Source organism: Osmerus eperlanus, chromosome 18 (assembly GCF_963692335.1).
Source record: "Osmerus eperlanus chromosome 18, fOsmEpe2.1, whole genome shotgun sequence".
Taxonomy (NCBI): domain Eukaryota; kingdom Metazoa; phylum Chordata; class Actinopteri; order Osmeriformes; family Osmeridae; genus Osmerus; species Osmerus eperlanus.
This window is the reverse complement of record NC_085035.1, coordinates 5,116,620-5,188,708: the sequence shown is the minus strand read 5'-3', so window position 1 is coordinate 5,188,708 and position 72,089 is coordinate 5,116,620. Positions and strand designations below refer to the sequence as shown.

At 44.7% G+C, this 72,089-nt stretch overlaps 1 protein-coding gene across 2 annotated transcripts; it reads right to left on the bottom strand.

Moving 5' to 3' along the window:
• Positions 1-15,753: 15,753 nt before the first annotated feature.
• cntnap3 (contactin associated protein family member 3) lies at positions 15,754-71,043 on the bottom strand. Of its 2 annotated transcripts, XM_062484373.1 has the most exons (24): positions 70,837-71,043; positions 59,557-59,667; positions 53,182-53,375; positions 51,332-51,479; positions 49,697-49,897; positions 44,573-44,748; positions 44,167-44,307; positions 42,439-42,700; positions 41,845-41,994; positions 41,169-41,340; positions 35,341-35,447; positions 33,538-33,657; positions 32,880-33,077; positions 31,999-32,155; positions 31,353-31,480; positions 30,470-30,640; positions 28,370-28,588; positions 25,807-26,046; positions 23,781-24,005; positions 21,873-22,006; positions 20,399-20,486; positions 18,530-18,748; positions 17,788-17,859; positions 15,754-16,806 (listed from the first exon to the last, which is right to left on the bottom strand). In XM_062484373.1, exons 1-24 carry the CDS (start codon positions 70,919-70,921, stop codon positions 16,610-16,612), a joined length of 3,915 nt encoding a protein of 1,304 aa, XP_062340357.1. In that variant the 5' UTR covers positions 70,922-71,043; the 3' UTR covers positions 15,754-16,609. The 2 variants fall into 2 exon arrangements, with proteins under 2 accessions (XP_062340357.1, XP_062340358.1); XM_062484374.1 differs by lacking the exon at positions 17,788-17,859.
• Positions 71,044-72,089: the final 1,046 nt, after the last annotated feature.

The following is a 72,089-nucleotide window of genomic DNA, read 5'->3' as shown; positions in this document are numbered from 1 at the left end:
CACAAAGACACACTTTTGCACTTTTACACTTTTGCATTTCTCTCAGACTGTTGGCTAATGTATGATCATTTAGAGCACAGATAGCAGAGATTCCACCAGTGCCAACACACATGTTCCTAAACGTGTTTGACTTAATAATCATTGTCACGAGGAAAGTGACTGTTAGATGGACTCTTCACTTGAATATGCACCAGAAAATGGCATGACAGTTTTATGCAACATTCCCTGGGTTTACAAGTAAGTTGGAGCCCAATAACATTTTCAAAGTGTCATAGTCCCCATCACTAATTTAAAATAATGAAATGAATTTCACGCATGGTAAAAGAGTCACAAATCTAAGACTGAGCTTGAAGGTAGTAAACAAGCAAATGATGTTAGATCTGAATATTTATCAGCTTTGGCTGGTAATGAGTGCAGGTGCCATCCTTTCAGCAAAGCATGGATTTATTTTCCTCAATTACGCTACGGTTAACATCTTCAAAACAAATCAAAATAGGTGTTAAATACACAACATGTTTAATCATTATACGGGCCAGTTTACTGTCAGACTTTCATGCTGCTGTGGCAAATGATTATTAAATATGTGCGTCTATCTCTGCCTTCTGCTCGGGGCAGGAGGTGTCTTCAATCCACTGGTCCGCACATGGGGAGGCAGGAAGGACGCCTATGAATAACCACGTCTCCTCTTCTCTGACCGCAACAGATCTGTTGTTTTGGTTTCCACAGACCCTCCCGACCTCCAGGGTGATCGTTGTGCAGCTGCTCCAGTTGCAGTTGCAGTTTCACTGGGCCCGTTCACCGTACCAGCTTCGAAGATCCCCCCCCCCCCCCTTTTGTTGATTTTTGGTGGGATCTTATTTTAATGTCCAATTAAAACATGTGAATAAGATTCATTACCAATTTAAATGGAGTTGTTTCCACGTTAAAAAGGAGCTCCCAAAAAAACAAACATCAACCAAAGTGGGTAGAAAAGAGAGAGCCAGTAGTCTTAGTGTCGCAGAAATTATTTTGTGACAAAAAAACGATGAAATGTGGTGGTGGGAATGTGTTTTGATTAATTTCCTAATTGGAATTTGACTGATAACGTAACAGCAAAAACGTGGCTTTCATTTGGAGCCGTGTTTCCCCCACATCTCATCAAAACAATGAAGCACTAAAACAACGGCGTTACAATGCAAATTATACAGTAGTTAGCTGGATAGATGACAGGCAGTGAACCAATGCCCACGCATTGGTCCGATGGCAGTCTTGGGCAATCTACAATACGTGTGTTCACATATAGGCATCATCTCCTGTTCTTTTTGCAGTGGCTCAGAAATGTCAAACCAAAGTCCCTCAAAGGTATCTCTGGAAACAGTTCAGCCTTAATTTTAGGATGAATCAAATACAAGAGCAGCAGAGAGATTTTGAATGACCAGCCGATTGTTTGATGAATCTGAAACTTGAAATATTGGTTCCAGGCAAAGCCATTCACAGAAATCTATATTTCAAAATGCAGTAAAAAAAATAAAAAATAAAAACCTAACCTAACCTAAGGAAAGAAAAGATTGGCCAACTAAGGTAAACCCCAGGAGGATAAAGCAAAAACAAAAAGAAAACACTTGCCAAGCCCACGAAAACAGTCTGAGATGGAGGGTGTTGATTTAACAAGGTTCCTGCGAGTGTGTAGGTGTATTCGTACTGACCCGTGAATGAATGAACACCCCACAGCAAAACGTTTCGTTGTTTTTCTTTGAAGACAGATCCCTAGAGATCCCTGTGTGTGTGGCTGATTGGCGCCTTTCACTTACGAACACAAATCCCTCATTTTACTGGAATGACCCCAGCAACCTCTGCGATATCTCTGTAGCACATTTTTGGGCATGGCTCTCTCTGGTTAAGAGATAGCATGAATTTATAGTGAACACCAGGCTGTGTGTTTATTGGCCACCGTAATCCATGTATCATCCCACATTTTTGAGCAGCGATATTCATGTTTACTTTGTTTACGATTATTTAAAGATGTTTAAACAAAGCCGTATATTAAACACTGGGTATTCGGTCTCTGTGGTGAAGCTGTGCTCTGGTGCTTCTGAAAACATACCTTACCAATCATCCTTTCACTTTAACCTCCTTCTGAAAAACACAAACACCTACATACACACACTTGCACACACGCACACACACACACACACACACATCCATTAACATTCAATTCCATTGCAGCGCCCACAGTCCACTTGATGTAAAGGTTGATGTGGGTCCACATGGTCGGGTCACGCTCTGGAAACACCAAGACCATTTTTCATCAGCCACTCCAAAGTGTCCCTCGGCATTCCAGGGAAAAGGTCCGTTTCTTGATTTCTGAAACACCAAATCAGTCACTGTCTCATGTAGTCTGAAACCCTAGAAAATACTAATCCATCAAGCGTTTGGGTTTGGGGCGGCTTCTCACACTGACCTTGGGCCATAAGCAGTGTTACTGATGTATTACAAGAACAGAGGGTGAATAATTACACTGAGGTGCACGGGCTCCCTCAACGCAGAGGCTGTGCCTGGTAAATATGGATGGGACATAAATATGGATGTGTTCTGTATATGCTGTGATTTGAATATGGATATCATTACAAATGTGATTATATGGTCGGAAAATGGGGTGCGAGTGACAAAATACACATCAAAGACACACAACACAGATCTCAGCTATCTTGAAAACAGCAGCTGGCTGTCGTTACACTATTATTTTTGTGCCACCTTTAAAGAAATGATAGGGGAGAGCTTGATTCCAAGACTGGATTGCCTCCAACGGGACTTTCCGTGGAGTGACTGTCTCTGTCAGGATTTTACAGTTATTGAGAGGGCTTCCTGATTTTGTGGCAGGACTAGTTAAGCATCTAAGAATACATGTATGGGTCTTCCTGGGTGGGGTATGGAATGGTCCTTCTCATGTCTGGCTTACATTTATATTTATGCATTTAGCAGCTTGTAGTTTTTATATTATTGATAAGTATAGTAGCTCTTTTGGTAAGAAGTGATTGTGAAAGGTTTAGATTATTATAAAGTTTTTGCCGCTGGGGATTGTCAAGAGGAGCAGAACCTAAAATATTCCATTGCCCTTGTTTTTGTTACAAATGGCAATAAACTTGAAACTGGTATAGTCAGGCAATGGCAGCAGAAATATAAAAAACTAAACTGGAGAGATAACTGTACCTCTCAATCAAAATTGCATCCATTAAACTGGGAAAATACATGGATACATTTGTGGCGTGCCAGCAAGTATTCTAGCTTTGTTTTCTGATTTGGTGGACAAGCTCAAAAGCACAAGCTTATGTTCAAGTAATGCAATCCATCAACATGCAAATGTATTCCAATTCAGATATACCTCACCATCTTGGCATTACTTAACCATGCTTGGGCAGGTTATGCAGTAATCACAAGCAACTCTGCTTTCATATTGGTTGAGATAGAGAGGGGAACTGAATATATCCAACATTATAGCTAGAGCAATTTGCCACTTCCTCTTGGCATAACAAGTCAATCTCATGAAATCATCAAGTACAGGTGGAGGGCAAAACATTGAAGAAGTTGGCAGAGAGAGAGAGAGAGAGAGAGAGAGAGAGAGAGAGAGAGAGAGAGAGAGAGAGAGAGAGAGAGAGAGAGAGAGAGAGAGAGAGAGAGAGAGAGAGAAAAGGTAGATAATGGAGAGTATGAGAAAGTGACAGGTAGAGAGTGAGAGACAAAAAGAAAGAAAGCGAATGAGAAAAGTACATCCAACTTTATCACATAATAAGTGTCAGAAAAATGCAGGTGTCCTAATCTGTGTCGTGACATGAGGTAGAAGAGAAGCTTGCACGATTTGAGCGTGTGATTGGCTACAATGGGACAGTTTAAAAGACACCTATTGTTTACCGTGATAAATTGAACTGCACCCACTGTGATAATGAGTGTAATTGAAAACAAGGTTCCCGGTTGGTTTTCATATCCAACTAAGCATGGTGAGACTTGGTGCATGTGTTTGTTATTGCTCTGCTGATATCCGCAGGTATGGTGATCACTATTAATAATCGACAGCAAGAGAGAAAGCTTGCTGCCACCTGATCTCCTGTGGGACCGAGGCAGGTGGAAATAGATCCTTTAAGTCTCATAAATTAGAGGCATATTAACAAAGCCCAGAGGAACAGAGATGTTCTGGGCTGTTATCTAATACTTTTCATTATCACTCATCCATTACACACACCATCTGATTGCAGCGGCTTTTCGGCTTTGAAGCAATGCGAATCTGTTTAACACCGCAGCACGATATTTTGGGTGACGATAAAACTGAAAGTATGACGAGTTTTATTCAAAGACCATCATGTACGCATGAGGAGACATGGGAATTATACTATCTTACGCTCACGGCAACCAAAACAATGTCGCTCCTGCTAAAAGCATTCAAGCTTAACGCACAGGTTAAGAAAGTTAGATGCCGTCGCGGGCCTCATTCGTCAAAGAGCCGTAGAAGCCGAAGTAGCCTACAGATGAGCATCGACTGACACGGGACTGAAGAATGAACTCCAGGTGAGGACGGCAGAGGACATCAATGAAACATGAAATGCAGGGACGTCCTGTCTTTAAAGCAACATTATTCATCTAGCTGCTTCTGCATACTCCTCAAGATCCAATCGCCGGTGTCCTGGGCCCATGATCTATGTCTTTGGACTTATCAGATCTCAGAGGGCTTAAGTTGGCGTGGAGAGATACGTGGGCCCTGTCTCTAATTAATTGCCAGGTGTACTGGGTGCCACACTATTAACATGCCCTAAGCCAAGGGCCCTCTCTCTTTTTTGTCTGAGTTTTCCAGGGAGTTTTTCCCCTAGTTTTTTTTTTGTTTAGACAGGTTTCAGGTTAATTTAGGTACAGTTCAATGGGGATCTGTGAAGGCCTCTGTGACACTGCTTACAAAAAGGGCCACACTAATCAAATTTGATTTGATTTCTCAAAGCTATCGGCCATCTTGATAAAAAGGAGGTGATATTGAAAAGTTGTATTATAAGATTGCATGCCCCTAAGGTAGCATGCCTTGGATAATTGATATGTATTAGGAATACTAAACCTTCTTTTGTAGAGTCAGACAGAGAGGGAGGTCTGGCAAATCTTAAAAGGAACTTTCGGAGGTGAGTAACTCTTTAAAGACTCAACCTCATCTCCTGGGAACCATGCTTCAAAAGTTGTCCCTCAATAAAAGATAGTTCACACGTCAGGCCTGTGTTAAAGATAAAGCTATACTCCCAGCACTTAAGCCAAGGCCAATACCGTAAATATCCCCAACGGACTCTACCAGTCTCTTGTCAAGCAAAACATCCCTCTACCCCTCCCTCTTTTTTTCCCTTCGTGTGTTTGAAGTCTTTCCCTGCGGCAGTCAATAACGAGGAACTCAGAAAAGTGAAAGCGCTGGAATGTGCTAGAATGCATGTCAACTTCAGATCCAGACTCTGGAGACTGTGTATGGAAACAGATGGATCATGACATAATAAACACCCACATGCTTCAGTCAGATAGCGCTAAGCCTCTGCCACAGCTTCAACAGCAGACAAACATTTGACTTTAAACTGTTGGTTGTTGTTGCAGATGAACAGATTGTGGACATGGGCTCTGCTGGATAGTCTACCTTCGAATGGGGGATTTATTCTCGACACGTACTTGAAACCCTACGAGGAATGGTTAGTAAAAATAGAAAAGTCACGAAAACTCGAGAAACTGTTCTGTCTCCTTGTCTTGACCACTGAACCTGATCGCTGACCCTTGATAATTGTTCTACATCCTGTCGCCACACAACAGCGTGTCTCCTCGCCGCCATGGCCGCACGCCTGCAGTGTGTGGAACGGGGATGAGGGGTTTCGGAAGACGCAGGATCTCACCATAAACGCAACATAATATGTCACATTGATATTCTTAGCGCTTTGCGCACCATGATTATGATGGATGCAAACTGACAACTGAGGTCTGTGGTGTCATTTGTAATTGGTTGGTGCATGGAGATATTTTTGGGTTAGTCCGAGTCCCATGAGACCGCTAATCAGATGGCAGACCACGAGTAATTATCCTTCCCACCAACAGTATGGCGGAGAACATGACACTAAAGAATCACGGCTCGAGCTTGCTCCTATCTCATGTTATTGGAGATGCTGTAATCAACTAACCTCATTCGTGTGGGCCTATTTATTCTGTGATCTTGACAGCTGCCTTGGCTCTGAGGCACAGTTAATTCAATTAGTGTTAACGGAGGACTCTGTAAAAATGACTCATGTGGAATATATGAGATGTAAACACAGTCTTGATGTTATTAGGGTAATATCTGTACCGGTGACCTCTGCCTCTTCAATTATTATTCACAGCTTTGGAATATTCAATGAAGTCCTGGAGATGGACACCTTGGTGTTGTCTGAGGGCAAAACTGCCCTACACAGCAGTAACATGGTAATTCTACCCGGAGTAGTAGTCTGGCAAAGTACAGAGAACAGACTCATTTCATTGATCTTGAACCACATAATCCATTCTCAAATTGTCCCCTTAATGAAGAATTTCCCCGGAAGTAGCACTTGGTCTAATCATAGTCTGGAAAACCAGCTGTAGTAGTTTGCAGGATCTTCCCATTCATACCATTACAGCATTTTATATTTAAATTTTATATCTGCAGTATAAGTAATGCCAGAAAAGCGATATTGCTTCAGAAAAGATAAAGTAGAAAAGCTAGACAGCACACTACTTCTATTAATAAGAATATTTGCACGGTAGAGATAAAGTATAGTTGAGATGTACCACTGAAGGACTATAATCAAATTCTTCATTTACGAGTGTGGACATGATTTGTGTATGGTGCACCAGGCAGTAGTGAACTGGATTCACAGTAAAGGATGAAATAAGAACATGACATGGCCTACCATAGACTGACTTGAATGTTCGTATTGTAGCAGAACTTTGATGGCTGGTAGAGCACCATCAGTACGTATTATTCCCTCATGTCAAGACCCTTCAAAGCTCACATTTAATTTTTTCAAGATGTAGAAAAAGATTCAACAAATGGTAGAAATCTTTAAATTATGGACAGCGCTATGGATATAATGCACATGGGGAGGGGGGGGGGGGGGGGAATCCGAAACGGTAGCCAAGTAATATGTCACTGTCTAGAATATTCCAGTCAATGTTTTCTTTATTTTTCTATTACCATTGATTAGCTGTTGGGATTACTCCTGCTGGGTAAATTGTGTACATGAGATATCACACAGCCTCATCTGCATAATCTAACGGGTCCACCGGGAGTGCTTCTGCTCATGCTGAACACAGATGAAAGGCTGGCGAAACGTCTCGGCCGAAAAGGCACTTGTGCAAAAAATGGAGAGGAGGAGAGGACGGAGGGGAAAGAGAGAAATGGAGAGAAAGAGAGAAGGGTGGAGAGAAAAAGAAAGGTGGACGTAAAGATAGAGATTTGGGGAGAAATAGAGGAGAGAGAGAGAGGGGGGGGGTAAAGAGAGAGAAACGAAGACTCCTCACCAGGGTTGATTTCGCTCACCTAACTGAGATCAGCTGGAGGCAAATCGGAATGCATGGGGCTTGTATCAGGGGCTTTCTAGATTAAAATGATTTATCATATATTCACGAAGCACATTTAAAGCTAAGCTATGTGGAGAACAGCAGAACTGAATCTCATTGGATGTCTTTAAAAAACAGATAGGGGCCATGCGTTCCAAATGGAAATTTGCCTGGCTGCATATGAAACTCATTGAATAGGGTTTCAATGTTATATGGTAAAGCATATTTCAGTATATTTCAGAAGTTAATTAACCATATCCATTCTTATGTAACTAATTAATTCAGAACATGTCAAACATCAATATCATGTCACCAACACGTCAAATATCTTGGTGACATGATAAAATTCACTCAAGGCAAAACAAGAAAACAAAAATTTAATAATTCACTGAATACCAATGACCTAACCACAAGCAGTTCGACAGATTATCTTATGATTTTGAAGGACTACTTCACAGGTTTTCTGTACATGCTTTTGCATCAGTCATTACAGATGTCGCCAATTACACGGCTGAGACGTAGGCGCAAGTAGCCTTCAGGATAATCCCATTTAGCTGTGAAAGAGAACAAGTAAGAGAGAAAAAGAGAAGTTTAACAGAGAGAACCGAGTCACAGGGGGGTTCTGGCGTCTGGGGGCGGGAGGCGGCAAACCACTTCCTTGGTATCTGAACAAGCATGTTAAAATGAGAGGGTATAGGCGAGCTCTCTTGGAATTGCGGCGTTTAAGTGCTGCGGAAAAATACAGCTTGCTTGTGCTCAGCATACTCCTACTCCATTAGAGGCAGGGACAAGCAGTGCAGGAGATCAGGGTCGCACCAGGAGCGCGCCGAGGAGCCGTTTGGCTTACTCACGCATCATTATGATGGATGGGCCTCGCCGCCGATTAGCCCCTGTGAGCGCACAGGCTCAGCCTGCCATTAACACGGATTCAGACGTGACTAAAGAACTGGCTTCGGCACCAAAGTCCTCCATACTTCAGACAGGGACACGGACAGAGGCTGGGGCAGAGACAGACACAAGGACAACAGTAGGGGCAGGGACAGTCGCTATAAGAGGGTTCAGGACACGGATTGGGTGCAGAGGGGAGTACTATCTTAAACCAATGGCAATAGTTTAACAATAACCATGACAAATGTGCTTCAAGTGAGTATGTCAATCTTGTTGTACGTTTGACCAGAAGCATTCATGCTAGCTCAATTGTAGACAAGCCTTGAGACTTTAGAAGTTGATATCAGTCTTTATGAATGTTCTGGATGAAATTGTGGGAAGCGCACAGGAACTGTTCTGAAATCTCAAGACAGTAACATCTCAAAATAGCAAAGCTCATTCTGCTGTCTTCAGTTTACCTGCTAAATGAACCTGAACCGTGAGGATGACTGTTCTCTCAACAGTAAACTGAATGAACATTCATTTGCATCTGTGATTGCTTTTCCCCACCATTTTAATTAGGTGAATTCACCATATGCATGATATGACGCAGTTGCACAATGTGCAACATTTTAATGTGCAACTCTACATTTACATTTACATTTAGCAGACGCTCTTATCCAGAGCTTACAGTAAGTACAGGGACATTCTCCCCGAGGCAAGTAGGGTGAAGTGCCTTGCCCAAGGACACAACGTCCTTTGGCACGGCCGGGAATCGAACTGGCAACCTTCAGATTACTAGCCCGCTTCCCTCACCGCTCAGCCACCTGACGCCCACTCTATCAGACGCCTTAAGTGCAGCGATTTAATAAATGCTATAAAACTAAAAGAAACTCAAACAGTTTGACTGAAACCATAACTCTTCATCTTAAGACCGGAAACTAACCTATTGACAGAAAAGAGCCTTTGATGTTGCTGAGGTCGTGACTGTGGTGGCTGTTGCCATGGTAGTTTTGTGGAGTTCGTAATTATTCATAATAACAATGGTTATAATTAGATTGACTGTAACGAGCACAGGCATGGTGTTTGGTCTTCTGTGTCTGAAATGCTTTGGAAATAACAACTGAACCATGGTGTTATGGTGTTGAGCCATACATAAGGTATTTTAACGCGATGAACAATAATCAGGTTCAGCCAGGAAGACTAGATTAGTAGTATGAGAAACATTATTGAGAATACACATATTAGTCATGGCGTATATGGTTCTGCTTGCACCTGCTATCCGCCGGTAACCTAACTGAGACACTGTCTTGACATGGTGGCAGAGAGCTTGATACATTCCCCTCAGGTAGAGGGTACACAGAACCAAGGGTGGAAGCCGGGGGGGGGGGGGGGGGGGGGTGGCGGAGGCAACAGGAGGAACGTGCGGCACATCCTGTGTAGTGGTGAGCAATGTCGGAGTGTGTTATCTTCGGGTCATTCTGACCCATCAGTCATTGTGACCCACCGTTGTATTGCGACAACTTTACCGCATACAAAAACAAAGTGAAGCATTTTCTTTTAACCGTTGGGCTGTCTCAGACCCCCCACATTGCGAAGGTTAAAAGAAAATTATTTGTATTTGTTTTTGTATTGGGTAAAATTGGGTAAACACAACGATGGTTCGTTATGAACCTTTGGGTCATGTGACCCGAAGGCAGCACAAGGGTTAAGTACAGTAGACCGCCCTGCCTGTAAGTAGTGTCAAGTGTCATGTCCACTTCTGTTGTCAGGCCCCTCTTAACATGTCAGGTCTGCTCGGATTCAGAGGGGGGAGCCTCCGATGAGCGCCTTGGCTTCTTCTTTGTGGGCGGTCCAGTCGTCTGCCATGCTGCCTGCGTGTGACAGGGGTCAGGGGTCACTGCGTCTCTCCTGCCACGTCTCCCATGTGGCTGTGTAGCCCAGCTGAATTGGTAAACTCGCTCCAGCTCAAGTACAAGCACAGTCCAGCCGTGCCAGCGAGACGCTAGCTTGGGTGACGCAGCTGGTTAGTAGTTGTGCTTATGTGTCAGAGGTTCCGAGTTCCAGTCCCGGTGCGGGTAAACTCAAGGGGAAAGTGACTGTCAAGCAGCATGACTACCCCTGTAACATTGGTGCTGTGACCCATTTCCAGTTAGCCATTGGGGTAATTGCAATGTTGGGGCGAGTGTAGCAAAGGTGGATTGGAAGAATCAGTACTCCTCAGTATAAATAGGCTACAGTTCACCCGTTCCAGCAAAAAGTCCACTTTTTGGTGGTGTAGCTGGTGAGTAGTTGCACTTGCGAGTCAGAGGACCCAAGATCAAGTCCCAGTACGGGGAGACTCGAGGGGAAATGACTCTGACGAGGGACTAACCCTGGAACAGCTGCGTCCCCATCCCATTTTCGCTCCCCTGATGAGAGATCACTTTCAGGCTGCAACTTGTTGAGAGCGGCGCTTTCCCGGTTGCAGAACAGCTGTCGCTGTCCAGTGCTGAATCGCTGACAGGATACTCAGTTCGGTGCCGGCCTCATCTGGCCAGTGTGCATCTTCAGTATCAGTGGGTATCTTCTACAGCTTCAAAACGTAGAATCTCAACGAGTCATATAGTATAATCTGAATTTTCTAGCATGTATGTGCATAATGTATTGGTTGCAAGGGCAAAATAGTGAGTCACAAATAGCCGGAAAGATTTTTGAATCATTTGAGAGGATTTACATTAGGGTGTGCAGAGATGCCATTATTTTATAGAGGTTTTTAAGGGCCAAAACTAAATAAATAAAATACATAAATAATTACAGAATCGAATGCTTAAATAATTGACTAAATATATAATTAAATAATAAAAAGCTCAAATACATAAATAATTTAGATACTTTGACGCTTAATTGACACCATAAATAAAGGAATGCTGTTCCTTGAACATGGACGTGTCACCATATTCCCCCTGGGAAGTCCGCTCCTGATTGGCTGAAATGCCAGCACCCTCGTGAGAGCCAAATGCATTCCAGGTGATGGTCGAGAGTATGGTCTGCTGACACGAGAGAAGAATGGACTTTGAAGACGCTTAACAGAGTGAGAAGTGGTCTAATTACAACCTAATGGAGCCTTGGGGACTATACAGGTGATGAAAAAATGCCATTAACAACATTATGGAGTGTTTGTAATTCTATATCAGACATGCCTTTCAACAGCATGCTTAATTGTCAATAGTTTTGTATTTATGGTATAATTTAACATACTGGAACTGTGCTTCCTGTGTATTTATCCTTATGATCCCAGGCTGACCTCCACTGTGTCTCTGCCTCAACTCCCCTCTTGCTATTTTATAGTCAAACACTGACAACACACTGGAATGGCTTGGCTCTCAGGCCTTTTCACTCATTTGAGGAGATTGAATTATAACATTCAACCATCGACGTGTCTCTGTGGGGAGCCATCAAATCACATCTCGCTGCTTGAATGTGTCACACACGTTCGATACCTAGCAACAGTACACAGTGACACTCGTCTGTCTTGTTGTTGTAATAGCTGTATTTCTCAAATCATTTCTCAGTCCTACTGATCCCTTATGTGATTGCATGCCTCAACACGTGTGTAATGTCATATAAATCTTTTGCTTTGCTTGTCAGAAATCTTGTGAGATAAAATTCTACAAATGAGGTATTGAGAAACTGTAAAAAACAAAACAAAACTTTAAACAACAACAAAAACGGGGATTGAATCACTTAAAAAGCTTCGGTAAAGTTTGGATAATTCCATATCATCCAATAAGTGGCTACATCGCTCAAACCTTTTTGAATGGCTGTGTTGCCATGTCCCACACCATCCCACAGTCAAGCAAAAAAAGTCAAGCTTACACATTACACTTACACGTTGTGTATTAGCCAATATATCACACCCACCTGGTCCCACTGGCAAGCGCTATCACCTCCCACGGATATGCAGCACATGAAAAAGAGGGAAATGAAGGGTCTGTTTCACATTTAGTCCCTGGCATCTTGGTGTAGCACGGTTAGTCCGATAACATGGGCTCGCATGCGGTTGATGAACTCGCGGGAAGCACAGACCTCCCCGAGACTTCAAGACCACCACTTACGCCCACGAAATGAGGGCGGTACACCTTTAGTTTATCTGTGGTCGTGCGTGCTTTTTCGCGTTGGGAAATCAGGGTTCTAATCTAATCTCAGGGGCGTCGGAATGGAGGGGAAGATTAGGATGATTCTAAGGGCCCTGGTCACATGACGGAACCCCATACTCCCCACACCCAGATAACTAGGTGATGGTTGTCGAGTTTAAGGAGGAGATCAAAGGGGCGCTAGTGTAGCATGGCTAGTCCGGCAGCCTAGGAAGGGGTTTGCTGGCTGTTGAAGGACTAGCCGGAAGCATGAGTTTACTCGAATCATTAATACCATAACGGAAATAAAAGTGTTGTTTAATGGGTTGTTTCGTGTTTTTTTTCGCGTGGTCGATTGAGTTTGCATCCTCCCTTGTTACATTGTGCGGGGCATGGAGAGGAACTCTGGACTTGTAACCTGCTGGACCCCAGCCTCGTTCCAGAAAAGTACTAGGGCTTTTTATCGAATGTCTTTTTGGGGGAATGCATTTCTAGTGGTTAACGGAGGGGACCTATTCAAGGGGGAAAAAACAAATAAGAAATGCCTTTGTAAAGTGGTGAGTCATGCAGTTCAGGAGGAGTTAATTTATTAGGTTGAAAACAAAATGTGAAACGTAATGGGAAGCTGTTTACATTTAAGCAATCAGTGCTGTGAAAATGCATCAACCAAAAACGAGCCAGACGTTCTGGTGCCTGCCTTGCCTGATCATCTCACATACACTGTCCTTGATGCTGACGCAGAAACAAACATATCTTCTCGCATGATTTGTTCTTCCACACTAAATAACAAATGACTGATAAGATGTTGAACAGCATCTCTATGCTCATGGCATGGCAATTAGAAGCATCAGAGCCGCCTAATACAGTCCGAATCTCTGCCCCGGCCCTGATAAAGTGATCTAAACGTGTGACAAGGTGGAGATTGAAGAGGCAAATGATTTAAGAAATGATTGGTCACTGTGTGCCCTGATGGAAATGACTTTAGATTCCTCTCTTTTCCCTCATCAAGGTCATGATGATGTATGTTCAATTACTGATACACTCAATCACTCAAAATACATGCTACCACAGCACACAATTTGCACGGTATATGAAGTGGTTGTTATTGTGTATGCAGTTATTGTGTCTTGGGTTGTTTGTGAAATACATTTTTCAGGTTCTCTTTGACTCCAACACCGCGACTGTGAAACATATAATCATATCATAAATGCATGCAATTAAAACCTCCTCTGCAACAATAACTGTGCGCTGGCCTTGCCATGGCTCCCACAGTCAGTGAATTTTCATGCCACTTTGTCCCAAACATGTCATGTTCGCAAGCACACTTATAGAGGGTTGAAGAGTATGAATCACAGATGCTGCCCGCAATATTCCTTTAAAGAGCCTTGATAAAACACTGCCTAACAATGTGACATGCCGATGGATCATTTCCTCCTGACTGAACGTATTGTGTTTGCTCACCATGTGGTGAATGGTACTTGGGCTTAATGAGCAGCTACATATACAATAGGTGGCACAGGGGAGACAGTGCTGCACTGAATGAATCGAATGCAGTACACAATGTGCAGTGCATGACCCCTATCTGACCTCTGTGCGGCAAGTGAGGGATAAAATATTTAAGACAAGGTGTAAAGAGGCCTAGCAGACCACAACGGGGGGTGGGGTGGGGGTGGGGAGTTAACCGTAGCAGAATACATAGAAGAAGAATCTTTGGTTGGCCAAATGCATGTTGCCATGACAAAGCGATGTACAGTATGCTTGGAGCAAATTCAGGTACGGCCCAGTAGACAGCCCACATTCTGACCCAAGAGAAGCATTTTAGGATGGAATCAGGTGGAAAACTTTTACAGTTGTTCACAAACCCGTCCCAGGGGCTTATAACACAGTCAGAGCGGCTGCTTAAGTGTTAGAAACAATCAATAGAAACATGAACACAACCAAGTCTCAGCTCAGCCCCGCGCCAGTCAATTCTTATTTCACAAGGTAAAACCTGCTAACATCTTTCAAAGCAATGGAAATATATACTTTACTTTTCAGATGAATTTGTCGGTGCTAGTTTGGAGTCAGTCATTGAAAATGGATAGTGTTCTCTCTGTAAAAAGCAGACTGACTTTTAAATCAAACAACCTCGATAATTAAAAAAAAACATTTTGACATCCTACACTACAGGATCTATGGTGAGTAATTCTACTCACTGACATCTATCAGTGAGTAGTACATCTAGCTATCAATCTCCAAAGTATCATTACATTATTGTAACATTAATACAGTACAGGTCTCATTAATTCATATTTAAGTAGCCCTCTTGTCAATCAATCTTCAAGCTTTAGTCCAAAAAGAATATTTGTAGGCAATTACGACATTCGATATGCTCCTCTCAAAATACAAAATATTTGGGGTTGAACTCTCATGAAAGCACAACGGCTCCAACAATTCGCGAGTACCTTTGTTCCCACCTCAGTTACCGTGCCAATATTAATTTAAACTGACAAAAGTACAACCTACGCAGTAAACAATATGATTTCAAGGTCTGTGTTGAATCCCATAGTTATTTCAGACAGCACTAGTTATATCAGAATCCCATAGTTATTTCAAAAGGTCTTTCTATCAAGAATTGTGTTTGTACTAATATATTGTGGCTGGCTTCTCTCTAGCTAGGCAGAGAGTTCAGGGGTTAAATTTTTGTTTTGGGTGTTATAAGAAGGTGTGTCTAACTGTAAAATCAAAATGTGATAAAAGGACAGAAAATATGAACAATAAGTCTGAAAGGTTTACAAACAACATCTGTGATACAAAGGTCCCATACTCTAGAAAGTACCAGTTTGTGTTAGAAACAACAACTGCCTGTCCCTTTACTATTCCATTCTGTGCTGCTGCCGTAGAGTAAGCAGAATTGAGACAAGCTTGGTGTTTCCAGTAATAAAACGGTGGATAAGAGTAAAAGACGTCATCAGATATTTGTCATCCCTGTCAGCATGCTTCAGATTAGCTTTCCCTGATTATCCTTCAGCTTCCCATGAATCACTGCCTACCTGCCAGCCACAGACACTATTTTAACAAGGATTTGCATTTCAAAAAAAGAAAAGTACTGCGCAGTGAAGAAGATTGTGACAATCAATCCTGTTTTTTTCTTTCTTTTCAAAGCTTTTCAGGGAAAAGTGAAAAGTTGTCTACCTGCAGAAGGTGAGAAATGTAAGAAAAAGAAAAAAAAGGCAATGTATTTATGGCAAAGCTTTATTTTTATTTTTTTGTCCAGAATAATGCACAGAAAGCACAAAAAATCACATGTACTTCTTGCTGAGGAAAGTCCTGAAAAGAAAACATACTGAAGTTTTTGTTTTTACATAAGTACTGTACATGTTAAGTCAGTGCAACTACAATGCTGTTGTCCAATAATGATCACATGTATTTGGAACTATGATGTCATTTGGTCAACTGGTTTGACATGATGCGGGTCAAGTACAAAAAAACAAGATGGTGTGTCATTGTTGACACACAGTCAAAAGAAAGGGAGAAAGCATGGTTCAGACTTCTCAACTCTCATGAAAGTATAACACCTTAATACCAAAAATACTTTCAACTCAATCATTCGTTTCATTGGAACATGTATTGTATTGGAATCTTCATAACCAGCAGATACAAACAAGGATATATTTCAATACCACTGGAAAGGACTAGTAGTCGATAGTTGTTATAAAGACAAAATGTGACATTTACATTTGAAAATAACTGAAGTTTAATTTAAATAACATTGTTAAAGAGTCTCTTCAACAACAACGTTATCAACACCTTTAAATGTCCATCAACACTTTTTTAATTGTAATATCGAGAACATATGTACAAGAGGGGGAAAAACAAAGAGGAACAGGACAAAAATAACGTGTTTTGTCTTCACATCTTGTTTGGCTTCTGTCGGCAGTGGCTCGAGGGGCCTGTGTGTGTAATGCACTGTGAATGTTAATGTCTCTGGGCTTGGCAGGGCATTTCAGTCCCTACTCATCTTCTCCGGGTCAGCCCATCATTTAAAGGTCTTGGGGGGCGGGGGGCGAGGGGAGGAGGGGGATAGGGGGGAGGCCTTATATGAAATACTCCTTCTGGTTTTCACTCAGTACATTTTGAGAGTTGGCCTCGCTGTTGAAAGGGAACTCGGGACTGTCGTCAGGTTTGACTCCTTTTGGAGGCTGACTCTGAAATGTCTCTTTCCGCCGGTAGAGGAACCTTGCTAGTAGTGCCAGGGCAGACAGGCTGACAAATATCACAACGGCAATAACACCTGCAAATGTACAATGGTGAACAGACAATGAATATGCCGCCGTAATTTTAAGCAGACAATAGCGGTGCTTCAGGCATTTCGAATTCCCTTTCGACCCTGAGTTATATTGTCTGACCAGCAACTGACTTGCCTAGCAAGTGAAAACGATAAAGCATACATACTGCATGCACCACGCACACCATGCTCGATACATCGTTTGATATTCAACCCTAAAACTGTAATCTTACGCACACAACAGAGACTGCTGTTTTTCAGACAACTTAATGATTTTATTTTTCTCATACCGAAAATTTGCACCGTGGAATTTGTCTAAGGTTCACATAATTACACAGAAAATGTTTGCCAATCCCTCACTTTTAGGACTTTCATTTATTTTCAAAGCTCTCTGATTGTCTTACTAATCTAACTGTAAAGTGCATTTAACAGACTTATATCTGCATACCATAACAAGAAGAATTTCAGTTCAATTCTCATAAATGTTGCAGACTTTCACATTAATAATACGCACTGTCCTTGGTACACTGACACATTCCACTATCGAGAGGAAAAGACATATATAATTGGAGTGCCAGAACACTGCTAGACTCAATTTAATGCTACATTACAGTGGTTTTAAAATGGCCAAGTATTTGAAGATAGCTGTAAAAAGTTCCCTAATCAGCAAATCATTTCTTTAAACGTTTAATTAGTTTTGGTGTCCTTTGTGCATTTTCACTGAGTTAGACAGTTTAAGAAGGACTATGAAATAACATTTTTCTTATCAATTCAAATATGTTAGTCATGACTATGAATCGGTGGAAGAGCCCCTTTAAAAGCTGAATGATTTAATAAAAAAAAGTTCTCTAGTTCTTTATAATATAGAGAATGCTTTTTCTACATGCCTGACACAATACTTATTATCTGTTATGGCCTCATGCTTTACACAGTCGGAATGTATGCAAATGCATTCATACGTATTTCTAATGAACATGTTGCTGTTACCTCCAATCAAAGCAGAGTCACTCTTGATTGCATTGACTATAGGCTCCCCAGTACCTACAGTACCAGAGTGGTCTATAGCAGAAAGACAGAGAGCAGAGAGACAGAGAGAGAGGGAAAAGAAGACAGCGACAGTAGCATCAGAAATCAGTCAGGACGGGGCCCATTTAAAACACACCAGAACATCGTCAAACTACCAAAACGGCATGAACCGCAGGATAACGACCACGAAGGAGTGATTATGCAAATAACCCCCCCCCCCCTTGTCTCTCATTCAAATTCATTAACTCATCTGCCATTGTACATTTACATTTAGTCATTTAGCAGACGCTCTTATCCAGAGCGACTTACAGTAAAGTACAGGGACATTCTCCCCCGAGGCAAGTAGGGTGAAATGCCTTGCCCAAGGACACAACGTCATTTGGCACTGCTGGGAATCAAACTGGCAACCTTCAGATTACTAGCCCGCTTCCCTAACCGCTCAGCCACCTGACTCCCTTTGTAATTGAAATCATTTTGATTCTAGTTTAATGAACAAGGAAGATGGTGTACGTATTAAATGAGCCCTTGGTAAAGTTCGAGAAGGAGCCTCACGGAAAAAAAAAACGGACACCTTTCAAGTCGTACTGAAGATAAGGAGAAGCATGCGAGTTTCACGACAGACGGCCCTCCCAGCGTGTCACCGTGGAGACCGAAAAAAACGTAACCCAGCCAATCACAGATAGGCATGCGGCCCCTGTTTTACCTGCCAGGGAATGCGTGGTCTCTGCCGCGTAAGGATTGGACGGCGAGGAGGAGCCGCAGCCGGACTCCGTCAGGGGTCCCGTGACGATGACGGGGCTGGTGTCGGGGTACAGCAGGGCGGCCTTCAGGGGCGCGATGGAGTTGAACCGGACCACGGACAGGCAGCCGCTAAAACCCAGGGCTCCGAGCCTGGAGATCTCGGGATCCAGCTCACCCGACTCTGGGAAGACCATCAGACAGATGGGGTGGACGTAAGGATGGAGGGGGACAAACGAGAGATAACACATATTTGACACGGGTGTCTCCATCAGGACAGATAGAAGGGTTTTTAATTGACGAAACCTGAACAGGCCTGAGGAGAAGACATCAGATTGACATTGATCCCCGATGAGATCTGCCTATAGGCTCGAGCAAGTCATGTGACCTGCACTCCCGCATTGATTCAGCGTCGAGCATACCTCCGCAGCAGCAGCTCATCACAATAGGTACAAAGCAGTAAAGAAAGACACCACTAAGCCTGTCACTGGTGCTGCTTGAGGTCTCGGAGATATTAGGAGAGATTTACAGGGCATCTGCTTCACTGGCCCTCATGAGACACCTACTGCCTGTTAATTTAATGGAGCGAATCTGCATGTTGATGATTTCTGCTTTCAAAAGGCCATCCCATCCTCTGGCATTGAATCCCACTGCTACTGAGAAGGTTATGCTACACCAGCAGGCTTTTTACTCATGTTTTTTTTTATACACTCTCTGTCCTCCATACGCTCTCCCTCTCCCTGCCTCTCTCTCTCTCTCCCTCTCCTTCCCCCCCCCCTCTCTCGCTCCCTCTCTCTTTCTCTCGCTCTCTCTCTCTCTCGGCTGAGTCTCAGGCTCTACATTCATTACAGGTCCATTTGTTAGCGTGATCGATGACAAGCCTGGCTGGGAATGACACTGAATCCACTTTCATGCTGCCTCTTTGATCCTGATATGACACTCGCGCCGCTGAGTGGGCAAAGGGGGGATGCTCGGTCGCGCGCTAACATGGGTCAGGTCAGGCCCAATACACTAGCACAGGGCAGGGCCACTCGCAGAGCTGCCCGCCCTCAGCCACTACCCCCCCTTACTCCCACATGTCATTGGACCTTCCGGATTATTCCGATTTTTAACAAATGGGAGTCCAGAGAAAGCATGAATAAATCATGCCAGAGCCAAATCACTCAAAGAACGTACCACGACATGGATGTGTAGTTGGCAACATTTTATGAATCCGGAGTGCATTCCTATACGAGGGGCTTTGTTTGTTGTACAGAAACAAACATGGATTTTGAAGTGACCCCGTGCAAACGTTCTCATTAGTTTGTATGGGAATGCAGTGACCGTAAGCTATGAACTGTCTGTTCCTGCTCCTTTCAATTACTTTTATTACTAAAAGCAGAGGTCCAATGCTAGCACAGATATTAGCATTACCCGCATGGAGTGGCTTGTTTCTTCAGCTAGGCAGACTATGTATAATACATAAAGCTAATAATATTCTAAATTTAAGTAAACAGACACACACCGTTGATGATAACATGCCATGTTCAGTTGAAATTGCCTGACTGAACAAACAATGGCAAGAATTCCATTATATTTCTCCAGGTCTTCCTTCAAACTATGTTTCTAAAACACAGAGTAATACAAAATGATTACTAATGGGGCCATTGCATAGCAGAGGTGAGTAGTTCTTATTCATAATTTGAATAATATTTTCAATTGGTGTGAAAGCCGTATGTTAGAGCAATCAGGAAAAGCTCTTGAAAATGTCACTGTCACAGCCTCTCTACCCTTTTATTCAAATCAGTCTTTTAACTAGGCTGGCCTTCTCCGCCACTAATGTAGCCTTACTCACCAGACACTTTCCCCATAACAACCGACTGGAGAGCGTTGAATTCCACGTCAGATGTGAGATTGAAGTCCTCTCTTGCATGCTGGTCAATCTGAGAAAGGCAAAATGGGTCTGTGAATTGTTGAGGGTTACAGAGAGAGTGAACAGACTCGGACACTTTGATGTGTCAAATTATTAAGTATGTATTCTTCCGTGGAGAGCGCTTTAATTAAGCCTGCTCTTCAGAGTGCTCTAAACACATCATTGCTTTGCTGTTGAGTCGTTGCCATTCAATTAAAAAGGGAAAGGAGCGTGCTGGAGACTGGACAGATTTTCTTTTGAATCACATTTTCAAATTGTGATTAGGACCACAGCTTAAACTAATTGATGTTTTTTTTTTTCTGTAGCAATGAATGTAAATCCTGGCCATTATTTATGTAGGCTTACAGGAGGAATTTGGAGGGTAGATTAAATGAACAACAAATTCAGTAGCACCTCCAGTACGTCCACTAAAGGGATTTCTCAGTGTGGCAGGTTCCTGCTTAAGTAACTTCAAATACTCAATAAAGGGAAATCAACTGTTGATTCCTCCGGAACCCCCCTCTCCCTCTGCTACACTAACACACACAAATGCACACACACACACACACACACACACACACACACACACACACACACACACACACACACACACACACACACACACACACACACATACATGTACTTTGCCTCAGACCAGTAAATACCCAGTAAGCCATGAGATTCAGTTTGTACAGAGAAGCATGTGTGTTGTGTGTGGTCGAGTCAGCCCTTGCGATTGGAGAAAGAAAGAACGGTGTGTAGATCCTATACTTCAGATACGATTGCACACACTTCGACCAGAGTTAACAAGTCGAGTGAGGAGAATTGCCTGGAAAAGATGTCAGACGGTTACTTTTCTGTACACTCAATCCTAGTACCGTCTGTCAAAGTCTGATTTCACCCCAGAGGAAGACTTCTCTTAAACTTTTATTGATTTCATGCTCCTCTGCTATCGTATTCCTTTTCTTCCTCGGTTCCTCTTCAGAATCATTAATGTTGTCTGTGAATAGCGAGTGTGCATAGTGAATGCCAACAGACAATGGCTGACAGTTGGGATGGGTGCATTCGGACAAAGAAAGGCAGCGTGGCGAAGCAGTGTGAAGTCGACACCTGCTGTGGCCGTGGCAAAGGGCCATTGGCTCTCCCCAGGGAACCTGGCAGACACAGAGGTATTGGTAAAGCCAAAACATTAACTCTGTCAAACAATATCCAAAGTCGAACTGATGCTGCCGCAAACAGCAGTTCATATTTCGTCGCTACGGGGATCGCAAAAGCACGCGCAAATGTTAAAGGAGCCTGGAAGCTTGCGTAGCTGAGCCTCGCCTCTCCGGATTTAGGCACGGATTGTGTCCTTCTGGCGTGTGTCTGCCAAAAGACGCTGACTGCGGACTTGCCGTGGTTATGGATGAGACGTTACCTGCACGGCGACAGCCTCGGAGAGTCTCCGTATGGACACTCTGTGGAGCTGTCCGTTGGCCAGGTTCCTGACGTTAGTCCTCATCACCTCAGCATCTTTGTTCATCTGCAGTTTATACTTAACATCCAGGTAACCTTCAGAGACAGGGAGAGAAGCCCTCGATGAGTGTGCGCAGATTAAAATCTCCCGCCTGCTGCGTGGCACTGTTTATCCTGGAAAAGATTGTTTACGCCTTTCAAAGCAAATCGGAATGTATAAGACGGGAGTTACAGAATTAATAAGCCTACAAAGCCTTCAGTTAAGAGGATTAATATCAAATTCCCTATCGGTTACAGATCCACTAAATCAAATTCATTTTCATCATTTGCAGGGCATTAAGTATCAGCAGAGCTTTGATAAAGACACTGCTGGTGTCTTGCTGGCCTGGGAAGATGAGACTGAGCAGTCAGATGAATGGGACAATGGATCTTAAAAAATTATGCTTTTTTATCCACCGGCCACATAATACTGACTTAAGATGTATTTTCCCGCAATGTCAGAACACTTTTTTTGAGGCAATAATACAATAACTATCAGTTAACACAAAGGCACAGCAGCTCGAAAGGAGAGATGACTTTGCAAATTGTTTGAATTGTTCACTCCATTTATCTTGATTTCCCATTCTGGGCCACAGAATAAATATAAACAATATTGCTGATTAAAAGTGTGATATTACCTCCAGATATCTGTTGTATCTGTAGATAGATAGCCTCTATTGAGATCGAAAGTAAGCTATTAATTTATTCTACCTGTGATCTAAAGTCATAAACACTGCATTCAAACAACTTAAAAACATAAAAAAAAACATAGATTAAGATGCCTAATGTTTGTTTTTTTATGTTACCCTTTGGGGTTTCCATAAAAATGGGTTGGGGAGATAAACAAGAACAGGAAAGGAAAGAGAACAGAACCGTCGACTCCACCTCGACTTTTTTAAACCAATGTGGGCTCTGAGACAAATCTTGGCTCTCTGTTTGACATGGAGGGATAGAGTCTACCAAGAAGACAACAGCGCGAGAAGCGACGAGTCAATTTGTCCATCTAGAGTTGAGAAGAAAGCTGTCTCTTAGCTTTAATTGGAGATTCAGGGAAGAGAGCTACAGTTTGCTGAAATACATGGATCACTATGGTGGCACCGTGCAGTCACAGTACTTCGGATCTTTTAGGGCCAATCTTTTCCAGATACATACAGCTCTGGAAAAAAATGAAGAGACAACTGCACCTTTTTCTTTCCTTAAAAAAAAAGTTGAGAAGGACAATTTTGAGTGGTCTCTTAAATGTTTACCCTTCTGTTCCTCACTCATAATTGACCTTCTCAATGTTTTTAAAAATGAAAGAAAAAGGTGCAGTGGTCTCTTAATTCTTTTCCAGAGCTGTATATTAAACAGCTGTACTTATCATTATACCGTGGGCCAACTATAACATACACTTATAGTCGTTATATCTAGACCAAAAGTGAATGACAGAGTCATTACTGTACTGTATATACTATATACAATAGTACTTCACACATCAGTTCATTATACAGACACTTGATTCATATTTATATTATGAATTCTTAATGTGCCTATTTGTCACATTAAGAATTAAGATTAAGAATCTTCAGCATTATTTAAAGCCCTCCCGAGATCTCAGTCCCTAAAAGCTGAGACGCTGCCGAATAATTGACTCTGCGTGAACAAGACACAATGGGGTCTGACAGAGTTGAGTCTAGGGGGACTTACAGACTCCGATTAATCCAAATGAATCCGCCAAAGCTAGAGAAGTCGCGTGTGTGTGTGTCTGTGGCGCTGCATAATGCGTTTGAAGTGGCAGGCATTAAGGCCTGCCGCGGAGCACCGCAGTCGGCGGGGCTGCCCGCGGCCTCACCGTTCCTGTTGAGGAGGACGGCCAGGTACTCCTTGTAGTAGGAGCTGACGTAGAGGAGCAGAGCTGGGGTCTGCGTGGTGCTGAAGCTCAGGGTGACGTTCTCCCCCCCCAGGGTCAGCTCGGAGAAGATGGAGGAGGGCAGGCCGCTGGCGTTCCGGTTCAGCTCGTACGGCTCCTTGAAGGTGTACGTGACCGAGGTTTCGGGCTTGAAGGCAGCCGAGACCTCTGGAACGAGGACAACAAAGGGAAGGGGTGTTGCTGTTGGGTTACCTCAGAGGAGGAAAGCCTCTGTCTAGCTCCACGAGAAGGGAGTGACCGTCGGTTTAGGGTTTCTAAGTGTTGGACAGCCGGTTGATTGGAGAGAGTTGATCAAACCCTTCGACATGAAAGTGACCAGTTCAAACACACGGCGATACAAGAACAGTCTCTCTGAGGCATGAACGTCAATGGACAGAATTTATGGTAGAAAGAGGAAAACAAAGAAAACATATAGCTAGCAGGTGTTTGTTCCACAATCAGGTAGAAACGACATCACAGGCCCATGACTGTCATCCGAACGCAACATAGGTCAAAGTAGGAACACACACACACACTTGACCCGATATGAAGGAATGAGCTGTGATAAATTACTGTAAGTACATAAGAAATTCCTGATTTGTCCTACATCTGCTATAATAGTATTCATTTTAAACATGAAACCAAATGACTGTCCAGAAATTCAATAGCTGTGTAATTTCAAGTAGTGTGGTTCGAGTGTAAGCCCTTAGATTCTAACTTTAGCGCAAACTTTGTTTCTTTATTTCATGTGTCACGAACAGTATAATCGACACTGTTAGTCCTTTGATAGCTGCATTAAACCAGCTGATTAAACCATCTGAAGAAAAGGTACTATGCAAGGTGTGGATCCTTTTAATTAAGCCCTCTTTAGTTTCGAGGTAGCATCTTGCAGGTTATGCACACTGTGCTGCTAAGTAAGTGATAATTCCAGGGGAAACGTAAGCATAATAGTTCATTATTAAAGGCATGTGTTCCTCCCTGCTTCACATAGTCAACCTCCTCCTAAGAAGACTCACATACATCAAAGCACTTGAGCAAACACTCTGGATTCAAGCCATTGATGTAGTTCACAGATAGGAAGTACTTCTTGTGGATGCGTTTGAAGCAAGCTTAAAAGGTTCTCCGGACGACATAGATGCCTGATCTTTTGACACAGTCATTATTTGCGATGCCCACGCGTTAAAAGGTCCAATATCTGAGTTTTTTTTCTTTTTTTGGGAGAGGGGTAATTTGAAATTATCATGAAATACATCTGACGAGTTTATGTAAAATAAAATTGTGATATTTCAGTGGAAACAATCCCACTTACATTATAAAAACACAAGTTGTGGCTCTTATTGGATGATAGCACTGGTACTGCTCCTCTCCAATTGGCCCTCTCAATTGAAACTGGGTGAAGATCAGCCTATGTTCTGTGTTCAGTGACACAATTACCTCAAGGTTGTTTTCAATTATTAACTGTGCATTGTTGTGAATTGTGAACACCGTGATACCCCCAAGTGAATAAATCAACAATTACCACATATAATACCGGGTTCATGTTCTACATTGATCATCTAGCACCATGTTTCTCAACTGGTGGTTGAAGATGAAGAGCCTAAGGTGAGCTGGTGTGGAGGGGGCGTAGGCTTCGGCCCTGTCAAAAAGTCAAACTTTGATATAAAGTTACCAAACCTCCTATGGTGCGTTTTTATTTTCAAAAGGTGTGTAGGCTCACACCGTGCCGCCCGCGTTCCTGAACACAAATGTCAAAGTGTCAATCAAAACTGCAGCGCACAGGAACATTACCTGCTGACATTGTGGATTACTAAACAAATTGGTTTGGGGAAAGAAATTATAATTGTTTCTAAATTGAATACTTTTTGGGTCGTGACTTAATGAACAACGACAAATGTGGATCCTGAGGTTAGACCAGCTGAGAACCAGATCGAGCAGTTCACCTTGATGAACCAGCGAGATGTTTCTGTACCTTTCTGACAAAAGGGTCCTGTGTAGGCAGACTGGCCACAGTCGCAGATGAAGCCGTTGTACTTCTCCACGCAGCGGCCGTGGTTCTGGCACAGGCCTCCGTAGCTGCTGCAGTGGCCCGGGCAGCCAGGCCTCACCCCGGGCGTGATCTTCGCCCGCTCCTCCAGGTCCAGGGTCTTGCCGTTGAGCTGCAGCGAGCGGAGGCAGCCCAGGAAACCCTTCTGTCTGGATGCTGTGCCTCCTGCCGACACAAAACAACACAGAGTCACAGGTTTCTCCTCCAGCGCTTTCTCTCCGTCCTGTCTCTTTTCATACTGCCCCCACCATCCATTGTTGGCTCATTCGTGTGACGGGGGCAGAGGTGCAATGCAGACAGATTCATGTGCCACCTCTGCGCTCCCGAGAGCACAACTTTTGTCAACGCGCCGCGAGATGACAAAAGGCGCTTTAGTGCGACAAGGCGATGAAAACAAAGTTGTGGGAGGCAAAACACATTCAGGGGGAGCTGAGTTTTATCAGGCGCCTGTCTGCCTGCCAGCTGCAGAACACGCTGCTAACCTTCCTTTCTCTCTTCCTCCTCCTCTCCTTCTTCTTCTGGCTCGCTCCCATACCTCAGCCTTGGCAGTTCAGATTGTTCTCCGGGTTCAGCCACGGCTCCGAAATCAATGAGGCTCCCTGCTTGCCAGGCCCTGCTCAATATGCTGTTAGTCAGACGTGAACACCCCACAGCACTGCAGAGGACCAGCACAACAGTCAAAACTATCCTAACCCGCATCCACTGGAAGGAGATATGCTTTGGGTTCCTTGTTGAAGGAGAGTGATGCCCGGGCCATTAAACAGAGGGAAAATTTAGTAGCCTCACAGTCCTGTGGGATGTAATCATCTTTGGGTAATTGCGCATCAGAGACAGCTCATACTTTCGGTGAGCTGTGACTGGGAAAGCAGGCGTGTCCTTGTGGACAAGCACCAAGGACCAACCAACCAAAACCAAGGAGGGAAATACTGTTTTTCCTGTACAGTATTAGGAGTGAGTAGAAACACCAACATAATGTCAAGTCAAATACCATCCACAGCAAGTCCTCCAAATTCAAGACAGCTTTCACTCATAACAATGGAAGGAAACCTTTGATGGCACATCAAATACGACGATCTCAAAGCCATTCCAAACCAACATCAAAGCAAGCCAGTCAGAATGTATTCCATTCTCCTGAATGTCGTCTTACATAAGCAAGCATGACCATATGTTGGATAACATTACGCACAGCATGTAGCCAGAAGACACGCTGTACACAACAGACATTATAAACCATGGGGTGGTTTACAAATTAAAATGTAAATCACTATGCATCATTATCACTGCACATCGTGCAGATGCTGTCATTAGCTTCACATGAATAGCAGGAATAAGCTGGCATCTGCAGTCTAATGTCCATAAAAAAGTTTGAGTAACGCACACAGGCAATGCAGGAGGGGATCACATGCTAAAAACGATGTTAAATCAATATTCATTTTAGCACCCTGTTTCTACATCGGACCAAGGATTAGACTGTATTTCTGAAAATGAGGGTTTCCAGATAATAGCAGGCATTCTGCAATATTTGCTTCTAGATAACCCCTTATACAATACACTGAGACTGCTTGTGTTTGCTCATTTTCACACAGAATGTAGATTGAGGTGAACACAGTGAGGAACAGCTTAAAGGTATTGATAAGATTTATCAGTGTTCAGGCCATTTCACAGGCATTTGTGCGCTATGTGATTTATGCATTCGTTTTAGGATAAAGAATTTCCAATCTCAGCTGTCTGACATGAGTCAACATACTTAACATGCAAGCAAGCAAATGTATATCAATGTGCAAGTTTACACACAGCCCCCCCCCCCCCTCCACACACACACACACACACACGCACACACAACAACAACACCCTAATGTTCACCCAACAATGCACAAAGACACAACAACACACGAATGCATTAATCAGAAATGCACACAAACACACAAGCACACACACAGCGAATCACATGATCCAACCCATCATGTTCTGAGTGGCGGTTATTTATTGAAACTGATTATCGCTTAGTGTTCAGAAACAGTCCACTCAGCACCTGCATGTTCTATAGAAAACCGCCGATGATGGCATTCTGCCAACAAAGCAGCATAGTCCTAAGATGTCATTACCTCATCTCCCTGTAAGAGAAGACAGAGAAGGCCTTGTACACCATCTATTTATGAGTCCATGAACATGAATTCAAACGTAAAAATACCAAAGAAACTGCAAAAATATTCACAAAAGCATCGGAAATGACCTATACGAGGCGAGCATTCTTTGTCTTTTTGCTAAGCCAACAAGAGGATGCCTTTCTCTAAATTGCTCTGGGCCGGGTCGAGGCAAACAACAGAATCTCCCGGTGCCCTCACTCCGAGAGCACATTCATCCAGGCCTGTTCTCAGGGGGCCCCGTGGCTGGGACGCCAGATTCGGGCCAAAGAACCGACAGCAGCCTCATCTCCTGCGTTTACTTTCGCCCTGGCTGTAATAAGCACCGCGGTTCTCTTCCTTACCCACGAATAATTGGCTGTTGAGCTGAAGATGGATGTGTCCGTCGGCCGGGGCCTTCTGCGTGGAGGCGGGGGAGGCGTCGACGCGCAGCGAGGCTTCCTTCACGTTGCGCTCGGCTCGCACCGCGTGCCACCTGTCGTCGTTCAGCGGGGTGCTCGTCTCCACCCGCACCTCCAGCGGCCCGTTGCCCACGTCGAACGAGAAGACCACCTCGGAAGAAGCTGCGGGTCAGGGGAGAGATGTGTCACACACACACACACTTTGCATTTGGGATTATGCGACGGTCAGGCGATGTTCCACTGGTGGAGAGTTTGACGCTCACTCCCAGAGAGGATTGGCGGATAATCAACAAAACCATAGGCTGGGACATCTGGAAAATATCTGTAGCCTGAAGAGACCAGTCACTTGATTGTTTCAGGCGTGTCTGTGAAGTGCTCTCCCACAGGGCCAGAATGACACATTGCAGAACCTGTCCCTGCAGCTAGGGCTCCAAACACAGCTCCACTCCCAGGTGGGAGTGCACTGTTGATTGATCAGCTGATTATGAAGCTTCCAATTTCCTACACAAACTTTACTCAATTAAGAAAAATGTTGAGGTGTCCAAGCCGAAGACGAAACAGTCTCAGAGTTCCAGCTTGCCAAATCTATCATCGTAAAATACAGTATACAGCAAAAAAATGCTTGTCGGTGGCATTTTTATTTTGTTTTTTTTACTTTGATTAAGAATAGCAGTCGTGCAGTACACGCGTTGCACTCTGTGAGAGGCCTTAAGAGCACCTCCTCTTGATTCCTAGACCGTAGACTGTGCACTGAGCTGATGACTTGGAATGAATGGGACTTGGGCGGGGCAGACGCCCAGTCTGTCATCAGACACAGTGAAAACAACTTGTTAAAAAAGGCTGATCATCTGTTCCCACATCTTTGGTATTCTCATCCCAGTTCCCTTGGCTCCTATAGCCTAGCCTGCTAGATGTCACCAAGGGGACCTGTTTGAGGGACAGGAAGAGCACAGAGGGGTAAAAATAGCAAGCAGCACTTTCACGGTTCAATAATGTCGTCAGCTAATTACGAGTGAATGTATGGAGAGTTCATTCAAGCGAGCACGTAAACTGCAGCATCTCCTCTGGGAACGATCTTAACCAAAAGCTTGAGAGGAAACATTCAAATTCATTTCCAAAAGCTTTCGGTGAACCCCCCCCCCCCCCCCAACCCCCCAACCCCATCATTTTAATTCTCATTAGAGAAACGTCATTAAAAAACGTTCCGAGCCCGTGGTTTCACAAAATGCCTCACAATGGTCACGTTTGTATGTGCCCACCCCGTCATTTGGTTCTGGTGTTTGCCATGCTGGAGGGTTCATTGAGCTCTGTGAAGTTTTGAAGGCCAGGCTCTTAGAGAGGAGCATGGACCTCCAGCCTGCTGAGTCTCTTCTCACATCAGTCTAATCCATCACCCCTGGCTATTGTCTGCAGAGACAATAACATCCAGTGCCACTTTCACGAAGTTAACGCTTCACTACAGATGTCGCAGAAAATGAGCAAAGACAATACACAACAATGAAAAAAAAAAGATATAGTAGTTCCATTCCAACTCCACCACCACAAAGGCCTCAGGGAATGTCAGTGTACGGCAGGGGTGAGGATTATCTGCAGAGGAAGCAGGCGGCAGACGAAACAATAACACCGCGACAGTCTCTAATTCACAGAAAACTTCAAATGCCAGGACGTACCAATGCAGTGGTATCTGACCCAAAGTCACCGTAAAAGAAGTATATCATCCACACCATTCTGTGCATTGCTCTAACTGTGTCACAGCGATAATTTCCCTGAGGGAAAAAAAAGTATCATGGCGGTTTGGCTGTGCTGCAGTGTTTATGTCATATTTGTGTTGTTTCTCAAAAGTGTTTCCCTCTCCTCTGAAGCAGAGGGGCAATTTAGAGGATTTCGCCCATGATAACACAATTCAGAGGATTATAACACTTGTAAATTCAATCTTGGCCATAAAGCTGTCGAAAAGAAGCCAAATAATATCAAAATGGTGTCGAGTATGGCATCACGCAATAAGGATTTGAGCAATGCAGTTGGCAGAGAACCTCCACTTACAGCTCAGTTCAATCCGGATGAAGTCTTTGATGCCAAAGTTTTCCAGGAACACCCCGGAGGAGGCAGTGGTTTTGAACATGAATGAGATGTCTGCGCTTAGCTCTCCGTGGAAGGTGGGGAAATGCAGGTAAGAGGTCTCCTTGTTGAAAAAGGCAGCATTCCAGAAGCTCTCTGAAACGGAACAGAAAAGGCTTCATTCATGACACCCCTAATGAGGTTAAACTCGCCATGAATAAGTCCACTCGCGCTTAATTAGATCACAAATGTATAATTTCAGCGACACATTGAAAATTGTTGTCAATTTACTGAAAGGATACATTTCAGGTAAGCCAGGCTGCAATTATATATATAAAAAATTATAATAATAATATTGAGACTGATCAGTAAATTATTACCTGATTAGCGACGACCATCAACGAGTAAACATGAAAGGGAGCATTGTTTTTGCTACCATCCAGCTAATGTTTTTTGAATACGTAATTAGTTCCTTTGTATAATCACTAGAGTACATAATTAAAGTATGACTGACGGGCAAAATGAGAACCTTGAATTAGCATGAGGAGAAGACCGACTTTGGATAATCACCATGATTAATCTGGAGGTTACTGAGGAGATTGGGCCAAACGCACTCTCCAGGTCTACGCATAGCAGTCACACATTCACATGTATCCATTGTGACGAGGGAAAAGTATACTGCATTTCACTGAGCACAAATCTGGAAAAGCCGGATATCTATGCAGTAAAACAGTCACTATGCCTGTACAGATGTGAACATACTGTAGAAGCAGATCATCTGGGGATATATCCAAAGCAAGCAGCCAGTCATTGAATTATAATTCTATGAAATTCACCAACATGGAATGAGAGGACAGTCAGTACTTACTGTCGCCATGGCATCTCAAGGGGCCAACTTGATAGGCTCCCTCAGAGCCAGGTCTCTGTGTGTCACCAATCAGGACGGCTCTCACAGGCAGGTGCTCCTTATGGGCGAGCAGGCCTGAGTCATTGGCCCTGGGGTAACAAAGACAGGAGGCTGACAGTGAAACGACAGAAGGATACCAGACAACCTCCGAAAAAATTCAATAATCCAATTCCATCACCACTTTTACTCTATCTTTATAGGACCAGGAAATCACGCATAGAAATACATACACGGGATAACTGGATTTTAAATGAGCGCATATATCCAGATGGTGTTTACCATCACCTGTTGAAGCACTGCTGCCGGAAAAACACTGCCTATAAATACAGAGGCTGGCAGTGCAGGTGCTGTGTCTTTTGAAAATCATTTCAAACTGAGAGGGGGACAGGAATAGATGTGTTTTACAGCGTCTTTGGAATTGGATCCAACATGGCTCAGGACAAGCACAGTAAGATACAGAGAGAGAACTTGTCCCTTGACACTGCTTGGCTCGACTGATATTTTATTGTCCTCCCCATGTCTGGACATTAAATAGTTTCAGCTGGGGAAAGAGGAAGCTGGCCTTTCGACCTGCAAATCAGGGTGTGCGGATTTAAAGGTACGGTACCACTCCTTGCGGTCGGCGTCGCAGTTGCAGTAGTGGTTGGGGTCAACGCAGTTTTCCTGCAGGCCACAGGCGCATTGCTGGCTCCCTGGCACGGCTCCGCCCCAATACGTCTGAGGGTCTCCTGATTGGCCCACCCACCAGCTGAAAGGGGCACCGTCTGGACACACACACACAAAGACACAAAGAGACGCACACTGTACACACCATGAGGAGCCTCCCAACATGTTGTTAAAAGTCTTATTGATTCTCTCTCTCTCTCTCTCTCTCTCTCTCTCTCTCTCTCTCTCTCTCTCTCTCTCTCGCTGTCTCTCTCTCGCTCTCTCTCTCTCTCTCTCTCTCTCGAAATCCATCACCTCTGATCTCCTTTATCTAACAGCTGTGTGCCAGGGTTTAAACACCAAACCGGCACTGCACCCTCGCATATTACAGTATTCTGCATTTGACATTTTATACCATTATTTATGTAGGTTTGACATTGTTTTGCTTTCTGATATCAGGCCTTGCTCCAACTAGACAGCTAATGGACAGCAATTACACGGTGAAACTGGGCCTTCGCTCGGTCTGTGTCTAAACAAGCTATTACAAGGTAGACGACGCCTAAAATAGAAACATATGCACACGCCGACGACACACAACAAAAGGAAATAAACCAGCCGCCCCACTAAACGCAAAACCCCAAGTCGATTATCCATACATTATCGTAAATAAAACCGAACCTAAATGAATTGGCAACAATGAGCGAGATAATCAATTTGCGATGTCTGCTTAAGCCCGGCTCGCAAATCTTCGCGCTCCCATCCCAACGAGCAGCCTTTTTTTTTAATCAGACTGACCTTTCTGGAAAAGGAAAGGGATCGATACTCCTAATAAAAAGGGCTTACCTGGTGTGTTTAAGAGGCGTGACTTTCTGCAGTGGTAGGACAGTTCCTGCTCGCAGTATTCCGCCTGGGTAATTACAGCCCCAAGCTGCTCCGCATCGGCCGAATAGTTAAAATGGGCTAAATGCTGATTTCTCCCCGAGGACGGTTTTAATTTGGTAAGCTCTGTGTTATTATGCTGGATCACCATCCATGTCTTATCTGTAGGAGAGGACAGGGGGGGAAACCCGGGGTTCATTATACATAATTATGGAAATGAGAATGATGTGGGGAGACAGAGAGGGTATGGCGGGAGGACGAGATTATTCCGATAAAGGTGTCTGCCAGCCTATCGCAGACGTGGGGGCTGTCAGATATTATGGGATGTCTGCCACCAACGGGCAGACAGAGTCATCATCAACTACACACAATGAGGCGCTTAACTCTGAGGAGAGGGGGGTGGGGGGGGGCGGCTATGATAGCTAGTACACACACCATTGGGCAATTCGAGCCATATGCCAAATTTTCAGTGAATCAGTGGCACTGCGGTTGAACCCTTGGCAGTGACATCACTGTGGTGGGAGGCCAGCAGGCATTGTGGGATTGCGCCGCCAGAGGAAAGGGCTTGATTATGTAATGCATGCAGGTGAAACACAAAGTCCCAGTGATGTCTATGGTTTACCCGTCATGTTGCAGTAGATGAGCTGTGGTTTGATGGGGCCGCTTCCGTCCACATCGATGTAGAACAGCCCAGATGTGTTCCCCCTGTGTTTGTACGCCTCGCAGGACCGCTCGTATATGGCTTTGGGGGGAAAAAACAGGAACAAAACAACTCCATGATGAGGGCTGTAAAACCTGGCAGATTAGCATAAATGTAAGAGCTTTCAACAGGGATCGGTAAACTTAATGGGTTTGTTGTGGCGTACGGTTCAGGGATGTAGTTGCGACCCCCCTCCCGCGAGTCCCGCGGGTTCAGAGAGATTCCTGTGGTTTGAGTTGGATTCGATTGGGGCATGAGAGCGTCTGATTCAAAGTGCATCAGCCGACATGCATTAACATGATTCTTATCGCGTATCAGCCACTTAAAGAACATCGCGGCGAGCCTTGAATTACAACACGGTGCAAATTACACAAGAGCTTCTTTCATGTGAATGAGCCGCTTTCTGGTTTACAATGTCAACAAATAGTTCAAGTTGATTACGCTAGGTGTTTTCAGCCTTGAGCATGTTTCGTTCTTTGCTGTCAGTATATCCTGTCATACCCTGCCTCAGGTCTTGTTAAATCTTCTCTTGACAGTCCCCTGACAGCAATACTGAATACAATCTCTTTTTCCATTCGTTATTTTGGTTGAGAAGGGCTGACCGCAAGTTTTACCGAATGGTGTACATTTGCGGATAATGACTAAATATAAATCTTACAGAGCTTAACTGACAACCATCACAGGAGGGCAAACAAAACAAACTTTGATTTGTAGGATTGAGGGGGCTGTGTCATACAGGGACACGGACGCGGACTAGCCAGTTGTCTTGGCCTTCCCACTGTACTGTCACAGTACTTGAATTCTATCGCAGCCCAGAGCTACATGATCGATGTGCGCCATCATTTTTCGAAAGGATGGAGGAGAAGAAAAAATCTGCATGCTGGATTAAAACGAGACGGTTTCTCTGAGGGATACAGGCATTGTCTACCCAGGTGCACTTTCCTTCTGTATACTATTTTGAATTCCCCCTTTCTGTGGCAGCTTGTGGCTGCCTCTCAAATGAATAATGAATCCCCCGAAGATAATGGCATCATTAAGAAGAAGAAGAGAAAAAAAAAACAGATAGTACCTAGGTAACCGTTGTTACTCATTCAGACATCTCCTTGCTCAATCTTTCGTTTTTAGCGCTCTGACCCGGCATAGATCAGAGGCAACTTTGCCACTCATCATTCTTGCCCCAATCTTAGCAGTTTAGTCACACAACCCCATCTCACAAATCTCCTTTTTTTCCCGCACCTACAAACGCTTCCATTGATTTATCCGCCTTTTACTTGAAATCTAATTATGCGTAAAAAATCTCAGCCAGTCCTCTCTCGGTCTCGTCCACTCTGCCACTCGAGTGTGAAAGTGTTAAACGGTGCAGCGATTCCGTTTGACTGACAAGTGCTTAGTTTCACGTGAGCCCCCAATCTCTAATGACAGTGGACTCACAGAAGCCTCTCAGATCATTAAAGTCTCTCTCACTAATCCTTATCAATGGCCCGGCTTTGCCGTGAGGCTCTGGCAGTCAGGCTATGGCTGCCTCGCAGACAAGAGTCTGACCTTGAAAACAACAGGCGGCTGTTGTGTGCATGCACGAGGAACGAAAACAATATCCTCTAGAGTGAATAGGTTTAGCTAAGTCGTGAGGGGAAGTGTGTCGCACATCCTCTGTCTCTGCATGTGTGAGGGTGCGATGGGGTGTGTGTGTGTGTGTGTGTAAGGGGGGGGGGGCTTAGGACTCACAGCTGTGACAAGTTGCTCCACTGTAGCCTGTGTGGGAGCAGTTGCAGTGGAATGTACTCCAGGACTGAGTACATTTCCCACCATGTTCACAATGGCTCGGAGAGCACCTGAAAAGAAAAGAAGGGAAATATTCAACACGCTGAGTTTTCAACAACTCAAGTTCAATGTCAGGAGTAACAAAATGTTCATCGGCGAGAAAATATTCCGTCTTAAACGAACCCTTCGCTGGCAGAGAAACGTTTATCGTACCACGTTCAAGGACTACGACCCCCATCCAGCGAGACCCTGAATGTCCCCTGGAACAGTTGTCTCTCTACAGTGGCACGGCACTCATTCGGGGAAGGAGAGCACTCTTTCATAGTGGTGGCATTTCACAACGGCTCCTCCCCCAGCTTAACATGCACCTCAGGAGAACCGTCTCCTGTTCTCGTGGCTGGGCGGACGATGCGCAGTCGTCCTAATTGGATGTGTGTGCCGCGGGATAATACCGGCGTGGCTGGAGCGCCGCGAGGAACTGAAGTACGCTCGACAGGTCAGCCAGTCTATGAAGAGGTAGCCTTCCACACTGTTCTCTGTTCTCAGAGGAAGATTCAGGAAGACAACTGGAGGAGTCCATGGTGCTCAAGTCAGTCCCGTGCACGCACGCACGCGCACACACACACACACACACACACACACACACACACACACACTACAGCTGCTGGCTCTCCTCCCAGTTCATTGCCTGAGCTGCAGCACAGGGACTCTTAACAGGCCGTATCATGCACACACACACACACACACACACACACACACACACACATACACATACAGTATACAGTACTCAAACACACACCCACACACACACTCCCGCTCTGTGAAGAAAAACTCTGACAAACACATTACAAGATGATGGTTATTAGGACATACAATACACACACAGTCACACTACATCAACTCAACTTCTCTATTCCCAGTCTTCTCACTCTCTGTACTAGGAATACACTCTCTACCGGAGCCACCCCACACCGAGCAACTCCATCTCAGCAAATGACTGTTGGCAGGTTCAGTGTCTTGCTGACGGATGTGTATCCATGTGGCCAGCCAGAACCGTGAGGCCTGAACCGTGAGAGGCAGAGAGGCAGACAGACACACAGCGGTCCGTCAGAGGCCCCCTGCGGGGCCTCCGGGCTGACTGATAGCCGCATTAACACGCACTCACACAACAGGACGGTGTCACCAAGGTGAGCTCGGGCTTCCGTCTCAGCCTGAAGAGAGACGGGCCCCGGATCGGATCAGAAACCCGGGGGACGGGGTGGGTGCCGGCGGAGGGGACGGAGTCTGAGGCGGCCGATCACGTGTTTGGATGGTGCGAATGAGGTTAGGAGATTTGTGGCTGGACGGGCGTGGCTGGAGAGAGCCAGGGGTCGGGTGAAGGAACGGGGTCTCGCTCAACGTGCGCGAGGGGAAGGCGGCGTGCGACGCGAAAATCACATTACTGTGAAACCACGGGAGGTGTATCCAATCGCACACAACAAGAGTCTGAGTCATTAGAACTCCCAGCCGAGCTCCCCTAACCCACTGGTAGAGACCATTAGGGAAAATGCTGGTCTGGAAAGGCCTATTGAGGCTCCATGGATGCCTGGGGTAAATCACCTCATTCTCCAGACCAGCGTGATAGGAGGAAGGTGGGTATTTTTTTCCATTTGGAGTGCTGAGCTGAGAGCCAGCACCTGGTTTGTTACAGGCGGGCATTCAGGCAGCTCACACAGGTGACAGGTTGGCGCAATCACCCTCTTTTGCCAGTGCACACACCATGCCAATCCCTCTGCCCCTCACCTAACTCACCCTAACCCTCCTCTCTCTCTCTCTCTCTCTCTCTCTCTCTCTCTCTCTCTCTCACACACACACACATATATTTTTCTCCCATGTCTCAGCCCCATGTCCATCTCCCTTTCTCGTCCCCCCTCCCTCTCTTTCCCTGTGCCCCCCCCCCCCCCCCCCCCCGCCTCCCTTGCCAGGTCCAAGTCCTCTGCATTGTGACCCCAATCACAGCCAGGTGACAAACATGCCTGAGTCACAGCGGCAAAGTCACTGGCAGAGACAAGCCCAGCAGGCAGGAAGAACAATGGTGAAGGCTGTGTGACGTGAGCCTGTGTGTGTTTGTGTGTTTGTGTGTGAGAGAGAAAAAGAGAGAGGTAGTGAGATCGAGAGAGGGAGAGGGAGAGAGAGAGAGAGAGAGAGAGAGAGAGAGAGAGAGAGAGAGAGAGAGGCTAGCTATGTCAGGAGGAGCCTGCTGGAGACAGGTCATCTCTTCCTGCCCTGGGGGTCAACGGTGAGAGACGTCAACTTCCAAGAGACAGACCCCATGCCATGTCCACAACCTCGCACTGACCCCTCGGCTTGCTGAAGGTAACAACAGGGAGGCTGAGACACTATAGCTTCCACAGACACCTCTCTGTGTAGCCGTATCTACTGGGAAAAACAGGCCCACCGACTGAAGGTGTAACACTGTACATAATGATGTGTTAGTCTAACCTTTGTAGATATGGAAACATATCCAATTCCTGCAATAACGGTCAGAGATAAGACTTATGTCTATGGCTTCTACTAAAGGCACAACAAAGCCTTACAGCAAAGCAACTATCTTCCCCATAGGCAAGAAATTACTAGTTAAAAACAAACTCTACCGGGTATTCAACATAATGAGCTCTCAGTAAGTGGGGCAATAACAAGACATAAACATAAAAGTCATTGTAACCACATAATAAATACCACTAATGTTGACAATTATGGGGTTGGAGATAATTATATTGAGACAGTCTTAACAATAGACAAGGTGGTTTCTTTGGGTTAAAATTATGTTTTGAACATTCACAATGTGACCACAGCTGACTACTGTACCTCATATTTTCGGCTTTTTTTGAGCAGCTCAGTCTAGAGATTTAGCTAACCAACCTAGAAAAAGGGTGGTCTGAAAAATCGGTAAGCATCATAAATAATTCAGGGACACTCTCATGGGTCCCTGCCCCTCTCTTCAGTAGCCTTGTTCTCTTTACCCTGAGAACTGCACGTCGTCTTCAAGGAAGGACGTGTTCTCGACGTTTACACAATGGCATTGTTTTATTAGTAACCGTACGCACTATTTATGGCCCCGCTCTAGCGACGACGCGATCTCTCACGCGAGACACGGGTGCACGAGAGACACGAAACGAAGGCCCTGTGCTTTTTCTCTCTTGGTTTGGATCCGGTCTCTCTCTATTTTGCATCGTTCCAACTCGCACACACGCCCACACGCCCTCACACATCCTACTCCAGCCGGCTCTCTGAAGGAAGCTCTTTTAACATCTCACTATTTTGATCCCCTCTGACAAGCAGCCAAGCAACCACACCACACAGCCATATTAACACTTGGATAGATTGATAAACCTGCAGGGCGAGACGGAGAGAGACGGAGAGAGAGACAGCGTGAGAGAGATAGAGACAATCTTCCCCAAAAATATACACATATCAAGATTTCCTCCAGGAAAGTGCCGACTTTGCAGAATTTTGATTTCCATTTAGCTTTGTTTTTCTTAGGATTCTGTAATACATAAGCAGGTTGGGCCAATGTTTGTTCCTTAGGATGCACTTCAAATGTGTTATGATGCAGTTTCTATCATTTTACATAACTGGAGCACAGTAGGCAGAGCAGGCATTCAGCACACAGTGCAGTTCATGTAAATGCAGAAAAGAAATTCCCAGGAGTGCTTATAAAGTCTGTACACATCTCGGAACACAAACGATCCTAGAGATAGAATGGAACATGCACTGTTTGTTTGGTTCATCAAGATTCAACCAGTGACATGTGTTGACAGTTTGGCAGCTCGATTAATTGGAGTTTTGTGAACTTTTAATTTGTACAACAGTAATTAACTTTGCTTCGGAGGTTGTCTGACTCCATCTTCAGTCTTGGTGTAATTCTAGTTCCACAGTTTGTTTTGATTCATAAATGTCAGAACTGGTTGTATAATGACTGAATGTTTATTGCCTGGATATCTGGGAGTCTGTCTTCAAAAAAGGGGTGCAATCAGATGATACTACAGTAATGACCTCAACCCCCAAAAACATCTAACATACCAATACCCACACGGGCACGCGCATACACACACACACACACACAGTTGCAATAATTGACTCTGGAATGAGCTTCTAAAAGGAGACAATTATTAGATTGTCCCTCAGACTTCTCAAATTGATGAAATGAAGTTCTAGCAGGTACGAGGATTTTCATCAGAAGAAAAAAATTAAAGTTGATCTTTCTTACATGCAAATTTGTTGTGACTCAATGCTTTCTGACACAGTATGCAATATGTCGGACCCATATGCAGCATGGCTGGAAAAAGGACCGAATCTTCTCCTGTATGATTGGCTTGATGACTAGGTCTTCTCCAGTATGATACGCTATGGGACTAGCTCTTCCCCGGTATTGTTGACTATAGGACTAGATCTGCTCCAGTATGGTTGGCTATGGGACCAGATCTCCCCCAGTATTTATTTTTTTAAAGTGACTTATGTTCAACAGCATATTTATTATTCATCTGAATAATACGATCCATGTATTAACATGTTGAGAAATTCAATTAAAGTCAGTGAAGCAGAGATAGTTATCTCCATGGTAAGCACAAGAAGTACCGAGCACAGAGATTGTTGAGTGAGTATTCCAAAAGGAGAGTTTATAATTGTCACTTTAATTGTGAGGCTCCTTGAGCATGGAGATGCAGACAGTAATCCATTCGTTCTATCGCTCACGACTGGCTAGCGCTGGGTTGAGCTTCTCTCTGATCCGACGCAGTCTGGAGAGACGGCGGCTCTAATCGCCTTAACAACGGTGGAAATTAAGATGACAACAATGCCGATGGAAGAGATGGGGGGGGGGGGGATGATGAGGTGGACCAAGATGGCGATCGTGATGATAATGTTAATGGGGCGATAAGAATAATCGCCATAACAAAGATGGCGACGTGGTAGATAGCAGAGGATAATACACGTCGTAAACACAGGGGATACGGTGGGCCGAACATGTAGCCATGTTCACAACTGAAGAACGAAGGGAGGATATATTAAGAACTCCTGCCCCAAGAGGGTTGCCCAGAGTTTAGCCGTGACAAGGCGGCAACCGACTGAAATGGAACAAATAGAATTCTGCACAAGTCTTCCAGTGTTCGGCTAAACAATAACTCTAAACTTCATATGAGACCTAGGTAGTAGTGGCTGCCTGCTGCTGATTTGTTATCTGTGTGACTTGCTTGGATGGTGAAATCTCAACCACTTCTCACTGCTGCACCCAGATAAATAAATGATATTGTCAAAGAAGTACATCAATAAAAAGTTTCCACCTCATATAAAGTTGAAGCTAGATGACACAACAATCGAGCGAGGTGATTGAAAAATCTGACAGTTTTATCAACAGTAAGAAATGGGTGACAAACAACCTTCTTTTTTGTCTCAAAAAACAATTCTGTCATAAACATACAATTCATTTAGGACAGCCAGAAAGGAGGTGTTGGGAAGATGTTGATCATGAAAACTGCTCCATCATCAATTCTCACATTCAAAGAGAGAAGCCTTGAGCATCTAAACATTCGATAAAAGTGGTGTTCCACAATCTCAAGAGTGCCCGCCCCTAGTCCTGTACCACCCATTTGAATGTACAGTGCGACAACACGAAAATCCATTCATTCATTAGTTTGCTCTGTTTTTTTCTCTCTCTCATTTATCCATCCATTCGTTCCTTCACCCGTTAAACAGTGCCTGAACATCGACGCGCTTCGTCACTGTACACGGGGTACCGTTGGGTAGGCACTGACCTGTCGATGATTCCACACATGTCGATTTGCAGGTCACTGAAGTTCCCTATCAGCATCTGCTGCACTTTAATCAGGTCCACGGGATTGCCATCCACGTAGATGGAGCGCATGCAGCCCTGGAACACATTGAAGGGGTTTCTGCACTCCAGGTTGTTTTCGCCATCTGGGCAGCCTGAAGTAGACCGAAATAATAGCAGCGAATCAATACTCACTCACTGGTAAGCCTTGCACATGCAGGTCACAAATAGAGCAAGCTGTTGCCCCTCGTGATGAAGGGTTAAATATGTTATATTATTATTCACAGTGGAGCGAGGGTCCCCTTGTGGATGGAACACTGGGAGGCACGAGCTCAAGGCTGACAGGAAGGCAAACAGGGATTCTCAGTGTGTTTCTCAGTATGTGTTATGATAAACAACAGCCGGGTTTGGCCTGTTCTCTGTAGCTGCGCATTTGCCGGTAATTAACTGACAAGACTCGGCTGAGAACAGGCCTACAACAGAGGACAGGCGAAAACAAAAAACCCCTAAGGAAAAAACCCCGTACAGACCCAGGGGCCCACTTCAAACCATCAACCATCAAACCTCCAAACACAACTGGTGTGATCAAGTAGCAGTTTGATCCGAGTTTTCATGCTACTGTACTGTTTCGTTGCATCGTCCCTGTAGCTTGTCCTCACCTCCGAAGAAAAGGGAGTTTCCTGTCAAAACAGGAAATGCTGGGCTGGCATGAGCCGTGGATGCCTCTTCTTTGTCTACGGAGACGCTGAGTCGACCTCGCCTGGAGTTCAGGTCCACTGCATGCCACTGTCCGTCATTCAAGCCAGATCCTGTCAGATCAATGTTGGTGAGTGACACCTAACTTGATGTATGGTGCAAACCCCCTTTTTGAACTTGTTTGGACTATGCCAAAAACACAACGGATATCACAGAAACACTCAGGCTAAGAGAGCTATTAGAGTTTTAATTTCACACCCCATAGTCCACCAGGCAGCCTATTTTGCAGACGTCCACACCCTCATAAAACACTTGGTAACCGAAGCTATGTATTATAGAAGGGCACAGAAACAGCTGAATGTATCAGAGAGCATGAACGGCACAATGGTAAACAACATGTTTATGCATCGCGCAAATGAGATGCATGCTCCGAATGAGACCACATGAGTCACTGTGAATCTTGTGGTAACATTTCTATGTAAAGGTTTTTTAGGGGGCATACAGCAACACTGCAGTGTATGTATGAGTGTGTATGTGTGTGTCAGGGTGGCTCCAACCTGCAGTCAGGTCCAGCAGCATCCTGCCAGCCTTGTGGATCTGCAGTTTGACTCGGGCCTCGCTGAGGTAAAGCCACAGGGTGGCTCCCTGTGGCTGGAGGTCAAAGGTGATCAGAAGACCCGCTTTGTTCCACGTACGGAACTGCAGGCCCACCGTCACCCCATCCCTCTGAGTCGCCCCCGGCAACTGGAGGAAGCTTTCAGAGCCAGCAAACGTCATGGCGACAGAGACTGGCTCAGCACAAGTAAAGGTCACATTGCCCTGAAGGAAAGATAAAAAGAATAATATATATATAATGAAAAGATAAAAACATAAATATTAATTAGTCTGACTGAGAAGGTGAAATCATGGGAACATCTGACCTGACACTGCTGGGAATAGCAAAGCCATTTAATCAGCAAAGTCTCCTTAAAGAGAACGTCAATATTACCATAATTACAGCTAGGGAGTCATGAGCTCCTCGCTCTCAGGACATTAGCATAGCAAACAAGAGCACTGGTGTCAAGTGCGTCTTCTTCAAGTCATCATTACAGGCAGGTCAGAGAGAGCAGGGACGTGGATGTGGGGAATGTGCACTGTTGCCCATCGCTTTGAGTTGTGCTAACCACGGTGGCTTTATTGCTGAGGCTGCAAACGTGATCGACTACGACGAGCCTCGCCTGGGGCGGTATCAGGAAAAGCATCTTTGTAATGGGTTCTGTGTTTGCTGTAAGAGGAAAGAGCAACGGGAAAAACGGTAGATCAACTCGAAAGGGGTCTCTGCGAAAGCAGTGGAAGTGATTTACCGGAAAACATACGGTGTACAGTGTTTCTTTTGAACTGTACCACAACAACACTGTTCAACATTGTTCTCCAGGCCCTGGAAATAACAATGAAACATGTTGTGAAACTCGCATCCCTGGAGCCCGCTGTGCCTCTGCCTTCATACCCTAGTACCCTTTCAAACATGCTAGTTAAATAGGAGCACAGATATTAAACTGTGGTTCTTATTCGCTGTGTCACAGTAAATGTGTGGATGTATTGGTATTCCGTTTGGCCTAAAAAGTGCTCCCAAACGAGTTGATTCTCTTTATTTGCCACTTCATTTCGGAGAGATTAAGATAATCATTTAGACAGTGGAGAATGTGTTCATGAGAGACCAAAGCGTTATAATAATAAAAAATCATTATCCATCTATAAAGGTCTACTCTCAGCTCAGTTACAGGGCCTCGTCATGATTTTGTTGAATTAATTAATGAGCAATCATTCACACTTCTTCAAACGATCCCATTTGTATCATGGCTGGTTCAATAACACAACCAGCTTCAGGAGGAGGGGAGATGAGAGCCGGGCACAGAACAAGATGGAGGTCTGATTTCCCTGTAGTCACACACAAGCGTAAAAACACACAAACACACACACAATTCTTTGAGTCCCAGGTCAAATCGTAAAAAATTGAATTACATGAGAGGAACAACTCAACAACTGTGTTGTGAAGCAACCTGACCAGAATGAGAGCTGATCTTTAGCTTTATACATCAGTACGTGTATCACAACTGTCAAATTCACATAGAAATCTAAATTCACACATTTGAAACTCTGTTTGTAAAACTAAGGTGTTGCTTGGGTAAACACAGGAAACACATCCTGCTAAGAAGCCAAGAACATTTAGAAACCATGCGAAGCCATAATTACATCCCCCCCACCATCTTTCCTAGGGCTATGGAAGTGGTGGTATCCTACTGTACCATGCTTGAAACCTGCTCCTGTTGTTTGGCCTGCTCTATCAGGTTCAGCTCATTGTACTGCAGGTTCTCCAGGCACCCATGGAAGCTCCTCCTGGACGCTTGCCTCTGTGGTCCGTGGCACTGGGTCACACCCAGACTGATCTAGTGGAGGAACACACACATAACAATGTCACAGTAAGGTCTGAGAGTTTAATGGATTATTTACAGAGCCAGACAAAAATTAAAACAGTAATGCTTTGAATGTGTGTGTGTTTGCATGTTTTGGAGTGTCTTAATGTTGTTATTAGGGAAAATTTGAGCACACCTGTGTAAGCACTAGACTAGTTTGTGTGTGTGTGTGTGTGTGTGCGTGTGTGTAGGTGTGTGTGTGTGAGTCAAAGAAATGGCGGAAACAGGTCGCACATACCTCGTGTATCTGCCAATGACTCAGGTCCACAGGTACCAGGAGTTGTTGAGTACTTTTGTCCACAGTGAAGTTGATGTTCCCGCCGACCCTCTCAATGGTGACATGATGCCAGTGCTGGTCATCTAGCAAACTGCCCAGCGACACAACTTTGTGGTTTTCCAAGTACGCACTTTTACCTGGAAAAATCATGAAAATTGGACGATTTGACCTGGGCGAGTCATCAGAAAAAATAGGGAGATGTTCCATTTAAAGCTTGGCAGGTTGAACCGAGAAAGGACCTTACACTTTGTCCATCCCAAAGCTGTAAGCTCTGGGTTTGCCGGCACAGAATAACAAGCCATTACTAAGAAGTGGGAGCAGTTACATCAATGAGTTGTTTGAACAGAAATCCTTTTCGAAGCAGCTTCCCAAGGAGCTGTCAGAGGGTTTTTATGTTTTTAACCCATTAAACTGGACTTCTGAGACTGTGAGGTGCATGGAAAGAACACATTTAGTCATTTAGCAGACACTCTTATCCAGAGCGACTCACAGTAAGTACAGGGACATTCTCCCCAAGGCAAGTAGGGTGAAGTGCCTTGCCCAAGGACACAACGTCATTTTGCACAGCCGGGAATCGATCCGGCAACCTTCTGATTGATAGCCCGATTCCCTAACCACTCAGCCATCTGACCCCCTAGGTTTTTCTCCACCCCCTTGACAGACACTGTATACCAATCTAGCAGAAGAGACAGCCCAATAAGTGATTATGCGTAATTAAAAGATTTAAGCAAAAACACAGCAGGACGTAATTAATTATATATGAACTCCAGCAGGTTTAAATTAGTGGATTCATCTTTGGACCCTCACAAAATGTTGGGGAAGAGTTTCACTGCAAAGCCTAGCACTAGAGATTGCGGCAAATGCACTCGGTAATTAAATATGCATTAGACATTCTTTAGAGGGCTGCGATGAGGGGGAAACTTCTTCTAGAAATGAAGAGTGTGTGTCACTTTGCCGTGGCTCATCAATTGTGGATGAGGTATGTGTATGATGTCAGATTAGATGAGACGAGAGATCCGCGCATAAGTGGTCTGAGGAGAAGTCTTACAAACAAATGATCACTTTATTATTATTGATTAACAGCAGCCCGACTAACGCCAAGCTCGTTTGGCTGTATTTAATCTCCGGGCAGATGTGAGGGAGGAGTCAACAGATATTTTATATTAGCTTGCTGTCAAAAGACTTCTTCAGTAGGTTCTTGGCCCACAGTTGCAGTCTCGCTTGCTAGAGATGAAGGCAACCCAGACTCTGAAAAGTCTTCTATTCCTGTCTTGTCGACCACCTCCACCCACACCACATCTGTGGCCTGAAGCATGACTACACATCCCTGATGTGTGGTTCCTGTACAGGAGACACAACATGAACAGACATGGGGGAGGAAGGGCTAATGACATCGAGTGTAGCCACTTTAAATAGACAGTAGGACTCTAATGTGTGGCCATATGGTGAATAAAAGCCAATCTGTGCCTGATAGAGTACACAGACGCACATATGGAAAGAACATCAACACGAGAGTTGGGGAAAGTTGCGTTGGCAGGAATGCAATTTTCCCCCCACCCAATTTTTTCCCCCAAAAGTACTTGAACGTACTTGAAATGTACTTGTTTGAAAGGGCAACCATGAAAGTCCCAGCTTTCTCTAAGGCTTTCACTCTCCAAGTCTCTTTTAGGATGGCGTCATGTCTAGTCTTCGTATGGAGTGTCAGGTGTCTGAGCGGTTAGGGAATCGGGCTATTAATCAGAAGGTTGCCGGTTTGATTCAGGCCATGCCAAATGACGTTGTGTCCTTGGGCAAGGCACTTCACCCTACTTACCTCGGGGGAATGTCCCTGTACTTACTGTAAGTCGCTCTGGATAATAGCGTCTGCTAAATGACTAAATGTAAAATATAAATGATCGGCCTTATACGCAATCTCATGGGATTTTGCCACAGACTAACTTTCCCTCAGTGGAGAACAATTCCCAACAAAAAAATTACTTAATTGTCCTGCATTTACAATGCTGTTGCTTGACGCAACTTGAAAACAAGATTAGGTGATAACATTTCCTCATTTTAGTCTCGCAAGCTATTATTGTGAACACAAAATCACTGACTTTCTCTGCCTTGACCGAAACATAATGAGCTGATACATGTACCGTTGCCAGAAAACTCTAAATCATTAATGATGATAGAGGAGCAGAGGTTGGCGTCTAATTGCTCTGTCTGTATTGTTATAACTGTATTACCAGGGGCTAACTTCATCACTCAGAGATCAATACACTCAAAGGAGATTTAGCTACAAAAATTACTGCAGTCCTGTTGGCCACAACTCATACCACAGCCGGTGTGTCTGTATGACAGGTGGTACACTGAAAATAGCAAGCAAAATTCCTAAGATATCGCTGGTGAAAGGTTCTAAAGAGCTTTGTTCACTACTGTACTTAAAGGAAGCCTATCTTTGTCCTTAACTGTCATTATCTGCGTTCTGCTACTGTAGATACAGTCTACACCCCACATCTAGAACACATTGGGCAAGTCACGGTGACCCCTATACATTTGCATTTAATAACAATTGCAGTGACAGTAAAGAATTGGGGTGAAATATGAGCCAGTGGGCCACAATATAAACAGACATTTTGATGAATGTAAACTAAAGAGGAAATGGAATAGTTTGGGACGCTGGAGATAAATCTTAACACGACAATTTATTTAATTCATTTGGACACACACATGCACACACGCACGTGCATACTGTACACACCCACACCCACACACACATAAATACACACTGTCTGAGCACAGCAGCTTCACCCCTAAGTTACAGAGTGTTGCCTCATGAAAAGGGTATCATCCCAGCTGTGTGGATCCTGCATGTCTTTTACATTTTAGGACATTTGTCACGTTTGTAAAGGAGTGTGTTTGTGCGTGCGCTTGTCAGATAGTGGATTTCCACATTAATGTAGCAGGTGCTTTGAACCATAGCAACGTACAGAAGGGGAATCAAACCTGCAATCTCTTAAGTTACAGTCAAATGTTATAGCCCCTGAGCTACACCTAAAGAAGGCGGTGAATATTTCATGCTGGGTGCGAGGTTCAGTACAAATCTCCCCTTCCCAATTCACACCGGAGCCGTGGAAGCAAAGCTGGCAACAGCTGTCTCACACAGCTCCGCACAGCCATGGCAATGCCTTTGTGGCTAAAAACTAGCCTGACAAATGGCCTTCAATGATTATCATGACGTGGGAGAGACTGCTTTGGCACTTCTGTCGGGCCATCATGGTAACTGGAAATATCCGGAAGATACATCTTGTTAGACAAGGGACATGAGTTACAAGGAAACAGTGGACTGGGGTCAATCCTCAGATAACCATCTTTCCCGTACACGACTATCAACATATTGTGACATAGATCGACGTTGAAATGCTCTGGTTAAATGGCAGGCTTAATGGCCCACTGACACTCCTGTGAAAAGTACTTGATCCTTGCCTGCATTTGACTGTTTTTTAGCTGTTCCAACAGTTCCAATTGCTGTTCCAACCACACAGTACCCCAGGGTTGGGGCACAGAGGTATTGACCTAAATTAGTCTGTCAACTAACCACAAAGCCCAAGGAGAGGAGATGGAAAGAGCAAGGGAGGATGGGGGAGAGAGGGAGAGAGAGAGAAAGAAAGAGATGGAGACCAAAAAAATCATGCAATTGCAAACGACAAATGTCTGCATCAGACAAAAAACGAGGAGGGAGAATGTTGGAATGAAATATGAGGAAAGGAAGATGAATAACACACACACACACACACACACACACACAGAAAATAGAAAAGAGGGGGCCTGTGAGTGAAGAGACAGGGAAAAGGAGAAAATGAGGGATGGATATAGGAAGAGAGAGAGAGAGAGAGAGAGAGAGAGAGAGAGAGAGAGAGAGAGAGAGAGAGAGAGGAGAGAGCTGGTGTGCTGTCAAATCAGGAGAGGACTCCTTTGACTGAGGCAACGCTACTGCTCTATTGTCAGTGTGGCTCCGTATCAGGATAAGTCGCATAACATGCAATCTCACCACCGTCTTAACCACGGACGGTTTTAATTTTCTGCCTCCGAGCCAGAGCTTGTCTTCCAAATGACAGGACTTTAGTTTACGGCGAGGATGTTTACTGTGGGCTCGGCTCTGTCAACTTGGGAAGGCTGCTACTTGCAAACCACAGTTGAGGGATTTGGAGAGCCAAAAGGCTTTCTAGAAGCAGAGCATAGATGTGCCTGGAGACTCAAAAATCTATGTACATGGAATGCTGCAGCCTAAATACGTGTTATGAGTAGAACACACCATTCTGATTTGATAGTACCAGTCCCTATGGAATTGAATCAGAGCTGCACAATGTTATGCCTATAGTAGCAGTAAAAATCAGTCTTGTCATTTGAAGCACAAACCACAAAACTGCACTGCAACATCCCGAGCTGTACTGTAAATGTCCATCCGAACCCCTCGAATCACAACATATTACCCAACTGTGCAGCAACAGGATAATTCCCGATTCCAGTCACCCCGGAACTTCAGAATTTCATTCTAGCTGGCCGAAATTATGCCCTTAAATCCCCCATGCCGTCTCAATAATGCTGAGTTTGAGGCTGTGCACCATGTTCGAATCATTGCTTTTTCCGAAGCGCCACGGCAGTACGGCTGTTCCCCATGGTGCATGGTGATGCCAGTCAAAGCAGGTTTCTTACTCTCCCTGGTCCGGGAACACTCTCTGAAGACCCGGAGAGAGCGAGCAAGGGAAGGATGGAGGGTAGGGAAAGAGGGAGATGCGACATGAAGGAAGGCAGTGTTGAGCGTGCCTACAGACAGATGGTGAGGCTGAGAGGTGCGCCATATGTTGATGAGCGCGGCAGCCTGGCTCCCTGACAGTGCCTGAAGTTTTAGCCCCACTTATGCAAGCCATACAAAGGGAAACGTTTTTGGGCTCAGGGGTTCAAACTCGATCATGTACCGTTTTTGCCTTGGCAGCCGGTTACGTTTTAAAGAGGTGGTACGGAACATGTGTTGAATGGTAGATACGATTCATCATAAGCAAATAGAGGGCGGCAACATTGGGAGGAAAATGTTTGGCGCTGTACCTTTCCTGAGGTGGAGGAGAAGTTTCCCTTTGTGAAGCTCCAGAGTCAGGCTATGTTCGTGCGCCTCGGCGTGTATCAATGTTCCCGAATTCCTTTGAGTCTTGAACTTCAGTGACACGGTTTCTTTGGCTGTCTGGCTTTGGTCAGGGCTGAGCCTGTACAGCAGGCAACTGCTGCCGTCGAAGCTGGCCACATCAGAGTCTGCAAACCAAATGTGACACTTAAAAACACTCGAGCAGACCGTGTAGTGTTCGTCTCCAACACTCTAACACAGGTAAAGGAATAAGAACCACAAACATGTGATGATATATGGATATTAACTGTCATAACGACCCCCAGTTCTGAATGTGGTTTCATTAGCTATGCATTACCGTGCTGGTTGAGTGGGACTCGGATCAGAAGCCAATTTCTCCTTACTTAACTGTTTCTAATGAGGCAGTGTAGCCTTTGTCCATTTCACATCAAACCACTTCAGTAACTAGATCGGCAAATGGTCTATTTCATCACTGTGATTGGAGAGCTGACATCAAAGACTTGAGAAGACTTGATAATATGGAGGGCGATCCACCACCTTGTATCTGAAGCTGACGATTTTTTACATCCGCACACCTACGTATCCCTCACTTCCCCTTACATTGCAATGGCACACATTGCTAAACCCAGGATGACAAAATGGTTCCTTAGCAACAACAGTGTTGTTACTATAGCTGTTAAAACGTAGTGACGCTGAAATGAATCATTCCAACATTTTGAAATGTTTATTTTTAAAAGGTCAGTCCTTGAATGATTCAAATGCATTTTCCATTACAACCGAGGTAACATAAAAAAAACAAGACAAGAGACAAATTATTTACAGTTATTGTTCCATTTCCAAGGAATGATAATACCGTGAAGAATTATATGGCAACACTAGCTCTTGAATTGCGTTCATTCGACAGGGAGACTCGGACTACAGTACAGTAAAAAAAACATTCAAAACAAATCAGGACATTTCCACCCTGTCTTCTCACATCTACCCCACAATACATCTCCTTCCAGGTGCTATCAGCAAAAACCCATTCACATATACATGTAATACAAACCATAAATCATTCTCCTGTTTATGCTGGACTGATGCTAAACAAACAACCCCAGAGGTGTGCAGGACTGTCATGTGACCCTGGTGGAGACGCGTGAGATGAGTATGTGTGTGCATGTTGTTCTACCGTAGAATTCCACACGTCTGAGCTGAGTCCAATGCGCACCATCATGACAACGGCGATGAAAACCTCCTACAAACACTTGAAACCAATTAAAAGCGGGTTTTCACACTCAACCTGCTAAATAAATGGCTAAATGTAAATGTCTCAATAAATTCCCAGGGTGACGCTAATGAAAGAATCACCCCGCTGTTCCTCAGGCATGACAAAATCACTTGAATTCTCTGAGCGAGAAGAATACAAACCGGAAGAAAATGCGGCATTGAAGTTGCTTCACAGCGTCACAGCTCCCTAAAGTGAAACTTCTGTACGTCGAACCGTGCTATCGAGAGGATGGGGGTTCTAGAGACAACGCCGAATGCCGCTTCTGAGCATGGGACCACGATGACCGTCTGGGAAACAATGTCAGAGGTCTCCCTCTCTGGGCTGCACTTACTGTAGGGGCATCCGTAGGCCTCCAGCCTCAGACCGATTCTTCCATTTGGGTTCCATTCCAGAGGAATCAGCCTGACGAAGCGTGCTATCACTGTCTGCTGCAGTTTGATCTGCACCACACTGTCTGCATTGCTGTTCCCAGCAAAGGCCTGGAGGACATAAAGAACAGAGGCAATTACCCGGCAATCGGAGATAAACACAACCATCTGAGATCACACAGTAAACACGAGAGTGTTGTACAGTAGCATATAGCCTAATTGTATTAGACAATACATTTCTGTGAAGGAGATGGTGTACTGTATGCAATTCTGCATCACTGGAATTCTGTTTCGTGTTTTCCACAAAGCCGTTATTCACTTCAGAAGTGAACCTCGATAACCTTCACAAGCTACGCTACGCTATACTTTTTGGGGGGATTCCTACAGGATGTAAACTGAACCTACTAGCTCCTTCCTCCTAATGTTCTTCCATCTGTCCTCTCCGAACTGTAAATAACGGGGTTAATCCCTGTGAGATACTTCCTCATTATATCCTCCCTTTAAAGTTGACACTTAATTGGCACGGTTAATTGGAGTTCATATAGGAGTACCTCATTACCTCTGGATTTCAGAAGGTATTTGTGTAAGATCGGATGACTCTCCCCTCTCTCCTAGCCGGAAAGTTCCTGTGTTGACTTAGGAGGAGCGGCTGCACAACGTGTGCGTGTCTGTGTGCGTGTGTGCGTTTGTGCGAGCGTGTGCGTTTGTGTGAGCGTGTGTGGCCAGTAATCGATAACAGCAGGACTTATTCAGTAGCTAACCTGAGACTCTCTCATAGGAGTAATGGGCCCTGTTTCCCCAATCACCTGCCTATTTCACAGGAAATCAATAAAGTCCACTACAATACAGAGGAAAAACGACAGGGAGGTCACATTACAATGTTTTTTTGTTTTGTTTTGTTTTTACAAAAATCCTTCTGTGCATGTGTGCAAGTAAGTGCCTATAAAATGTGTGTGTCTGATCATTATTATATTTTTTTTTATACCTTTGCGTTGTATATCTGACATCTGGAATGAAATTGACTTTCTTAGGGGTGCATAATTCTGGTGCTAGAGAGGCCTCCTCTGTGCCTTTGAAGGGATCAGCTGTCTTGTGAAATGGAGCGTTAAGCCGAACAAATTGCACTGTTTCCTGCTGAGGAAGCTGAGAAGGAGCAGTGTCTAATTTGCTTTGGGAAGCACCCTTTGAAATATGCCCAGAGTCAAGGTGCAAATCCTCTGACATGGGCCCATGACTAGGCTTGGCTCATAGGGAGAGGGAAGTGACACTCATCCCTAAACTCAAACCCTTTGTAAGCTCTGGAAGAACAAAAAAAAAGAAAACACAGAGACTGATCTGTTGAATGAGTCCTGTCGACTGTTCACTTCAACAGACACATAAAGCTGAAATGAGTAATACGTGGAGCTTAGGACAGCTTTGAGGACAGCTTTGAAAGGTGCTTTGGATTCATCAAAGAGACAATTGTCGAATCCCAAAACAATGTTAGCAAACCAACGGCGATGAGTATGCTTGTGGGAAGAATAAACGGAACTGACAACCTATTATAGTCTCGTCTTTGCGACTGCCTCCTTATTGGGTTGGCCCGATGCAAATTTTTCCAAAGACTAAACTTAGCGTCGGAAGAAATATCAAGAGATACGCTTGTGTGACTCCTCCACCCTGGAGTTGTACACCTGTTCTGTGCCTAGCAGAGCTAAACTGAGATCGCTGGCCTACCGTCATCCATTATTCAGAGCCAATGAAAGGGTGCTCATGGCCCTGTTTATGACTGCAAACTGCCCAGTGCTCCCTGTCTAGGCCCGCGCTCTCTCACCCCTATGCTGTCCTCCTGGCGGTACTGCTTCCAGTTGCGTCCCGTGTCGCTGAACATGAGCAAAGAGGCCGAAACCCAGTCGGAACTTCCGTAGCGCCCCTGCATCGCCACGGCTGCGATCTCGGTTCTCTGGCCCAGGTCCACCTCCAGCCACTGGTACTTATTAGATTCCAGTGGAGACCAACCCCCGGCACCTTTGGGGGGGCAGACAGAGAGAGGGGGGGGGGAGGGGGGGGAAGGAGAAAAGAGAGAGGAGGAGAGGGAGGACGGAGAGACGGAAGGAGGCGGGAGAGGAAGTGGAGACGGCATGAGCACGGGGGAGGAGAGAGGGAGGGAGAGAGAGAGAGAGGGAGAGAGAGAGAGAGAGACAGAGAGAGAGAGAGGGAGAGGGAGGGAGGGAGGGAGGGAGGGAGGGAGGGAGAGGGAGGGAGGGAGGGAGGGAGGGAGGGAGGGAGAGAGAGAGAGAGACAGAGAGAGAGAGAGAGAGAGAGAGAGAGAGAGAGAGAGAGAGAGAGAGAGAGAGAGAGAGAGAGAGAGAGAGAGAGAGAGAGAGAGAGGGAGGGAGGGAGGGAGGGAGGGAGGGAGGGAGGGAAGAAGAAAGGTAGAGAGACAGAGAGGAGGGAGGGGGAGGGAGAAAGGGGGAGGGAGGGCAGGAGAGAGGGAGAGAAAGAGAGGTAGTGGTGGGGTTATGATGATTTATTACATAGTCATCTCTGAGAAATGAGGAGGAACAAACTTCAGAGTTTAAAGTGTGTGTGTTTTACAACTGACCATGCCTGGGTCTGATTAGAAAGAGAAAAACAACACCACTTCTGCAGCACATGTAATGTTTCGTGTAAAAAAAAAACGTAGGCCAGCGTGCATCTGTAACGTGCATCAGGGATGATATACAACCGAACAAAAAAAAACTACAACTCATGTTTCTTTCACACCAAACATACCAACACGGTTGAATCTTCTATGGATCCCATTAGGCATTCAAGGTTGTGTTAGGTTGTCTATCTCCATCAGCCTATGGGAAATACCTGAATATTGAACGGAGCTGCATAATAGTTCATATCCCACCAAACGGACACACTGGTTTCCTTCAGCTGTGTGGAACTCTCCTCCCTGTAACTCCCATGACAACCAGAGTCTCTCAATGGGCCTCACACCAGCTCAGACCATGAATACAGGAGGAGAGTCAAAACCCTCTGCAAGGCCTGACCATCCATTTCTAATGAGACAGAACAGAGAACAGTCAGTTGTGTCTCCCTCTTTGTGTCTTGAAGGAAAGAGGCTGCAGAGTTGCAACAGTGTGTGTGTGTGTGTGTGTGTGTGTGTGTGTGTGTGTGTGGGGGGGGGTGGATGGGGGGTTTGGGGGGATGGGGGTAGGCTGGATAGAGATATCAGAGATGATGGAACGGGGGTCCGTGCGTGAGAGAGATGAAGACACGCGGGCGAGTGCAGGACAGGATGAGAGGTGTGCAAGGGATAGGGAAGTAAAAGTGCTGAGTCGGGCCAAAACGTCGCCTTGGAGCCCAAAACACCAGATGGACAGAGCCGAGCCGAATCTAGAGGAAGTGCCTTGCCCGCAACCCAGCGCCCAGCGGAGCGGGTACACACGCAGGCACAAGACCAGACAGCTAGTAGGCTCGCCGCCCTTGCACACGCTCAAACGCTCTCTCTTCGACATCCCGGGATAGAATGGACTCTCAGGACAACAAATAGCTTTTCAAATACTAGTGTCCCAACCCGTGCAACTGACCTCTTGCTATTTTCATAACAAGATGATGTCCAAACCCTCTAGCTCCTACCCTAAACATCAAAATAGGTCATCGGCCAAAAGAAATGGGTTGACTTCCTGATCTAGATTGCGGCGAAGCATTGCCAAAGAGTCGCCTTCGTTACGGATTCATTTCACACTCTCGGTTGATGTCTCATAACAGACGGTTATGAGCAAGAGGCCCATGTTGGCATTTAGGACAGCAGCGAAAGGCCAAGTTTAATAAATACTCCGGCGGAGGACATTGCTATGGACTCGGAAGTAGGGAGAGCAAACACGTTGACCTTTGCTCATTACGGGTATTGGAACACAAAGCAGAGAGCAGGAGCTAGGAATGCACAATAGAACATAAGGCAGCAATGTAACGCAGAGGAGAGGGTGCCCAGTGCCTTTGCTACAAATCCATTAATGGCCTGTTTTCCTGCAGGCCATTAACACCCTGAACCTGAATATCTCTTGATTTGGGGAAAACTGGCTGCAGAGGAAAGGAGTGGGGGGGGGGGGGGGGAAAGTGAACTCTCAAGGTGTCCTGTCCTCCTCCTGCTCTGCTTCTGTCACTTCTAATCAAGAAAATCTCTGTTTTTCTCTGTTTTGTGGACGATAAGGGGCAGGCCTGGATGCCTCCGTGGTGCAAAGCAATTAGGGTTAATGAGGGTCAGGGGCGTTGATATTAAACCACCGCTGAGCCGCTCATCCATAGGACTACATTATAATCCCATGTCTAACCCTCAGGCAAAGGGGGGCAATCACTACTGACATCTTCTCACCCCTGTCTGAAATAACCACACACTCAGCCAAACTGTGAAACACATCCCCCCCTCACAGTAGGTAACGCCCTACAGATATGCAACAAAAAAAATACAGCGTCAAACAGTGTGTGCCATATGTAGTGGATATGGGAGTCTGAATTGCACCATGTAGCATAATGTGACATTACATTTTATTCATGTAGCAGATAAATATTGCAGAAAGTAAGGAACAGCCTGTACAGTATGTGCTAGCAACAGTGCAAAGTAACCACATCTCAGCTACCAGGCGTGGTAGCAGATATAATGGGATAATATCTCAACCACAGTGCGACGCTAACATCTCAGTTAGCTTGCTCTCCCTCTGTTGAGTGCCTGCATGACTCCTTGATGCTATTTGAAAAAGAAAATAGAACGTCATCAGCAATGAAAATAAAAAAATGACGGAAACCAGCTGCTAAAATCCATCTTCAAAGAATGTCACGTTGTAAAATGACATCCAGGTCCAGCCAGGAACATAAACCCAGTCAGGCATCACTTCACTTACAGTTATAAGACCTGTACAGCCCAACACACGACACACACACACACACACACACATGCAGGTTAAACTACTGGAGCTCTCTTTTAGAGGGGATGCGGAAATGGTGCCTGACACGACTTTGGCGAGTCAAACAGCTTTCCCTGTGAGGGGGGGCAGATGTGTGTCTAATGAACTGACAATTTGCCCATCAATAATTGATGTTTTTTCCACCTGCCAGTAACAGAGGGGTGGAGAGCCAGTTAGGGCACGAGCATGGGCAGGATCCCTTGTGCGACATCCAACCATCGCCATTTGATAACATGGCAGCTCATCTGAAGGAAACACTGGGCTGTCGGGTGGTGCCTAACGACAATATAATTAGGCCGAAGCAACGCTGACCAAACTGCTAAACTGTCATCTGGCAAAGCTTCCAGTATACGTCAGTGTTTACCTGGCCTGTCCACAGACCAGGAATGGCACAAGAGCAGAAGGTATGGTGGAGGCGCGACCCAACGGATAGATCAATAGGTGATTAGCTGGAAGATTTTACAAAGTACATTTTCAACGAATGCTCCCTACTTAAAGTGCCATTTGACTTTCAAATCCAATTTGATCTTTTAGAAGAAACTGATTAGCAGGCCGAAATTGCATTCCAAAACCCATTTCTAAATAATTATAATCCATTTAATGTACAACTGTCAGTATCAACAGTTGAAAAAAGAAACCATTTAAATGTTAAATACTGCTATTAACATTTGGCAAGGAGACGAACTGATGTTGTCGGAATTGCTTCTTCACTATCACAATGAGACGAGAGACAGAGTAACGAATTAGAATTGAACACATTTTCCATATTTGAGAAAAAGAGGGCAGAGACAGGATAATGATGTGCCAGTATTGGTGTGAAAGAAAGGGAGAGAGAACGAGAGAGAGAGAGAGAGAGAGAGAGAGAGAGAGAGAGAGAGAGAGAGAGAGAGAGAGAGAGGAATTTCAAGAATTTCAAGAGAGCAGAGGAGCGAGAAGGATGCTCCCAATGAGAGATGAGAGGCTTTGAAAAGAGCAGTTCACATGTGATCAATTCCCTATCATGTCCTTTTCATCCACATCTGCTGCATGGAGCCCAGTCACACATGGCCGCCCAAAGACATCTTTACATCAACACACGTGGCTGTTTCTTCCAGACACACAATGAGCACATCAAACATCTCTAAGGGCCATTCATGGCCACGCACTTTTGATTGTGCGAGTCCACCTTACGATTCTGATGTTACCGACAAAGTTGAACTGTACAGTACCCGCAAAAACACAACCATAGAAGCCAGTGAAGTACAACCATTATCCATTACCATGAAAAGCCAAAATCTGACGTATTGTATCTAAGTGCAATGGAAAGAAAAACATGTCTGCAAAGAATCTCTGGTGTGAGCTATTCAGCTGAAAATGGTATCACTGTCATTTATGGTTGTATCTTCATCTTGCGAGTAAATAAAATCAGGGCATCACACAGGATGCTGAGAGTTAACATGGCAGGGCAGGCAAAGATGTAAATCAGATGGAATCATCATTGATTTCTTCTAAGAACTGCTGGGCTCGTGTCGACTTCTATGTGGAGAAGTCATTTGAGAGACACTGTCTTCTAACCTTTAACTGCTTTTGAAGAATACATTAAGCATTACAGTTTCCCTAATCTGAGCTTCTCTGTGAGATACTGTGCACCCTTCCCAACACAAAGGCTAAGGTATCACTTTGAGTCAAGAGTCTAATGATTCAGGGGTTTAGAAGCATGTATTAGTGCCTTGGAAAGACGTTGCCTATCCCAAACCTCAGAGAATGCAATCATAGCTGGGTGATCATTGGCCTAAACGAAATGACCTTTTCTCAGATGTCATTTGGCAGGTAAGGATGTGTATGGTGGTTTGGGATGAGTTGTAGAAAGGAGATCAACATTTTTCCCTGCTGGACACAGTACAGTACCATCCACAAAAGGTAAATTGGTTTCTTCGAAATCACAAACAGGGAACTACAGTAGCCTCTGAAACATAGGACGCTGTGCCAAATCAGGTTGGCAAACACAGAGAACAGCCGGTATACTGTAACCTTAATGTTTCATCAAACAGGCAGAAAAACAGCAGTCTGTCAGCTCAGCTGTGTTTAGTCTCTGTGTGAAAAAAAATCCTTCCCAAATATCCTCTTATGTGCCTAAAAGAAAACAGTTTTCCAACAGATTCTCAGCTTTCATGCTAGGATAAACCGCAAAACCCTCCCATTTCCATCCAAATCTAAACAAAGCACCACCATAATACCTTTTTTTCTCTGACAGCAAAGGCTTGCATCAGCATCCAACCAAACTACCTCTTAAATTTTTACTGGAGTGGGCGATTCACAATTCAGATTTATTCTGATGGTGTGGCAGGGCAACCTTGCACAGGGCCTGTGATGTAGTATTCCAATATACCTGCAGTACAGGACCAGGTGAAGGTCTGGAGGGATGCAGCGAGTGCAGCTCCTCTTTGCTTTCTCTCTTTCTCTATCACTCCCTCCCTAGAGAATCTCTCTCTCTTTATCTCTCCTCCCTCTCTATCTCTCCCTCCCTCTCTATCTCTCCCTCCCTCCTTCCCTCTCTGTCTCTTTCTCTGTCTCTCTCTCCCCCCCCCTCTCTCTCTCTTCCTCCCTTGCTCTCTCTTTATCTCTCACTGTTTCCTTCTCTCTCTCTCTCTCTCTCTCTCTCTCTCTCTCTCTCTCTCTCTCTCTCTCTCTCTCTCTCTCTCTCTCTCTCTCTCTCTCTCTCTCTCTCCCCCTCCCCCTCTCTCTCTTTGTCTCTCTCTCTCTCTCTTTGTCTCTCTCTCTCTCTCTCTCTCTCTCTCTCTCTCTCTCTCTCTCTCTCTCTCTCTCTCTCTCTCTCTCCCTCTCCCTCTCCCTCTCCCTCTTGCTCGTCCAGCCTGTTCTCTCCCTGCCCTGCTGCTGTTACTGCTGCGGCTGCTCAGCCTTGCCTTTGATGCTCTCTAACCACTGTGCTATGGGGAGCCTCTCAATGCTGCACCAGCGAGCATCAGAACAGCCACTGTCCATGGTGCTGGGCTAATGGATTCCAACACAACAGAACCCGGGAATACCTGGAATCAGCCAGGCTGTCATCTCCTGCCATGGAAATAGTTATCGATGCTGAACAGAATGCAGACCCCTAAACAACAGCGCTGTAACATAGCACTGTGATTGTGAGATTTCCGAAGCCTGCGGCCTGTTTACACATCCAGCCGTGTGTGTGGGAACAGTGAGCAACGTGTTGTGTATCTCGTCCGAACTTGTAGTGTTCTGCCAGCTAAAGAATGTTCAGTACTCACCATCTCTTCTGTTGACCTTGGCAAAGCCAGGCCCGTGGCTGTTTGACAACTGGGAGGAGCTTCTGAAGGATGACTGGGGCAGGTTTGACACCAGAGGGCCATCACAGATCTCTGTCAAACCAATCACAGAACACACATATTACATTAGGGGTCTTCTAGAACAATGTTAGAGAGGTTTACATTTGAAAGTACGTGGCTCAACATCCAATGCCCTTTGCCAGGATTGGAATTCTGAATTGCTGCATTCCCTTTTCATTCACAGAACAGCATCAAATTCATCATCAGTTGTCACATCCCCCTGTAGTACTGTATCCTTCAGTTCACCTGTACACCTCATGTTAAAGCATACAAGGTACTAGCCATAAAAACATGACATGCAATTCTGATAAAATTCCAAGATTACCATTCTAGAAGTAGACATTCTAGAAGAGGAGTCAGCAGGTAGAGACAACAGCCCCTCTACTACTGAGGTAGATAGCTTTACTATCCAGACAAGAGCAGTGGAAGGTAATAATTTACAATCTCAACTGTGGCCCATACTAACATGTCCTTTTGCTCTAATTATGTCCGATTCAATGAGCACATCAAGTCCTGTCTGTCAGACCGAACACTCTGGTTAATAAAAACAAGCTGGCAGTAGGAACTGAGTCTCTGAAGAGACGTTTTCATGCTCCATACACTTTTATGTTTATGACTGGAGGTTTAGTAAACACGCATATTGTACCGACACAGAAACACAGAAACACACACTCCATCCATGTAATTATGTTTTTATTGCTGTTTTTTAAAGAATGAAGAGAAACCTAAAGCGAACATTACAGAGTTTATGTAATGAAATGGTCTGAAAGTGCACCCATATTCAAATGGTTATTGATGTGCAACCACAAATGAACATTACTGCCTCAAACTAAGTCCCTTACGGTTATTTCATATCAGAGACAACATGTAATATTGCAATGGATTTCGTAATGTATTCAGCGCCTGCCCAAATCTATGGCATTGTTTTACCAGGAAAGGTTTCAATGCTGTCATCTCAATGATAATATGCTCATTTTAATGAAGGGTATTACATTTTTTCTTGATAATGTATTCATGTGAATGGGTCTCTTAATTCAACAGAAGGATTATTTCAGTTCTTGTAAGATCCAATTAAGTTTCAGCATGCGCAACATTCAACATTTAACATTCTATGATTTGTGGATGCCCCGTTAACCTAAAATGCCAAAGTCGCACTAGGTGTGTACATTTGTTTTGTGTCTACTGTCAGGGCCCTCCTAGAGAAGTTACCTACGTAACATTGGAGAGCCTAAATCATCCAACAATGCTGTCATTGCATCATTTTATTAGGAGTCTTGGATGGGCTTGCTTTTGTGCTGAGGTCAGTTGTAAGGGCGTGTTACACTCCAAAAGGAGAGCCCAGACAAGACACAAAGAGATAACTTTCAAGGATGGAGGTGTGCAAAGATAAGTTACAGCTAGGAAGGCAGCAAGGAAGAAAGAAAGAAAAACAGAAACAAAGAAGAAACAAAGGCTAATCAAACTCACAGAACAAAACAGTTGCATTCCCATCTGTCTCAGGCTCCACAGCATGTTTCGGGGACCACAGGCGCTTGAACAGCAACTCTTCCTCCTAAACTAATCACCACTATCCCTAGAGCTGCATACTCTATTAAACCGGGCCATGCTGGGTATGTGAACCATTTAAGGTCCAAACAATCAACCCATTTGCCCGTTACCAAATCAGTTGAATGTACAGCTATCAAGTTTGCTAAAAGGAAGTTCTATCAAGAAAATCCAAAATGTAATCTGAAATACAGTGGTAAGCCTGTTTCAGATCCAGAAACAACTTTATTTAGTACAGTAGGTTTTAACTTACAATGATCACTTCTTAGATCCAACTAATTACATTCTACATTACATTTCCCATTATCCCGTTTTATTCATTTAGCAGATGCCTTTATCCATAAAACACATGCACTCCTGATTTCCCCTCATGTGACTGTGTGTGCCTCCTGTCACTGGTCTTAACATTAATCCCATACCGTATTATACAAAAGGTCAGTATTAGCCATTTAGTGATCTTCTGTAGTTCACATTTCACATTTTAGTCATTTAGCAGACGCTCTTATCCAGAGCGACTTACAGTAAGTACAGGGACATTCCCCTGAGGCAAGTAGGGTGAAGTGCCTTGCCCAAGGACACAACGTCATTTGGCACGGCCGGTAATCGAACTGGCAACCTTCAGATTACTAGACCGATTCCCTAACCGCTCAGCCACCTGACTCCCGTTACATTCACATAGACTACAGACATCTTACACAACAGACAAACTCAAACCAAAACCAGCCAATTAAACAAAAGTACTCGACCCACACCTGGTAGCATAACTCCCACCAATATATCTAGGCCACTTGAGTCCACGTGAATCAACTTTATGATGATCAAGATCGCTGTTTGACAAACCTCTGATCATTTACATTACATTTAATCTTTTAGCAGACGCTCTAATCCAGAGCGATTTACAGTACAGGGACATTCCCCCCGAGGCAAGTAGGGTGAAGTTCTTGCCCAAGAATACAACGTCATTCGCACGGCTGGGTATCGAACCGGCAACCTTCTGATGAATAGCCCGATTCCCTAACCGCTCAGCCACCTGACCCCCTGATCCTTATTCAAGATAACTTATACTCATACTCAGCTGTCGATATTAGTTGGGATAATGAGGTAAAAGTCTTCAATTATACTTGAGAAGTGAAATTAGAAGGTGTGCTCCTAAAACAAGCACCTCAACAGAAAATTACGACGAGAGGGGTAATTCGTTAACATATATTTATTTTTTAAGGTCTGGAAAGTCTGGAAACAGAAAACTATTTTCTTGGTGTCGTCTAGTATTTAAGAGCTGACCCTGACACTGGGATCAGCCAGGCACAAACAGCATCGAGGGAACCAGAAGTAAAGGCAGAGCACCAGTCTAGTTCACATCCTCTCACTGAACTGTGATGACCTCTACCTCGGCTTGGTGCTAAAACCAGCTTTGTAAAACGCATGTAAACGGCTACTCCCCCACAAGGCTAGCAAATCAACTGACGGCGTTCCGTTTTCCCATTGAGTTTTATTTGCTGATTTTCTCGTGGCAATGATCCATCAGACGGTCGCTCATTGACTACTTGATATCATTTGTTAAATAATGATGGCACCTGCACTCTGATGGCACATTCACACAAGTGTCAGGAGCCTCTGAACCCATCGAAGGTGTTTAATCGCTATTGATAAGAGGGTGGTTCTTGGCAGGAGCTCGCGAAGAAGGGAGACAGTCACTCTGGGCTCAGCCTCATCCATCTCCGGGTTCCCATCCTGCTGAAATAACAAACTGCCCATAGTTTAGATGATGGAGGTATGGTGGGAATACTAATAAACCTGATCCAACGCTTCGCAGAAGAAGGTGTGGGGAGGTGGAAAAGCTCAGGGTGTTGATCTTCAGCGAGGTTTCAGTGCCACTCTTTGAGGTATTTCAGGATTCGGCATATGTGCAAGCGGGAAAATAATGAGAGGGGCCACGGATGCCTGTTCTAGGGGTCTTGGAAACAATCATCTTTGAGCTCGCTAAAATGTGGTTGTGTTCTATTTGACATTCTGGACAACTTTCAGTCCTGCCATCTTGACCCATGGGGATCCCTCCCAAGATGGATTGAAGTAGTTGCAACCCACCCAAATGTGCTAACTGAATGTAGTAACAGCGGAGGGGTTCTTCATTCCCTGTTTTAATTAGCTTCTTCCTCTGGCAGAGAATTAATTGGCCAGATTGAGAGTGCCATTGGGCTTTTGGCCAACCTGTTGTGGCTAACATTTAGACCAACTGCCACAGGAAGAGAAACAACTTCTGTGGAGTGGAACACACTGAACCTCACAGGGACAAATGTCCCCAATACAAAACTTGACTGCTTATTTTACCCTGTTAGCATGAAAAAATATGAGCCCATAAATTGCTTTCGAATAACGCTACTAAATACAGAATTGACCCGCCAATTTATGTGTATGCTAAAAAATATCACAGACATCTAGAATTTTGGGGGAAACTTAATGCAAGCACCCCAGCATCCTTTGCCTGCCATATACTGTACACTGCACAATAGCAATGCCTGAGTTTGAAATGACATACAACTACAGGGCCAAACTGCCCTGTTCCCTGATTAACTGTTATAACCCCCCCCCCCCCCCCAAAAAAAAATATTCTTCTAGCCTCTTCAGAGCAAGTCCTATAGCGTATTTTCTCTATATAATCACTGAGTTTTTGCGGCCTCATGATGGTTTCAGCTGTGTAAGAGGCTTCATCAAGCCCCTCTCCAGACTTTATACCCGAGTCCCGCTGTGTTCCTCTGCTCTACGGTCGCTTGTTTAGGACAGGATGCCAACTCTGAAGAGCCTGATCAACAAGCTGGCGGTAGCCAAACTGGGACTTGAAGTACTTGGGCCTGAAGGGACGCACTGGAGGCAGTAAAAGTGAACTCTGTGTATGGTTCGTTGACAGAAGCATTACTCAAACAATGCCATTGTACATTAGCTCTAATCCAACTTGTCCTGTCTCTGGCTGTCCTCAGGCGACGACTCTCCCAGCAGGCCTCGGCTGAGGTATGGGAGGAGTCCGATAGGGAGCTTAGCACCAACAAACACAGGAGTGTCTGATCCTTCTCATTGTTACCTTCATCTCCAGTAAACACACCTGTCATGCTGGTGACACCCCGACTCAAGCGCTTCAAAACAGATCCACATAAACAATGCAAGACCATTTCTTATGATGCCTGGGCAAGGCATTCCTGTATAAATTAAACTCTGCATGGCCGCTATCGCTGTCTTTGAAAGGATATCAACATGTTCTGCGCTCGTCTTTTTCGCTGCTAAGACAACAGCGTAACAATGGGGGGTGACCACACAGAGATAGTTGAAAGTGATTAAAATAATACTTTTCTGCTATTCGGAAGTTCAGTTTTGAAAGTGTAGCTGCATAATGGCCTTAGCTCTATCCTGAATCTTCACATTTTATTACAGCGACAGCTACAAGAACTCAGAGTCGCACAAAGGGAATTTGTTTTAGTTCAGACACATTTGTAACTGGAGTTTGAACATAACCCAGGCTTTTTACTGCCAAGCTTGGCCATCAATCTTATTCAGACAACACCGCTTAGACAAATTGCTCCCTGGACTGTTAACTATCTGTCTGGAATATCTGGAATTGGCTAATCTAATATTTCATGAAAAGAATACTTATACAACACAATTCAGAAAGAAAAACAAAGCAAATCATGAACCTACTGCAATTCTGGGGCAAAGCCTCAGGTGCAGTTTAATTGGTATTTTTTCAAGTTGAAGTCAGACGCAACACATACCATCCACTTCACCTACATATACGAGTCAGGCTCCACATTAAATTGACACTGTTTATCACGCAAATATTATCACCATTAGGTTACTAACCATTTACCACCTCATATTCCTTGAATAAACATAATTAAAGGGACCTATTAAACCTATTAAACACATTTCCCACATGTGAACTTTACTGAATTACACACGGGCCCAGGTCTTTTTGCCGTACATAATTCAACTGCAACCAACATTCAAACATAACCACAAGCCACAAACATATATTCTTGCATCATGAGAGACTAGAAGGGCCTCTGCAGTGGTCTCAGTCTCAAACACACAGACCTGACCTGAAAAACGGCACCATTTTCATTTGCTTATCCACAACTGCACTGCCACTTGAATTTTGCATAAGCTTCGAAGAAGAAGCTCTGGTGTGAGTATACTGCACTCCATGGTGGCTTGTACTCCCTGATTTAAAGCCATTCGGTCCACAATATATCCCCGAGGACATACTTAACCATAAGCGCTCCTCTTTTAAAAGTTCTCCAAAGATAATCACATTTTCTCCATGTTTTTTCCTCTGTGTCATTGAAACCCAAATCCCCCGACAGAGTTTCAGCCCCAGCGGAACCCCTCAGAGGGGAGCTGTCGTGAGGCCTCACAGACAAAAATGGCCACTGTACTGCCATGACACCAAACAGTCAAACAGTGCCATGACACCAAACAGAACATCCTCAACATCCTCAACGTCCGTTGAGGATGTTCTTTTTGTGTGTGTGTGTGTGGGGGGGGCATAACATGCGCCCACACACACAAACACACACTCCGAGAAGTGTCTTCATTTGCTCAAGCAACAGTTTCTCATGTTAAAGTGTTTTATCTACACGTCGGTAATGCAGTGTGAAGAAATCCATTAGATTTTTCGGTGCGAAAGTCGCTGGAATGAGCGCAGGTTTTCAGTTACTGCTAGAACGGATCACTGGCACCCCACTCCCTCATAGTAACACTGAGCATACGCATGTTGTACTAATTATCTTGAAAGAAATTTGAAGTTGAAATATGACCGAGTCAGTGGAGTGGCAGCGAAGCACGCTTTATTACACCATATTCCTGATATCGCTGAGGAGGATCCACTTGGGTATGAGCAGTAAAATTGAATGAATAATTAGGTAAGCTCCAGGTGATTATCATTATTTACTTGCCGCTCCCGAACAACCCGCTAAATACATGCCCCGGTCCCTTAGCTGTGCTATCACTAGGCTTTTAGGGAACACGAGGTTAGGCAACATAGCCCTGGGTGGACTTGTATTACTAACTAAACTGAAGCGCTTAGCGGAGTCATAATGTAGATATTATACACTCCAATGCACATATGCGACATACATACAATATCATATTTAGGTCACCTACAGTACATCAGTATTTCAACCAATAATGAATCAAAAAAGCAATGATCTCCGATGTAAACACAGGTACAGAATGATTTCTCATCTCTTGACATCATGAGCAAAGAAGCTTTACAGAGTTTCTGTGGAACCCTACACGATCTCAAAATCGTTGTCTTTGATCACTTTGTAGCTTTCAACCTTTGACAGTCACCGTCAGAAGGTCGGAATGGCTCATGTTTACAGATGAGGTCTCCTGACTGATGCAACTCATAAAAGATGGATCTAAACACAGCAGAGTAACAGAGGCGTGGGGCTCAGCGGCCACACAAGACTCATCTGAAACCGGACGTGCGTCCGCTTTCCAAAGCAACTGCAAAAAATCCAAAACTTTAGCTTCGCGGGCTACTTTGTCTACTCACGTCTATGGGGAAAGCTGAGTTTGAACTCCAACTACACCACTCGCACAAACGCAGAAAGTGCAGGTAACCTTCTAAGGTAGCGGTTGAGCAGAGTTGGAGAACTCGCTTCTTGTCTTGATCCGATCTGAGTTTACTGCTGGGGTCACCTCCTCTTCTTTAACTCCAAGGGAAAACCACTGGAGAATGAAATGGGAGATTGAGCCCACAATGTCACTGATGGGCTAGGGAGTAGAGGGGGACCACTGGGGGAAACCAGTGTGTTTGCGCCCTTTCACTGTTCGCCAGGAACCTTCCAGTTTCTCTGCACAGCTTACAGGATCCTGCAGTAACTCAGCTAACTTTACGCATTTGGTGGAATTCTGCTCTGCAGTAAAACTGTGTGAATTAAGTTCTCACTCACTTAAAATGAAGGCCTCTCAATAGTGATTTATTAATCTACTAGTAGTTGAGTACAGAACTCAAGCTTGGATGTATGACTGACGCTGACAAAGTATGAATGACCAATAACTCACCTGCGATGATGAAAGGCTCATGTGATGAATGATTTTGTTTTTGGGTGCCAATCTTTTTGGTGAACTGGCCTTGAGCAAATATAGAATGGAACGGGATAGAATCATAAATAGATGGGTCGCAGTTCTTTTTCAATTTGACGCTTAAATACTGCTGCCTGCGTTAATAAATCTAGATTCATGACTGTCAGTCCTATGTTCTCACGGTAAAAAAAAGTAGCGGTGCTCCCTTTGTATAACCTTGACAATCACAAGTTCCCATTCACGGCTCGACTTCTATACACATTTTCATAAATGACAGTAAAGAAGAAATATGAGGGTGATTTATCCTCACCACTATCCCCTTCCCTCTTCCAAGCTCTCGAAGACGCCACCCTCTCATGAATCATAATGGACAGTGGGCTTCGCAAGGAAACGCGCCACACATTCAAACCAAATTGATTTTATTCAGTAGTTTATGGTCTTCACAATACAAACAACTGGCTCATTGAAAAGTTATCAATTCTGATGAGACAGCTGCATATGAAGCCACACGGTCTGGCGAAATATACAGTACATCATTGCCGCTCCAGGCATATTCTTCCCTGGATTAATCCCACTATCTGGCTCATATGGGAGGACAGGGGACCATATCCCGAAGCCCGAGTCTCAATCAAAGCTCAACGAAAAGTTGCCCTGAAGCTTCTACCAGCAGCCAACTCTACCACCATGTAAACACCTTTGGGGAGCAGTCGGTGGACTCAGCCAAAAGGGGGCACCTCTCCTGATGTCCCCCCCCCCCCCAAGCTGCCTGCTAGCTCCAGGCCTGTCATTGATTTTACTGCCTGTGTGGGTTGAGAGAGAAAGCTGACATCATAGTTATGACTGGAAAGTACCCCACAAACTGGTGGGGAGAGTGACTCACTTTTAGCTGTGGGCACCCTGCATAGGAGTGTGGTGCAATGCCATTATCCGTCATTAGGCCATGATTAGAGCGCACGCTCTGGTGCCTCTAGATCTGGATCATCCCTGAAAAGAGATAAAAGGCTAAGGGAGGCCTGTTTCTATACGGCCTCGGAAGAGCCCGGGTTCCTTGAGTTTGCACTGAGCCACCTGCTAACGATATGATGAGATAAGTGGAAACCACTGACATGTCCTACACATGGTCAGTTACCGTATCCACATAACACCCTCATGTGCATGATTTATTCTCTTCTTCGCCTGGTTCAGATATCCGAGCCCTGTGGATGACAACGTAAGCTAAATCACATTTATATGCTGTCTCCCGAAGCTGTTAAAGGTTGAACGCGAACTAAACCTATTGGGTCTGTTTGAATTCAGATGATCTCACCAGCACTGTCAGAAGGCCTGCTTTAAATAGAAACTATTTTTGTACCAGGTCCATGGAGAGCATGTAACCTCCAAATAATAATATCTCCATTATTTAGATCCACAGAGGTACACTATAGGATGACTCATGGTTACAAGTCAAAGTGTAATGCTCAGATTAGGCATCATCTAATTAAGTGTTGCATGTGAAATGTAATTCAGATATTGCGAGGAATGTGTATATTTAATTCAACATTCAGACCAAAATAAAATACAAACTTGTCGGAAAATGGGTCACTTGGAGGGAAATGCTGCATCTCCAGCTGAGAACTGACGTTCTACTCTGTTCTACTCCTCGGCAGAACTTCTGAAGATGCTCTGGTCTTGAGGGTTCTATCAAACGCAGCAGTCCTTTGATTAACCCTCCCTCTCCGAGACCCACCCCAGATAAGAACCTAGAGGCCATCCAGCACATCAGGGCCAGCCACCTCCTCATCCCACATGTGGAAGTCTATAAGCACCCTAATCAAGAGCACTTTAAGATAAAGGTCTAGCTATTCCAAATAGCGACTCTTCACTTTATTCACCAAGCTGTGGAGAGAACCGTTTTGTGATGGATGGTTACAACTTCAAAGACAACATCAAACAACAAGAGGTGAGGATTTATCTTTGACAGGGTTCACGAGGACAGAGATATGTTTTCGCCTTGGCATGTGCCACCTCATCATCAGTTTACTACAGTAACATTGATGTCGACTGCAGGATAGTAATATTTGCATCACATCAAGAAACCAACATTTTTACGCCGAAGGGGAAACACAAAATGTACAAGACTCTGAAGACAAGTGAACCTGAACAACACCTGTCAGTTCTGCATCCTTGGGTTTGTGATAATTTATTAAAGTTAGGGTACATAATGTCCCGCAGCTATGAAACTGCTGAGCTAAGTCGCTGGGCGACGATCAGAGCTACCACTTTCAAGAGCAAGTTATCATGCTAGTATGATTCACCCTGTATGCTAAGTGTGAATTCTGCTCGGATGAGAGAAACTGGCAGTGTCACGGCCAATGCAGGCAACTGTTTGACTCAGGGATGCACTTGGTGTAGTGTGACTGTGCAGAGCCAAGGTCCAGAGAAGTTAAGAGCCATCTGCCTCAATTACAATCCAGATTCATCTCATCATACATTATACATCTCACGGATCTCTTTCTCTCTTTCTCACACTTTCTGTCTCTGTCTATCTCCAATCTCTCCTTCTCGCTGACCCTGCTTGAGGAGAATCAGAAACTCATACAGAAACCTGTCACATGGCACTCCAGCACAGGTTATTGTTGCCATTAGGCAGGTCGTTCAAGATGACAGTATGCTTCAACATGTCTAGATTATTGTGATCATTAAAGGTCTCACTGGGTCACTTATGATCTTCTGAAAATAGTTTAATGCTGCAACTGCTGGCGTGCATTAGGCTTTATAACCTCGTTAAACCACCGTTATTCAACTAACCTGAGTTATAGCTTTAAGCATACTGTGCATATTAGTTGTAAATGCGGGAATTTCATTTTGATCTTTGGATTTGTGGCCTGCATTGTTTGTACAAACCTCGATTTGACGAGATGTGTCTTGTTCAGATGGTCAAGCGACTTTTTTTTGTTGCATTTAGGCAGCTCCTATCAGTGTTCTCTATCCGTGAATTCGATGCTGTGGTAATCGCGTTTAACTTTCATAGAGGCAGGCAGTGCTATTAAATTGTGGATACATTCACAAGCAGGATAGCCTGACATTGCATATACTCCAGTTACAGATAGGTTGTGATGGCCGATTGTTAAAATACCTACAAGCTAAAGCTGCAGCATCATGCACAGCGGGTCCCCTCCACATGGCCAAAGAGAATGGGTGGGTGAGTAGCCCGATAAAGAATTTCCGAACGTGTGAAGGCTAAGGTAAAACTATGCCATTATCATAAATCCAGTAGCTTGATAAGTTGGTTATGCGAGCTTATAAGCATTCTACAAGCATCAAGTTAAATATCTGCGTAATCTTTTATTTGTATAAAGTAGCCAACTTTATTATATCCAAAAGGAACATGTTCAAAAATATCACCAAACCAGATTATGCCAGTATCCATAATATCGTCGTACACTAAAGTTCACATAGCAATAAACCAAATATATATATATATATATGAATTAAAAAAACTTAACAGCAGAACGCATTCCGCGCTGGTCAAGCAACAGCGGGTCCACAATGGGAATACATGACATTTTAGGAAAGAACACCTTGCTCAATGCTCACCTCTTCCAATTGCTCCATATGAGTAGGAAAGCAGCACTGCAACCTGTATAAACATCCCACCGTGTCTTTTGATCCCTAAATCCATGTTGAATAGACGAGATGCTAACGGAGGAGACTGTCCTCCTCTAGCTCAGCAAAGAATCTCGCGCGCCTCAGTGCTCCGCTGAGCGTTCGCTCTGTGCAGTGTGCACTTATAGTGCCATCCGGCATCTGCCGACTCTTGGAACAGTTGCCTACATTCAGCGTGCAGTGGCATAGGCACACCCACAGTTAATCCCCCGTTTTGTCGAGTTTAAAGTGGCAACTCACTATTACCAAAACAGAACATTTTGGAATGTCCGAATTAAATCATAAAACATCTTATTAAGTGGTTTGATAAGGTGACCCACCAGTGTATGTATATGGTTATGCTGACGATATGGGCTCATGAATGCCCCCAATCTACTCCTACCTTCCCAACCATTAATAATTCCCTCTATTCATAGTCAACATGGTTGTATGGAGATTTCATATGTACGTATGACAATAGACTATGACATTGTTCTCAAGCTGAGGAAGACTGCTGAGAATAGCATCCAGTCATGCAGTTAAAGATACTGGCTGAGCAAGTCACCCACATTGAAACAAGGTCACATCCAATGAGCACAACAGACAACATAGTATTGTCGCTGACCATCAAGGCCATCAAGGCCACGAGTAGGTCAACCATGTTGCTTATACTATCGAAATAATCACTCCATATTCCGCACCATTTTCTGCCATTATAACGAGGTCCCATCAGAAAACTGAAACACCTCCTTCTGCTCCAGTGTTCTGACCGCGAGCAGGGACATGGCTGCCTTCAAAAACGTACAGCCTTTGTAATTATTCCCACTAACGAAGCGATGAGAGGAAGGAGTGCTGGAAATGTGGACAGGAGAGGAACAGGATCCGTAGATGGAGGGCTTGGTGGGGAGGGCACCGTTGGAGAGCGAGGGGATATCACACGCTCCCCATAAGCATCACACACCAGTGCACAGCTGACAGACTACACTTACAAGAACCACTGGGCTATTTAATGGCCATATCCGATGTCCTCGCAGGTAAAAGGCTTTTAAACAATACACGGGAGTCAGACTGACGGACAGAGGGAACATGAGCTTCAAAATGGGCCCCAGCCCATTTGCTCCACAGCCAGTTCGCTGTCGTTGGTTGTTGACTGACTCGAGTCTCCTGACTCCACAATACCTGAAAGCTTTTCTGATCCGATTTTC

Excerpts from the sequence above, each read along its gene's own strand:
- cntnap3 (XM_062484373.1), bottom strand. The coding sequence starts at position 70,921 with ATGGATTTAGGGATCAAAAGACACGGTGGGATGTTTATACAGGTTGCA. Across the intron at positions 31,481-31,998 it reads GACGCCGACCGCAAGGAGTG|GGCCAATGACTCAGGCCTGC; the intron begins GTACCGTACCTT and ends TTGTTACCCCAG. Across the intron at positions 30,641-31,352 it reads CTTGAGATGCCATGGCGACA|AGAGCTTCTGGAATGCTGCC; the intron begins GTAAGTACTGAC and ends GTTCCGTTTCAG.